This window comes from Amborella trichopoda, chromosome 10 (genome assembly GCF_054954075.1).
Source record: "Amborella trichopoda isolate Santa Cruz 75 chromosome 10, AtrichopodaSantaCruz75HAP2 v2.0, whole genome shotgun sequence".
In the NCBI taxonomy this organism is placed as follows: domain Eukaryota; kingdom Viridiplantae; phylum Streptophyta; class Magnoliopsida; order Amborellales; family Amborellaceae; genus Amborella; species Amborella trichopoda.
In genome coordinates, this window is record NC_142345.1 from 9340556 (window position 1) to 9410729 (window position 70174).

General features: G+C 39.6%; 1 protein-coding gene across 2 annotated transcripts; it reads left to right on the top strand.

Annotated features, from left to right (window-relative positions):
* Positions 1-20054: 20054 nt before the first annotated feature.
* Positions 20055-59489, top strand: LOC18446161 (cytochrome P450 CYP72A616). Of its 2 annotated transcripts, none has more exons than XM_006856286.4 (5): positions 20055-20360; positions 23430-23653; positions 54775-55016; positions 56036-56384; positions 58953-59489. In XM_006856286.4, the coding sequence occupies exons 1-5, from the start codon at positions 20069-20071 to the stop codon at positions 59376-59378; spliced, it is 1533 nt and encodes a 510-aa protein (XP_006856348.3). In that variant the 5' UTR covers positions 20055-20068; the 3' UTR covers positions 59379-59489. The 2 variants fall into 2 exon arrangements, with proteins under 2 accessions (XP_006856348.3, XP_020530504.2); XM_020674845.2 differs by having other exon boundaries at positions 58982-59489.
* Positions 59490-70174: the final 10685 nt, after the last annotated feature.

Sequence of the window (70174 nt, forward strand, 5' to 3'; positions counted from 1 at the left end):
AAGTTGGGATGAGGTCGTACTGTTGAATGAGGGCCTCCGTTTCTTCCTTTCTTTGTCTTCCTACCCCGGCTCGTAACATTTCGAGGCCCAGGGGAAGCTTCTGCAGCTATGTTTGTTTGAAATAGTGCCATCTCCAGCTCTTTCGAACCTGCTCTTCTTAGAGCTTCAGCTTGCATAGGCTTCTTCTCACTGTGGTTTATGTAAGTAGTCCAGCTGTGCTCCGACACTTCCTCAGTATCAAATGAGAAGTTGAGTGTCTCAGAATATTCTGAGCATAGCTTGAAAAGTTCTCGGTGAGGACAACCTTTGACCTTCTCCAACATAGGGACCTGGTGGGTTCGATGTTTAGGTGGGATAGGATCGATGACTATGGTCCCCTGATTTATGTATTCTTGTATCAAATCCTTTATTGGCCAACAATCTTTGAGCCCATGGGTACGAGAACAATGGTATAAGCAGTTAAGAGCTCATTTTAAGGGAGTCCTTCTTTTTGATGTTTTCCACTTTTTCACAGGAGGTATAAGTCCCATAATAAGGAACTTCTCGTATACATCCGGTACAATGGCTTTGTCAAAGTCGCAGGGCCATTGAAATAGGAGGCTCTTAGCCACTGGTTGGGGTTTAGATTTATCAATCACGAAGCAAACCATGTTGGCCGTCACAATTTCGGCCTCTAGTGCTTCTTGCTCATCACACTTGAGCTTCTCGTCCTTGACGAGGCATGCGATGATATCCTTTAAGGGATAACAATCTTTTATCACATGTCCTCCCATCCGATGGTATGGGTAGTAGTCGATTTGATCTGTTTGACCAACCCGCTCGGGACATCTTGGTGAGGGAAGCGTAATGGTCCCAGCCGCTAGAAGCATTTCAAAGATATCAAGAACTTAGTCTTTATTGAAGGAATACTCCTTGTCGATGAGTCCACGATATCCATCTCTTCCTCCTCTTCGTCGGCCACGTCTCGATGCTTGTGGAGAGTCAAAACTCTTGGGCAGTGGATAATTCTTTCCTCTCTCTGTTTGGTTGACTACCGAAGTAGTCATGGAAGTTTTGGATTGAGTAGCTTTGGATTTACCTCTATCCGCGCCGCTCCAAATGATTACTGGCTTCAGGCTTAAGCTAAAACCCTCCATAAGACTTTCTAAGTTAACTTCATTAGTTACTAAGTCATTGAAGTTCTGGGATTTGGAAGCCTGCAGGAGTACTGCAATGTTGGATCTCATGTTTTTAACACACATGAGAACCTCTTGGTCCTCAGGGAGCAGGGTTACCTGCCCCATGCGGATATTTCACCGTCGAGTGATATAGTCTTGCACAGGTTCATGATCCCTTTGCTTCACATTGAGGAGTTTAGCCAAGTGGACCACTCTTTCTATGCTATGAAACCTTGTCAAGAATGCCTCTTGCATTTTCTTCCATGTAAATATGGTCTTGGGAGGTAGTCGTGAGTACCAAGCGAAAGATGGGCTCGATAGTGACTGTACAAATTAGCGCATCAGGAGGTTCCCGTTACTGGCTGAGTCCGCGGACACAGACACAAAGTAGGTCAAGTGTTGATGAGGGGAGCCTTGTTCATCAAACTTTGAATTTGGGCCGCTAGTATCTTGTGGGATACAACACTTAATCAACATATGCTGGGTATGGTTTTCGATAAGTGTCAAGAGTTTGTACCCTCGGAATAAACACTTCATCAACATATGCTGGGCATGGTTTTTGATAAGTGTCAAGGGTTTGTACCCTCAGAATATGGAGTAATAGCAGTTTCTACATCACCAAATTTCGCACTGTCTCCTTTGTTAAAGCAGTATTAGTAGGAGATTGAAGGGGCATAGGTGTGGGGGCTGATTAGTTTTCCAAGGTTGGATTCAAGGACTGCTTTCTTGAAGGCCGCTGGGATTAGGAGCCTCTCTAATGGCTCTCAACGCCTCAAGCTCTCTCTAACTGCTGTCTGCGCTTGGAACTCTGCTTCTTTCTAGGTCAACATTGCCTTAAGGCGCTCAATTTCTTCAATTTCAGATGGTTGTTCCCTGCTCCTATCATATGTACGCTTACGACATGGTCTTCTTCAAGCAGTCCAATGGACTCATTATTCGAGACAGTGAACTCTGGGTAGTTGAAAGGGGAAGATAATGGAGGCCCAAGGGGATCCTTCCATGCCTTGGAGACACTGCGCGTGATGTGCAGATTTTCAATGGCTAGATGACGCCTTGCCTTCTTTGTAAGAGTTTTAGTAGGTGGGAGCTCCTCATTAGACGAGAGGGATGATACATCATCAAAACCCAGGACGATCTTACCCCTTGGGGTTTCCTCATTTCCGTCGGGCTTTTGGGTGGTTGCCCTGATCATGTTACATGGCCAAATTTCGGGAAAATCCTCTCCTAAGTTGTGCGAGATCTCCTTCTAGATTGATCCCGATTTGCAGCCTTGTTGTGGTCGTGTATGACATTGATATGTTCGAACTGCTTTCCTTGCTTTGTCTAGGACGTACTGAGTAAGAACTCCATGCACATGCCTAAGGACTATCTTAACATGTGCCTTGTGGGCTTGTTTGTACTTTTTAGACTCCGTCTTGGGAACCTGAAGAGGCTTGTAATTTCCCTCCCTCAAATCCTGTTCAACTGCGATGATATGTGAATGAATAGTACGAGACAACCTGTGTGGCTTATCTTTGAGAGAACTCCTAGTGGTCGGCTAATGAGTGTCACATGATTCGAGCGAATCAGCATCATGAGAACATCGGACTGCCGGCATGTATGCTGCATATGGCGATCTCGGAAAGTTAGCATCGTGAGGATTCCTAACCGCCAATCGATGGGTGTCGCGTGAGTTGGGTGAGTTAGCTCCATAGGAACGTATAACTGCCGGCACCTGGGCTGCATACAACGATCTAAGGAAGTTAAAATCATGAGGATTTCTAACCGCCAGCCGAGGGGTGTCATGTGAGTTGAGTGAGTTAGCTCCATAGGAATGTCTAACTACTGGCACCTGGGATACATACAATGATCTAGGCAAGTTAACGTAGCGAGGATTCCTAACTGCCAGAAGATAGGTATCAGGTGAGTTGGGCAAGTTAGTGCCATAGAAACGTCTAACCATTAGCCTTTAGGTGTTCTTGATAGCTGAGCAAAGAATTTGTGTAATTAAAGGCAAGAAACCGGAGCCCTAGGGCATAAGCGTGGGTTGCCGAAATGACCCAGATTGCGACTTAACTTTTGCAAAAATAGCCTGGTCACTCTTCTTTAGTGCATGGACGACTGGGTTTGCAGACCGCAACGGCCGCGCTTCTCTTGGGATATTGCGAGCGATAACACCGTTGTTGGGCTTTGCTTGCAAATATTGGCTGGGGTAAGTCAAAATCACCCTCAAAGGTCTGCTGCCCAGAATTAAATCAACTTGAGGGAGAGATTTCCTCATCATCTGAGCCTCTAAGGTTCGTGACTTGGCTTCCTACTCTCCAATCGCTGCTTTCTCATCATGTGGGGTAGCCGTGGCAATGGGAAAAGCAAGTTGACCCCTGATTAGGGAGGCATACAGTGAAACCTTCATTGTTCTAACCTGAAAGGATGTCATTACTGCAGACATGGTTACCTCTGACGACCTGTGATTAATGCAGGGGTTCGCTCGTCAGGGTAAATAGAGAAGACACGAGAGTAGAGTAGAAAAGATCGTGAATCAAGACCTATTGAGAGAGATTCAACTTCCTAGACTCTTTCAGAGATTAAAGGTAAATTACTCCCTAGTGGAGTCATCAGAGATTTGGCTGCTCCGAAATATGGATGTGTTAAAAGAAATGCATACTGTTTAGACAAAGATTAGACTCCAGATGGAAAACTAGAGGACATCACATTCGAGGCTAAATTCACTCGTGCACTTCATATCAGAAACACATGCTTTAGAATTTATACAGGGTACTGAGCAATTCCAGAGGTTTAATCCTTTGTTACATTTACATTGACTTTGAAGAATTAAAATAAGCCAAACATCTTTGATTCTGCCTTTGAAATCTATATATTCGTTTTTACAGAAGAAACTACAGACATTTAAAGAGAGAAGATCACGTCGAGGGCATATCGGCCCAAATACTTGCAAGCAGGAACTTGTTATCCTTCGAGTCTGGTCTTCAAAAGGAAACGGGTCTCAAGTGAATTGTAGGATAGGATGGGTTAAGCCGTTTCTGGGCAGCTTTAGATTGTTGTTGAAACTGAGATGAGTTAAGCCATCTCTGGGCAACTTTAGATTGCCTTTGAGACTGAGATAGGTTAAGCCATCTCTGGACAACTTTAGACTGATATTGAAAATGAGATGGGTTAAGCCATCTCTTGACAACTTTAGACTACCGTTGAAACTGAGATTTGTTAAGCCATCTTTGGGTAGTTTTAAAATGTCGTTGAAACTGAGATGAGTTAAACCATCTCTGGGTAGCTTTTAGACTGTTGTTGAAACTAAGATGGGTTAAGCCTTCTCTGAGAATCTTTAAACTGCGATTGAAACTGAGATGGGTTAAGCCATTTCTGGGCAGCTTTAGACTACCGTTGAGACTGAGATGGGTTAAGCCATCTATGGGCAACTTTAAACTGCCGTTGAGACTGGGATGGTTAAGTCATCTCTGGGCAGCTTTAGACTACTATTGAGACTGAGATGAGTTAAGCCATCTCTAGGTAGCTTTAGACTGCTATTGAAACTGAGATGAGGTAAGCCATCTCTAGGCAGCTTTAGACTACTGTTGAAATTGAGATGGGTTAAACCATCTCTTGACAGCTTTAGGCTACCTTTGATACTAATATGGCTTAAGCCATATTTGGCTAGCTTTAGACTGCTATTGAAACAATCCTTGGCCTATTCTCTAAATCCATAGACTAAGCCATGCTTCGATCACAATCTTGAATGACGAGAACTATAATCATCGTTTGTAGGCTCACTGCATATCTCTAAGTGGTTTTATTCTTAGTCTTTCATCAGGACTAAGTGTTCATACCTTCTAAAGGCAAAGTATGAGTCATTAACAACTCGATCAATTGACTCAGTATTGTTTATGATAACAATACACCCAACACTGACACAACATTTACCAACCATTTTGAGTATTTGACTTCTCAGATGAAACCGGCTGACCTAAGCTAGTTCACCTCAACATCAATTTGTATTTCGAACTCAGCTCGGAATCTCCTTGACTTTTGCTTCACTGTTTTGAAAGGCGGTTCAATGAAAGGTCGATGAACTGCAACCTAAGGGTCAAGTCCGGGCATCTTATGATAATTCTAGGCAAAGACATCATGGTTGCGGCGAAGGAAGGTTGTACACTCCTCTTTCTCCTCAGGGGCATAATGGCTGAGATGAAGATTGCCCTTCAGTTTTGTCACCCAAGTTTATCTCCTCTAAGTCATGAGTAGTAGCTTGACCGCCATCTTCTAACACCTCTGGTGCTTCTTCCATCTCCTCCTCATCAGAGAGTTGGGACTTAGAGGGTACCTCTTTGACTTCGAGCACTTCCATCTTTTGATTGATGAATAGTAACTCTACTTCTTCCTGCTTCTTTGTTTCATTAGGGGATAAGGGATCAAAAAGCGCTTCCTTGACTTTGAGCTGTTCCATTTTTTGCTCAATAGTCAGTGGCTCTTCCTCTTCCGAGCTTCCAAGCTCTTGAGGGTTATGAGAGTCTTCTACTTCACCCTTTGGAGAACTTGGGGGGATAACCTTTTTTAATCCCTGGTTAGTGGCTATCTCACAGTCCATCTTCTTCATGATTTGATGGGCTTGGGAACTATAAAGTTCCCATATATGCGAGGCCGTGATGCTCAAATAGGTAGAGCCTTGGGAGGGTCCCATTGCACTGACATTTGGGGATTCTGATACAAATCCAGGTAATGGTACAAAAAGTGGGGGTGGAGGCGGTGCTTCTGTAACAATCCTAAACTTTCAAAAAAAAGAAAAAGAAAAAAAGAATAATAATAATAATAATATTAATGGTGTTAACAGAAATAAATACAAAATAAATAAATAAAATAATAATTATATAATAGTAATGACAATAATAATAATAATAATTTTATACCGTTAGGATATTGTTGCTTATATTAACAATAAATAATGATATTATTGTTAATATACTTGAGGGTTCAATTTTATTTGGGTGGACATTAGGTCCACCATCTTAAAGTTTTATGATAACACTCCTTAAAACAACACCTTGCATCTTAGGTGGTTTTACTTTATTTGAAGATCTCTCTCTCTCTACCTGTTTGTAATATTATAACTCCAGTTGGCATACTTTGGTACTTTAGTTGATTACTGCACTCTCTCTTTCTCTCTCTTTATAACTCTTAAAAGTCGAAAACTTTCTTACTTTTCTTAATTACTATTTACTCTCTCTCTTTTCCTTAAGTATTCTCTCTCTCTGTTGAACATTGGTTGAAGCTAATTCTTTCGTTGAATTCTGGTAATTTTCTTGTCTTTTTATTTTTCTAAATTTTAGTTTTTTGTTAGTGGGTGTACTTTATTTTCCTGGCATCTCGTGTTTCAGTTTAGAAACTGGCTTCTTGCTTTCCCTTCTTCATTTGCTCATTACTTTTTAAGTTTATTTAAGGAACGGGTTTTTCTCTCTCTCTCTAGCATGGTTACTGTTTAGTTATGTTTAGATAATGATACTTATGTGCTTCCTTTAAAGAAGATTGGGGATTTGAAAAAGGAGGTTGTCGATTTAGTATGCAAGGTAACTTTTGCATACACTACTTTCATTTGCTCCTATAAATCACAATCCCTGTTAAATTGATTTTATATGCTTTCTTTCTTTGGAAAAGATTCTTCGTTCACATCGAGTCTCTGAAGAAAGTACCGATGTTTTTGTGTGGGATGGAACTGATGCTCCCCCAATTTCGGAGTTAAAGTAAGTGATTTTATTTTCTTGAAAAATAATCCGTTCTTTTTAAAAATAAAATGAAATAATTACTTCTGCTTATTATTATGAATTTTAGACGCGATAAATTTTATGCGCAAGCGACCTCATTAATTTGAAAAATAATCTTTTAAATAAAATTGTGATATTTTATCTATGTTAGAAATTTTAAATGCTGTAAATTATTAGAAATAAATTTATTTATTTTTCTTGTCTATTGTTAGAAAATTTTAAATACTGTAAAATTATTAAAAATAAATGTGATATTTCTGCTGTTAGTAAAATTGTGAGAATTCTTTCTACTGTTTTTGAATATTTAGACATTGTAAATTTCATGTGCAAATGACTGCCTTATTATTTGAAAACTGATATTTTTGTAATTGATTATAGCATTGTCTGTGAAATATTTATTTGCAAATTGACATCCCATAAATTGTGATGACTCCATATTCTTGAATTTCTATAAGAATTTTTTTATACATATTAGATTGGCAATTAGCTAGAATGTCTTTACGAACTGCTACCTTTCTAAATTTGAGCCCATAATATTTGATTGGTTATTTTTGAAATGTTATTGAAAGTGACTGTTGTTAATGGTTTCAGTGAAATTCATATTAATGAATTCAATGATATGTTGAGTATATGATATTGTTGCTTTCGAATGTTTAAAGAGATTTGGAAATATTTTAAGTATGCAAGTGGACTCATCCCGTTTGCCGGTGAGGTATAAGTGGACCTATCCGGGACGCCTATAGGGATTAAGTGGACTCATCCGGTACGCCTGTGAGGTATAAGTGGACCTGCAGAGATTAAGTGGACCTATCTGGGACGTCGATAAGGATTAAGTGGACCCATCAGAACGCTGATGGGGTATATAAGTGACCTACTTGGGACGTCAGTAGGTATTTTGTGAAATCATTTTAATTATGCACTGACGTTAAAATGTTATATGCATTTTAATTATTTTGATTATACTTAATTATGCATTTTTGAAAGTGGAACTGTTAATGCATTTCTGTTAATAGATCTCCTTTTTGAAAATATTGATATCTTTTAACCATGATTATTTTTGGGATTATGATGATCACTTACTGAGTAGCCAAACTCATCAAACTATGGTAAACATTTTTTTCAGGATAACTGCGGTTTCATTATGAGTGCTCGTTAGGATCAACTTTGGAAGATATTGTAGTTGTGCTTAAGCTTTCTTTTGTTACTTTGTAAGAATTCGCCACTGTAAATTTGTCCTATCAAGAGATGTATGTATATGTTTTGACTGTCATATCTCAGGAATATCTGTATTGTAAATTCTTGAGGTGTGACAGCTTCTTTCGCCTTTTCATTTCCTTTTCTCATCGCCTCTATTTGACTTAAAAAGTCTTGTGCCTACATTCTTAGTTCAGCAATAATGACTTGCTTGTCAGCCTCAGATTGGAAGGCAGGAGTGTCCATGAGGACTTTGGTGGGTGGCGGTGTATTAACTACATTAGGGTTTTTTTGACAAGCTTGTAACCCGATGTGAATAATGGAGAACCTAGTGGTAACTTACACCCACAGGTACAAAACATGCCTGTGGACTATGGAAACCTTGATCAAATAAGCCTTATTTTGGAAATCCATGATAGAGACATCATTTCACTCCCAGATTGAGCATATGGGTCCCCCATGATGATCTAAGGATCCCCTTCAAGTTTCGTCAATTCCGATGTAAATGGAAGCAATAGGGACCAAATTCATTTTCAGCCCAAGCTCTTTTCATGCTACGGTGTACCGTAGCTAGAACTCTACTCTAAAGACCTCTAATGCCTATGAGAACATCACCAATAGATTCAGAAGCTCGAGAACAGTCACTGTGTAAAGTTTCATCCCAATCTGACCTTTCTATGCCATATTCCCAAAAGAAAACTATTATTTGAGATTCACACTATGATGTTAAGTTTGGATCTTAAGTCTAGTTTTCAACAAAATTGGTTTCAGAAGGAACTCTTTGTGAGTTGAGAGATATCATAATTTTATCATGGGATGCTCATTTTCCATTATACTCCTTATAATAAAAGCCTTTTCAAGCTCATTCAATATTTTACAGCATGCCATGAGCATGAGTTATAAATAATAAAACTTTGTAGTGAGACAATACAATGATGGGGAGATATGACACTCGATGTGAACGATGCTCAATCTGAGAACTGTAGAAATTAGAAGGAACACAATACATGTAAAAGTATATTGGTTTCTCTTTGTAATGAAGGGATTTGTAGAGAGACTTGGTGGAAGCATAGAAACTTTAAAGGGCCAAAGAGATATTTGGAATGATGGGATGAAGAATCAAAATTATGATCCTTAGAATGATGGGATGAAGAAGAGTATTTCTTCATGGTATGAGAAAGGGAGAATCTAAGGGCCAAAGAGATGGACACTTCTTTGACATGTAAACACAATGACCAAGTGATTCTTCATTAGTTGTATACTCTTCCAAGTTTATAAAAGCTCGTCAATGAAAAAAAGCAAGGATCAAGAAAAATCACAATACCACACTTCTTGATTTGAGGTATGAAATCTATTCTACATGAAATAGTCAAGTCATATAGGGAGAGATGATTCAATTTTTTGTATAACCTATCTGAACACTCCGAAAAGTACGATGTTTTAAAAAAATTGATTGAAATACCAAAGCAAACATTAGACTCCAAGCAATTAACCAAAGGACATCACATTTGGGCCCAAATTCGCCCGTGCATTTCCATATTACAGAAACACAATGTTTGTATTATATATTAGGAACAGAATAATTTCAGATGTTTAATCCTCTGTTACAATTTACATCAACCAAAAGAAACAAAATAGACGTGGATTCAAGCCTTGAAACCTATACATTCGTTTCTAGGGAAGAAAATACGCAGACACATTAAAAGAGAAAATAACATCAAAGGGCATATTAGCTCGTATACTCGTGTCTAAGTGCAGGGATACTAATCCTCAAGTTTGATCTTCCTTCAAGAATGGGCTTCAAGTAGATCGTAGGAAGACAAACCTCTCTCTTTATGTCTTGAACACGATCAAAGAATAGTCCTCCGTCAGCACTATCTCTTTCATTTCCAATGTATGTCACTCCTATAGAAGTAAGCTTAAGATAAGCCCACTTCCAAAAGTATTTCAAACTCTAAAAAATACTTATCAAATGAAAAATGCGAGCTCCATATCTTAACCAGAAAAATCTGCGAATCCTTCTGTAATTGTGAGGTGGGTTTTTATAGCCTTCATGAGCAAATAAACATTAATATTCACCTGATAATCATGCATTTGTTAGTTTAATCTGCATCGTCCACCTTCATCTCGTACTTATCTTCGCCTTTATCTTCTCAAGATGATAATCATGGAATTGTTATCTTGGTTAACCCACTAACCATGCGTGTTTATCTTCACATTTCAAACTCTGGAATGATAATCATGTGATTTGAACAAATTCGTATAAATCTCTCTTGTTGATAACCATTCATCTCAGTCAATGCTTACCCTCATGTCAATCAATTTTGAGTTCATAGATTCCATATTCAACATAAGTATCACATGAGAAAAACCAGGAATTATGTTATTTTATCTTCTATCACCTAATTATTAAGCTCTGCAATGCAGCTATGATGTGTTTTCACATTTCTTCAACTGATTTCTAATGACTGATCCTTTGATTATGAAATTCGTAAGGCTGAAGGAGGACTCAAATACAAATGCAGTGGTCCAAGTCTTGCTCGAAATGGATCTTTGATGAGAGAGATGGTCTGTTCAACTCTTTGTGTTTATGTTGGAAATTGCATCATAAATAATAGAACATTACAAATGTAACTGCTTCCTTCATATATATAAAATAATTCCACACCTTTTAAGGGTGATAAAGCATCAAGTAAGTAATCCAATGGTCTTAGTCCCATGAGAAAATTCTACATATTGAAAGAGAAATCTCAATTTTGGTGACTGAGTATCATCCTGGCTGTAATGCACATAATATAATGTTTTTAAGGCTCTAATTGCCGGGGCATGGGGGTGATGAGTTAATTCACCTCCGCATGATATAAAACTTTAAAGTGAAGGGTATAATACCTCTAACATAAGTCCTTTAGAGTCTCGACTCAATCCATAATGTTTTGGGTGTCGGTTAAGGCATATATTAATTGACAGTGGATATAGACATAGGTTAAGCCAAATTCAAATATTGCCCAAGTTATATCATTCTTGGTCTTTAAGGCTTATAAAGCATCAACATGTATATCTTCAAGGATTTACCTTAATATATCTACATATGACGAGGTTTCCTTTATGCTCCGCCTATTAAAACTATATATTTTTAACTAGTGGCAGATTAAAAGAGTCATATCATATCTCGCTCAAAACTCATTCAATATCTAGTGGAGAGGCATCCATGTGCCATGGCAGTATGTATATCCCCAAGTTTCGTCTCAAATTGAAACACCTTAAGGACATCTTATCATAGATCGTAAGTCACGATACACATGTATAACTGACTATAAATTCAAGAAAATGCGTATATCAAGCCGCATCAGATTCTTTCACATATCTCAGGGATAGGCATATCCGAGCCTTAAGAGTATATGTATCTTAGAACCTATCTCACAATGAGAGGGCTTTCATATCTTCTATCATCAACTGTGAGTTAAACCTGAACATGCTTAACTGATGAACTATTGGTATCATATCTTTTATCTGTCGTAAGTCAAGACATATATGTGCTGATTAAAGAGTCAAGATTCTGAAGGCGTATTGGGGCCTTTGTATAATTAATCTTGAGAATATCATATCTTTTATATCTTCATATTATGGCGCTTATCTGAGCAAGCGTTTATCAAGAACATGCTCATTTCTTATCAATGGTCTGTTAAGACGGTTATTGACCATGCGTTACAGGCTTCGCTATATATTTGACATCTTCAATTTGTCAAGTGTCGTTAGAATACATTTGGTCTTTCATGATGACTAAGAGACATGTTTAGCATCCCAAAAATGCATCTTCAAAAATTTAGCTTCTCGAACTGATATATCTTATATCGAGCATTCTTTAAGATGGCTTATCCAGCGTTCGTTACAAAACTCACACATCCATTAATACTTCTTATAAGTGTCGGTTAGAGGCTTGCACTTTCCATATAGACATATTTATCAATCATTGGTTAAAATACACTCATCCCTTAGATGACGACTAGAAACATAATTAACCCAAAGCAATCTTAAACAACCATCATTAGTACTTACATCTGACATGCATTAGCACCTTTCAATTTCTATCAAGTGTTCGTTAAAATGTATCTAGTCTTGCATGCCACTATGAACACCCAACACTATCCTTTATACTTTTTTATTATATCTTGGTTTTTTGTTTTTTGTTCTGTGCATATGTATGGAGAGTAAGCACATTAGTTTGTAGGTGCTAAGATAGTTTGAAAGAGCTAATTTTAAATACCCTATCTATATATATATATATATATATATATATATATATATATATATATATATATATGCCTCATTGTGCTTGTGTGAACTACTTAAGATAGTAAAATACATGGAGCTATGGTTTTGATCAAGGTCCATGGACTTAAGTATCAAACATGAGATGGGTATGACTTATTCAAATATGTAGCATAAACGGAGTATTCCGATGGAACCTGGTCTTGGTGACCATCGTCCTAATATTGTCCATTAATATGATATGTTGCGTGTGATGAGGATCTCATGTTAAGATCTCCAATTTTACCAAGAAAATCTATGTGTTTTTTGGATATTTGTCAGTTTTTAATGACCATGCTTTTAGTCATGTTCTATTTTGGATAAAATTATAGATAGATTTTATGATTTGTTTTTGTGGCTATAGCATGACTTGTTAAGTAATTAAATATATATGTGGTGAAATGATTTTGAAAGACTAAGCATTTTTTTGGAAATTAGATTAAACCATTTAAATTGAAAACCTAGGTCTATGGATATGGCTTTGAGAAAATTCCTTAGTCTTGCAAGCTCCACAAGGTTTTTTACGGAAAAATCATTTTATACCGCCATGTCATTTTCTAACTATTGCTTGTGAAAATATACTAAGTCAAGAATTTTTTTTAAAGAAATACAAAAACATTGAGTTGTGAAAACATGGGAGAAAATTTCATTTATTTATATACTTGTTTTGAATACCCATATGCCTTGACTCATGTTTTGTAAATTCCAATTGAGTGGTCAATTCTTCGAGAATCCTTGACTACCTAAGACCATGAACCATAGGGAATGCCATAGGATGACCAACTTGTTAAGCCTCCTTGACACATGTTGTGTGGATAAGATAACTTGGTTTGTATGCATTTACAACTAAGAGAATAGTGTGGTTGAACTTTTGGGGTTCAGAAAAGGATTTTGCATATTACAAAACCAAGGGGCATTGAATTACTTTTTGCATGAGACTTGCTATATTACCTCATGACATTGGTGAGCATTATACGAAAGTATATTTTATATGTATATTATGTTTGAATGGGAGTTGATACAATCCCACAATTATTTTTAGCTGTTTGGATATTAAGATATATACGCATTCTATTATGAAAGATCCAGATAGCTTAACATTCTAGTGGGAGTACTTGCTTGCATTTGGTGGGCTAGTTGAAACAACATACATAATGTTTGTTCACCCATGGAACCCGGACATATGGAGCTAATTGCATGGTTACAGAAAGGAGCAGCTTGATTGAAGAACTTTCTTGAGCAACTGAAGATATGACCCCATACAATGCGAGTACATGATGATCTTTTGAGACAACGAGTCCATGATTTGCAATGCAGCATAAAAAGATGGATTACAAACATATTTGGGATGTGATCCGAGTAGCAAAGAGAAAAAGGCTGTAGAACTCCCTTATAGGTTACATCCATGAATCCTTAGAGAAAGGAATGATGGTGAAAGGGTTCATCAGGATATGTAATGAGCGTAAGAGAGAATAAGTGAGAGATGCTTGAGAGAGAGACTGTAATTGGGGACTGAGAGAAAGTGAGAAAGAGAGATTGTAAGAGCTTTAAACGCAAAGTGGGATGTTGAGTTTATGTCGTCATTAAATACCTTATGAGATAATGTAATCAATACTTGATAGAGTGGAAGAATGAACTCTAATGGGAGTGTGGTCTACAGAGACCAACAAATTGTGATCCAGTGGGTCAAAGATATTATGGTCCAGAGGGATCAAGATATGTAAATATTATTTGTCGATATTCAAACTTGGCTTAACGTATTATGCTAGTAGGGTTGGAAAATCCTTAATAAACTGGGTATAGAGCACAACCGATGGGGGTTAGTAGGGTCATCCCTTGATGTAGTCAGAGTTGCTCAGGGTAGAGAACCAAGAGAATGTAACCCTTGTGTGTTACGGTAGGCATATAGAGATGAGGGCAAATCCTCATCATTGAATCATCACACGGTATGTATGTATGATAGTCATTTTGGGAAAGCGAATCACCATTGAGGGTGATACACGTAATGTGTGAGATATTACCCCTATGCACTATAGAGCTGTGGTTGTACTAGACTTGTGTGACATTGGACTTAAGGACTACGGGAGAACCAGTAATCCATAGATTAAAATTGTGTCCTCCCACCTATTGGCTGAATTTGGTAGCCCAATCATGAACCCGTACTATAGTTTGTGAGTCATGAGAACTGCTCGATTAGTTTGAGAAAGTGAGTGTAGATTATAGTCCTTAGTGGAAGATGACGTTCTTCAGCAAAATTAATATTTTCTTAACATAGTTGGATCCAAAACCCATCAAAATAATTTAGAATTATTATTTTTGATCTTAAATTATTTTTAGATTGATAATTTGAATTTTTTGGAGTATCTAGATATTTTATTTTAACAAAATAGATTTATAAATAAAGGGAAACTGATTTTTCATTAATTTAACTATTCAAAGAGAAAAATAAAATAATAACATTTTCCTAAAAGTCATTTCTTTGTTTTAAATTTATTATAACACATGGAGGCCTATGGTACTCAATGGGCCCCACTAAAATAAAGCTGAAGATGTGTGGGGCCCACTTGGGACTCCATAAGAAGCATGTCCCACATAAGAGAGAAATTTCCTATTCTAGTGGCTTGTGAATGAAGCCACATGCCTTTGATTAAAATTTAAGGACTATGTTTTGTAGGGATTTTTATTGAAACAAGAAAGGAAAATTTTGAAAATTAAGAGACAATTTTTAATTTAAAGTATGCATAAGAATATTATGGAAATGATAGGATTAGATTAAGGAAGTTGAATGATAAGGTTTTAGCATATTTTTTTGAATCATGATAGCTGATCTAAGGGTTGTATGATTCAGATCTCTCACCCCACAGATCTCTTATGATTAATAGTCTGGATCTAATCTCCATAAGGATTGCTAACTCGAAAAAACCCTAACTCTAGAGAAAGTCAGTAAATGGGGGCCAAATCTCTACACTTTCTCCATACCCTTGATCTCTCACTCTCCCCAAGATTGGTACACCTCTGTCTCTCTCCCCAAGAATGGTACACGTCTCTCTCTCTATAGATCTGATCTCTCTCCCTCTCTAGCCCTCTCCCTATCTAGCCCTCTCCCTACCTTAGAAATATTTAAAAATAAGAAATAGGGGGCACACCCATGCATACAGTGCCTAGAGGTGCCACACCCATATTAAGGCATTGAGGCCTTACACCTCTATGCTAATGTTCCATTGCTCTCTGATTTAGTTAGGGTTTGTAGCAAAGGCTTTCTCATACTTCAAAGATCTAAGATAGACCATGGATCCCGTATACCATTGAAGGAGACCTGAAGTGGAGTGTGCAAAGTCCAGTTGAAGTATTATTCTGGTAATCTTCTTAAGATTTGCAATTTTATCTTTACTTGTTCCTATGAGTATTATGTGCTTCATGATCCCAAGATCAAGTTTATACAATTTCGCTTGTGTGATAAATAGTTGTTAAGTGGCAGAAAGAGAGAGTCATTGGGTTTCTTTTGTGTTTTTATTGTTTCTCATAACGTTTTAGACTCTTACAAGTAATTCGGGAGGTGAAAATAAAAGAGAAAAAGAAAAATTTACATTGGTATACACTTCCCCTCGTTATGTAGTCCTAATTTAAAAAATTAGTGTGCAAAAGGTTGCACTGGGCAAATAAATCCTCTGCCTTAAAATAGAGAGTTTCGATGTACTTTCACGGATTCAATGCATGGGAATAAAGAGTCTATAATGCACCACGGTTGCCTTAATTTCAAGAGCAAAGGGGGTAAGAGTGAAAATCAAGTAGAACAAATGTTGGGTCTTTTTTAAAAGATTAAGAAAGCATCCTTTGAAGTTGAAAGACATGACCATCCAATAGGTAGTTATGATTGTTAATTGTTGGTTATAACTACCTAACAGTCATTAACGGTCAAACATTACATTTCAAACAGCCATAAACCCTCTCAAATGCCACTAATTATCGCACAGCGCAAGGTGCACCTCATATACCCGTGTGCCCTTGCACGTGCACGCAGACATACATGTAACCTTTCACTTTTTCTCCCATATTCTCTACACTTGAGTCTAGAAAATGTTTCAATATAAGTACATCATTGTTGTTTCTTTATTCCTCAATGTTGGTTTAAAAAGCCACAACTTCTGTCCATAATTAGACCTTTTAGAAAATTATAGTTTGAAGTCATATTATTTTAAAATAACACATAGTATTTCATTAACTAAAAAACAAACATTTCCTCCACTTTTTCAAAATAATATAGAAAATTGAGACAACAATATATCATTTGCATTCTATGAAGGTATTTTTCAATTTAAACCTTCACTAATGAGTGTGTGACAAAGCCATGGAGTTCAACAATAGCACATAACTTTGAACAAATGACCTTATTCAATAGATTTGTAGTATAATGGATAAATAATTTATATATATCACATGTTTTACCTGTTTATTTTGGACCTTGTGCATATCTCCCAAATTTATAAAAACACCATGACATATAAATAGTCATAGATTTCATTAAGAACTTAATTCATACTTCTTGAGGTCATCATTAGTCTTATCTACCATATGTATTTATTTCAAAATAATATTTATTACTAGTGACCAACTAACCATATTATCAATTAGTTATATGCATATAGAACCTAGAATTCCGAGTTAACAAAATATTAGGGTGGGTTCCCATAGAAGATGATTACATTATGGACTTGAGCCCCATTCTCTCTGACATCTTACCAACATGTGCCTTTGCTAGGCCTTTTGTCAAATGATTGACCAAATTCTACTCTTGAACTCATATATTCCATATTCACTAGTCCATCTTCAAATAATGTTTTTATAGATATGTTAGATTTTCCATTTTATACATCATTACATGCTCTTGCAATCGTCGTATGATTGTCACAATGAAATATGATTCCTTGCACCGATTTTAGCCATATTGGTATGTCGTACAAAATATTCTTTACCCATTTGGCTTCTTCACAAGAAGAATGTAAAGCTATAGATTTCACTCCATTGTTGAGTACGAAATACGTGTTGGGTTAGTTGACCCCCATGATATTGCTCCACTTGATGGAACCATCCATCCTGATTTTAATAATGATTCTTGGCTTTCCACATTCCGATCTGCATACACATCCTCCCAATACTTTAGGACAACTCAAAGTGAACCGTATTTGATAGTTTCTTTTAAATGTTGTAATACTCAAGCAAGTAATTTTCTATACGCTCAACTTATATATCTAATAAGTTAGAATTTCAAATGTATTTTGGTAATTTTTTATTTGAAATAATTTTTTATTGGCTACTCTTTGTTTTGATGTAGGGGGACCGCAGATTTCACGCAAAATATTTATAAACAAAATATAAAAATATAAAGCAAATCTTTACCATCCAAAGGCCCAAAGGTTGAAGCTTGGCTCATTACGAACTGAGCTAATTTGCAAGCAATATTGGCTTGTTGACGTCCCTCATAAGCATTTGTTAGCATGAACTGTAATTTAAAGCCATATGATAGTTTATTGGGTTGTTTATGCTAATGTCTCTTATAATTAGCAGTATTTAGAAAATGTCTCCCATATTTTATATTTCATCCTCATGCCCCCTTTTTCTCCAAATACCTTCGGCTGAAAATTACTTTTGAATCACTCATAATCAAAGCGGTCCGAAACTATTGTAAGGAATTAAATTAGTTTAGAATTATTGGTTTTGAACCACTCGTTGCAAGGAATAAAACTGATTCAAAACTACGAGTTAGTCCCAACCTGCTCATTTTAATGAATCATAACGGTCTAGAACTTATAGTACTGAACCACCCACTAAGATATCAAAGATTATAACAAATGAAAGTGAGTCTAGTTAGCAGTTAAGAACTAGTAGTTTCAAACTAAAGATATTTTGGAAAAAATAAAATATAGAAAAAAACAAGCATAAAATAAAATATGCAGAAAATTTCTGAATTACCACTAATTAGATATTAGGGTAAATATCTCTAGTATGTTCATGGGCTTATTCTTCCTTTGTTTTTAGTAGTGGCATAAAGAAAATAGTCCAAAGGCAAAACAAGCCCGAACTGGATTAACAAAGATGTTTTCGGATTATGATTGCATTATGAGGGACTTAAAAATAAAAAATAAGAAAAAAATTGGTTGGTAGACAATAACTGGTGGTTAAATCCAAACACTAATTGCCATTAGGGGTGTAAGCCGGTGGGACCTAGCGATTGCATTGTGAGGGAGTTAAAAATGAAAAATAAGAGAAAAATGGGTTGATAGACAATGATTGGTGGCTTAATTTAAACAGATTGGTGGCTTAATTTAAACATTATTTCCCACTTGGGGTGTAAGCCGGTGGGGCCTGGGGCCTAGCCCTAGGAAATGTAAATGTGCCCAAACCCCGAGCCCACATCGGCCCGTACCTTTTGAGGCCTGTTTGGAAAGCATGGCCCATTTGCACCAGCTTGCGACATATCGGGCCTTAATACTAAAGCCCAAGCCCTCTATTTCTTTCTCTCTCTCTCCCTTTCTCTCTCTGTTATTGAGAACGCTGACCCACAAACAATACATGGATGCATCATCCAATCCCAATTATTCAATTAACTCATCTGTCATGGGATGCGACCCTCAGCGTTTTATGCTCTTTGAGAAAGAGTGCACAAACAGACCACTTATTTTTTTGGGTGCGGTTTGAATAGAGCCGATGCTCTAAACAATCAAATTAGAGCCCACCTTCAAATAGTGTCAAGAATATGGTTTTAATATTGAAAAGTATTATGATAGCCTTAAATTATATTTTCATTTTTAGTTATAAAATTTAAAGTTTAAAAAATATTGTAGATCGAACAAATCGATGAAAACTTGAAAATCTTAAAAATTGATGGTCGAAAAATGCGTTACAAGATACACTATTTCCAAAACTTGAAATTCATTTTTTCCTCATGTCCATGCATCTTGATGTCGAGATGATCAATTTGATGATATTTTGGCATCAAAACAACTTCTTCTAGTAAAAGTTTTGATATAGGCTCTAATTTGATTGTTTAGAGCCGAGGCTCTATACAAACTTTTTCATTTTTTTTATTTTTATGAGGAAGTTACAATCACTCACATATTTTAAATGGAGTGGTTGAAATAGTGTAATTGACTAGACTTAAAATTTAATAAAATTTTTTAAATGGAGTGGTTGTAATAGGGTAATTAACTAGACTTAAAGTTTAATAAAAAATTTTAAATGGAGTGGATGTAATAGTGTAATTGACTAGAAGTAATTGTTCTTATAACGAGAGCGAAGAAAAAAAAAAAAAAAAAGAAAAAAAAAAAGAAAAAAAAAAAGATAAAAAAAAAAAAGGGTCATTGAGCAATGTGACCAACTGGAAGATATAGTGAAGCTCTCTTTTTTTGTTATTTCATGAAATGGCACAATGATTTTGTAATTTCTTTTTTGACAAGATTAATTGAATGTTTCTTTAATGTCCCTATAATTTTTTTCCTTATTCCAGGATCTCTCTCTCTCTAAAATAGTGAAACTTTATGCGATTCAACGAAATGACGTTTACTAGTCCTTTACCCCTCGCCATCTCTCTCCCTCTTGTAAGGTATCTCTCTCCTCCTTATTTACAGAACAACAACCTCTAAACCCTAAGCCTCCGCAACTATGATGGGCACCCTGCAACTCAATAGTGGTTCAATAATGTTGGTTTTCCTGGTTCTCTATGGCTTGCATAGGCTCATTTCGTTTCTTTGGTGGAGACCCAAGAGAACTCAAAAACTTTTCAGGTCACAGGGGATCAAAGGACCCTCATATAAACTTTTGCTTGGCAACCTCAAAGACTTGGCCCAAATCAAACAGCAGCACAAATCTCAGACCCAAAAAGGAGTCGCTACTTCAAAGCATGACATTGTTTCGGGCATTATGCCTCACATCAACGTTTGGAGAAAAAAATATGGTTTGTTGTACTCATCCTACGCATTCCAATCTTGTTCCTTCCTCTAGAAATTCCCTCAACACCATATCTTCATCATTTTATATATATATATATATATATATATATATATATATATATGAAAAATATATAATGAGACAATTTATTTTTGATATAAGGTGGACAATTAATTTTGACCATTGGATGTGAAATTAGATGGCTGCATTTATTCCAATGACCATGATCAAAATTTAAAAGAATTTTTCTCATACTCTATAGCGCACCCAAAGTATCAAATTTCACATCGGATGGTTATAAGTAATTATAGCCTCCTTGTATCAAGGGTAAATGGTCACGTTAAATACATACCCATATATATAGATATATGCCACCAACGCCAAGTATCTACTGTTATATACGAGTATTCTGTTTTTTTTGGTAAATATGTTCTCTATATACTAGTCATCATTGTTCTCTATATTTCTCGCACTCATGTGTGAGGAGTATTTCTTACCTCCACCGTTTTTGATGAAGTCAAAACAAAATTGCTGCCACTATATGTCAAAATGGATGTGGGAAAAGAGATATTCAGAAAATGTAATTTTTTTTTGGTGAAAAATAATTTTAAATTTATAATCACCATTATTGTTCAAATTAACAAATATGAAAGTTCTGGATCCAAGATCTATCTTTCAGATGGATTTTGAAGGGGAATGTACATGTCCATCTGAGTAACCTTTATTTTTTGTTCTAGGCAAAAATATTTCTTACGCTCTAGGGCAGTGGATTTCGTTGGTGTTTCTTCCCATTTTGGCGGCCTCAAGTGCATTTTTATTGTACCAACATGCTGTGCACATTTTATTGGGCCACATAAAAGGCTTCGGACAAAATCTCTCAACCAAATAGTAGCAAGTAGTTTTTCTTGATGGGAGATAATCTATGATACGGGTAATTCACTATAGAGTAATTTAAAAAAGGGATAATATCTTCATACCCTATATTTTTAAGTTTCATTTCACAATAGACTCAAGGTTTTAAAAGATATATTGGGACATAAAAATTGTAGATTTTATTTCTTCTAATCCCCTGAGCTAATTTAAACATATTCTTTTAGGCCAAACAAATCTAAAAAGATATGCCTTTTCTAAAAGCCATCCTCTCAAATTTCTAGAGAGAGAGAGAAGGGCTTTATGTAGGTGAGTGGTTACCGGGAGAGAGAGAGAAGTGTTTGGAGAAACAAAAAAGGAAAAAGAGTGAGAGACACAAGAAGAGAGACAGTGAGAGAAGTTTATAGTATATAAGTGAAGAGAGAAAAAAAGATTGGGTTTAGAAAGAGCATGTCTTTCTCACATTTGTTTAGATTAAAAAATAGGTTTAAAGTGGCTAGGGGGTTAGAAACCTTGAGTTTATCAAGAAATGAAACCTAAAATTAGGAGATATAGAGATATTTTCGCATTAAAAAAACCAAAAAAAAAGAAAATATGAAATGGGCCCTCAACCTGTGTTTTTTTATGTTTCTCCAAAATTGCCTCTCAATGTGAGGATAGCATCCTCAGATTGCACTTTAATTTTATTTTTTTGCTTTTTAGTTTGTTTTGTTAATAGGGTAGTGCCCTAGTGAGAGGGGTAATGCCTAGTCTAGACAGCAGTCCAAGGTTGGCATACTGGGACCACCTTATTTCTTAGGAAACAAATGAGCTAATGCGGTCCGAGGATGCCAACCTTGGACCGCCCTGAAGAGTACTAGAGAAGGCATTCCGAGAATAGGCACCTCGAACTGCCTTTGAATGCTTAACAAATTTAGACAAATTCAGTCTTTGCGGTCCGAGGATGCCAACCTCGGACTGCTTTGAAAAATCACCACCGAAGGCAATGGTGCTAACATAGTCCACACGTAATGCACCATTCATTGTTTTAGGAAGTTCAGGGCTTCTATGAGTTATAGGACGTATATATAGAAATAAGTCCCCTCTTAAAAACTCATTTTTGAAATGGGTTTCAACCTAATTTTAAGGAATATATAATCTCTACCTTGGAGATTGTGAATTTATAAAAATTAATAAAATCTAAGGAATGGAAATAATAATTTTATTGAAGAAAATATTTAAACCATTTGTTTTAACACTTTTTGGAGGGACCACTCATTTGCATCCATCTTAAAGATGGATGTTTTTTGCTTTGGAGTTTAAATTGTAGAAATGTATCCCCCTATGCATACTAACAATTTGTGTTTTAGAAAGGATCCTCTAGATTTTTTATCTCCAAAAGTTTGCATAATCCTCTTGGATGGAATGAAGAAAATATGTGCCCAAAATACAGGACTGTAGATCTATTTTTGTACCCCATTTCAGTTCACCATTTTGTTTTTGTTAGGAAAAGTTATTTGTTTGTCAATGGACGCATCAGTCTGATCCATGTGTTGAGGATTGATGTCTTGTATGATGTCTTGTATTCTGAAGAAATAGATCTACCAAGGTAGAGTAAAAAAGACGACTTTGGAGGGAAAATTCAGATATATCCGTACATGAGATTTGATATATCTGAGACTTGATATATATCCGTACAAGGGTATTTCGATAATTTGTACCATCTATCTGAGACTCGATATATATTGTTACGATTAGGGTTAAGGTTTAAGGGAAAAATGCAGATTGCTTTGTAATCAGCGAGGCGTGAGGAAAAGAGCTTTGGTAACCCTATTCTCCATTGCCAGTAAAGAAGTTCTCATCACCCGTAGACGTAGGCACGTTGCCGAACCACGTATATCATTGCGATGTAGTTGGTTGTCTTTTTCTTTTGTGTTTGTTTCTTCTTTCTAGTTTTCGTGGATTACTTTTCGTTTCTACACCATGAATGTCCAATTTTTAACATAGACATCATAAGAAGTGCATGAGACCAAAATATCAAATTAATTGTGCAAAAGTATATAGAAAAAGTCATTTTAAATTTTAAAATTTTAATGAAAAATCCATCCATCTTTAAGATAAATTCTACAAGGTGGATGCATGTGTACAAGCGAGTTAGCCGTCTCAATTGTCCCATTAAAGCCCCACCCTTTGCTTAATGCCATTGGCGATGTTGATGTGAGTGCAGGTAGTGTGTACTTGTACTGGTTTGGGACAAGTCCTAGGCTTGTATTGATGGAGCCGGAGCTCATAAGAGAGATGACGGTCACCAAATCAAAGCATTTTGTAAAGAACATAACTAACCCATACCTAAATGAAATGTTGGGCAACAGTGTTGTTATTATTAATGGAGAGGTGTGGGAGAGCCACAGGAAGATTCTCAATCCCTTTTTCAACTTGGAATCCTTAAAGGTCAGAATGCTTTTTTATATTTTATTTGCTTTCATTATTCGTAATTACTTTCAAATTCATCTCTCCTGTACTTTCTCTTTTCTATATATCCATCCAAACACGATCGTGATGATTGGGCACTTATTTTGCCAATTCTTGGTTCCTTGTGATTTGTAAATAAAAGTCGAAAGGAGTGTTTGACCTCTTATTTGAAAATTGAGCATTTTATGAACCCATGGGCCGTTTTTTTCCCCTGCATTATAAGTATTCTTGTTTTCATTTAGTACCACAGTGAGAAGTTTTAAGTTACGTAATATGTCACTTGATAGAGTAGTGAGACATCTCTGTGATAGACTTTTGAATTTTCAATGATTAATTGTATGACATTATGGTAATAGATCCTCACTTGTCTATACATGCATTTCATGCTATGGTGATCATATCCATTCACTTTCATATGGATGATCCACTAGATAGCTTCTATCAGTCTCTAAAAGGCTAGTAAGTCTTTTAGTGGAGCGCATAAGCCACTTGAAAATGTTTTTAATAGTAGTGAGACCTTATGTAGAGCTGCATAGATTATGATATTATTATATGATGATAAGGACACCTCATTTTATAGGCTAGTCACACTGATAGTGACTATCTATGCATGGACAATATACATACGACTTAATGCAATTGGTTGTTTATCATGAGATAATTTGTGAAATTAAATGTGAGAGAAATCCAATAAACTTTGATAAGTCCCACATTACATGAGATAATGTCCTAATTGATTCGAACTTATAATGTGTTTGGTCACTCAGACATGTATAATTGAACCTCTCTTGATATTGGGATTGGATCTAATTAATAGGTTCATGATGACACCTGCTAGCCATCTAAGCCTACTGTAATATCAATAAGAGATTGAATGTATTGAATGATGAAATGCTTGAAAGTCCAATCACTACTCCCACACTTTGGTTTTGAATGGATAAAGTACCATGTCGTGACTAAGGAAACTTTGAGAACAATGTATGAGATTAAATCATGATTTTAATGAACTTTTGTTCGAGTAAAAATCTGTGTTATTTGAGAATTGACATGTACATAGAGTTGTGAACTTTTGAGCACATGAATAAATCTTGAAAGTGCAAGTAAGAAGATAGATGTGAACATATATGTCAATCTTTATGAGTATAAATTGTCATGAACATGCACATAAAAGTACTGTACTCTTTGCCATACCATATGTTCCCATATTTCTTTTCCTTTAGGGATACCCATTGTATTATTAGAATATGTGATTGTTGAAGATGAGGGTTACTTCGGCAATTAGCACCTAGTAGATTAGTATGTCAAGCATTGACGTGAGTATGATATGATATGTTGACACATAAACTACATGATATTTGATTAAATATGTGGATGAAAGAGATCGAACATGACATTTAAATTGTGATTTGTTGTTTATGTGACATACACCAGGCATAGAAATAATTCTTGATAATTTGCACATATGTTTGACCACACTTGCTTTTATTAGTTCATAACTATTGATTATGTTAATGGTCCATGTTGATTGCCTATGCATATGGAACATACAATTACGCTTATGCACGATATGAGATTGAGAAAGTTGACTTGGTTGTTGATACTTGCCCCCTTGCTTGATATGAGCATTGCTTTTATGGTAGAGAATGGATATTTTAAATTATATCATCGTGTATAAGAATGAGAGAGAGAATCGTTTATATGGCCTTACAAGGTCAAGTGGGAGAATGTTGGCTATATGGCCTTTCAAAGCTTTAAAACCAATAGTCTTACGTTCAGTGGGAGTTAGAGAGAGACTGAATCTGGGTGCTTGGCGCACTGAGGCCCAGATTCATATACCTCGAGTATTTGAGGCATTGAGAGTATACGTTTTGAGAGTGTGAACTCTCGAGGAGGTGTGAGAGTCACCTCCCAGCCATGAATATATTGATTAAAATGCCTCATAGTTGCTGTGATAAGCCAGGGTTTGAAAAATTCAATTGAGAATAATAGAACCCGAGTATTTAAAAGAGTATTCGCTCTGTATGGGATGGTTGGCTCATGGGACATGAGCTCGTATTCTGACACGATACCGTTCCATGGCATGTACACCCATAATCGTATGGGGAAGCCACTTTTCGATAGTATTATCCGACTTAAAAGAGCTAGTGCACATGTTCTTTGAGAGGACCCCTGTATTTGAGTAGGAATATGTCCCACTGGGGTGCACCAGTAATCCATTGAATCCCTAGTGACGGGAAGCTCTAACTCAACGACTTTGATGTGACCAATTATGTGTTCCTGCCATAGATTGTGGAGCATAAGTCCATTGGGTCGGCTTGAGACATCGGTGGAACGTCATTCGGTTTAGCCCAATGGAAGACTCCGACTAGTGTTATAAGTCTAGAGATTTCATTTACCTTTGGCCCAAATTAATCTAAAATTGACGAGAAAATATTTTATATTGATGAGAAATTGTGTAATAATGTTGAAAAATCTTTTAGAGAATTTTTGAGATTTTTGGAGAATTGTTTAGATTTTTTAAACAATAAAAAATGTGATTTTCAAATTTGTTTAACGTAAATACCAAACAAGAATATCCTGTTGGGATGCGACATGGATACCAAGTGGCCATAGGCATGCCATGTGGCTCCCCCACCTCCTCACTTGTGGATGACATCATGCTAATGTCATATCCATGTGGGGACCTATTTGTCATTAATTCTTTTATTGATATTATGTTATAACATGTTATCTTGTTATTTAAAGGGCTATATATTGTAATGACTTAAGTTTGATTTAAATCACATGTTTTTTTTTGCTCATATGTGCCATTTTTGATATGTGTGAAGTCATGAAATTTTGAGAATTAATTTAATTAATATTATTATCCACATATGATTTTGTAGCATGTGAGTATATCTTATGCGACACCACCTTATGGGCTTGACTCATATGAAACTTTAGTGTTGTTAAAATCCTATTGGTGGTGTCATAAGATATTTTATTCACATGTGTGGATGTCTCATATTACCTTTATATCCATGTCCTTGTATTTTATTGGCTCTAAAAAATTATTCAAAAATCATGAGCGTAAGTGTAAATATGAATTTGGATTTAATGAGAAGTAAAACATAGAGCTAAGGGCTTCAAGGTAAAATGACTATAAACCTAGGTTTAAGGAGTGAAAGGTGTCAAAAGCTCATCCATTGATCTTGGTGATAAGATATGGATGAGTGGTTTGGATAAAAACCTCTCATTTGCCATTAATCTAAGGCATCAAGGATCAAGATTAAATCCATCTTTATTATCTAAGTATAAAAATAACTTATGAAATCAATTATAATCATAACTTGAGTATTCACTTCAAAGAGAGAGAGAGAGAGAGAGAGAGAGAGAGAGAGAGAGAGAGAGAGCCCTTGACAAAAAGGTAGTCACCCATGAGACTATCTTCTTCCTTGAGCTTTTATTTGAAACCGTTCCAAGGAGTAGTCCATTATTTATGTGATCAAGCCCATATTAGTGCTTCATTAAGGTATTGATTTTTCTTCTCAGATATTTAATTCCTACCTCATTTCCATTAGTAAATCTTACTATAATTCTTAATTTACAGTAGCTTTTTTCATTTTTTGTCATGAAAACTTGATATTTGAAGAGTCCCAAAGCATAGTATGTGTAGACTAGCTTGCTTACTCCATGATCTTGAGTAGTTTGAACTTGATTTATTGATCTTATTTTTCTGAAATTTTTACTAAGAATATGCAACTGATGAGAGGTTTATTTCATCATATTTAAGCATAAGAAATATTCCATTGAGTTCCCTTTTAAAAGTTCGCGTGGTCCCTTATGGACCACATGGTGTAGTTTCACCATAACTTCCTTATTTTGTGTAGTATCTCTCTCAAACTTTGAAGAGATATTTTGATGCATGTCTATCTCATGATTTGATCCCCATTAAGTGAAATAAAAATGATCATTTGCTTTCCATTGGATTGATCTCCTTGAGTTATTATTATCATTTGTACCTTAAACAATGAGACTAAATTAAGTCCTCAAAAGGCCCTTTCGTGGCTCAGGTACAAGGGGTTCGAACCATGGTTTTCCTATGTATGTTTGCATGTTAATTTGATGTATTTACAGCTATTAAATGGATTCATAATTGGTTAAACTGAGTATATTGTGTGAATATTGAGATTGTTTTTTAATCTTGCGGTATGAGCTTTAATGTTATGCATTATTGTTTATGCGAATTGAAATCTTATTGAATTATTATGAACAAGTGTATGATGTGTATGAGATATTATGATATATGATGAGGATGAAGAATGAAAATGAAATTATCATATTGTTATAATGAGGAATTGCGAGTGCAAGTCATGCAATATGTTGTAGAGATGTACAATGTGAATATTTGAATATTGTATTAAGTTTAATTGAATTTTTGAGTAAGGAATTTGTAAAGGACCTATTAGGGTTGAATTTTATTATTCAAATGTGTATAAACCATGTTTGGAGGCTAGAATATATGTATTATGGTTTTGTATTGAGATATTCATGCATTTAAACCCTTAAGTTTTTATACAAAGGAAATTTGTTAAAAGATTGCATTTCTAGCCCATTGGTCTTATACCACCAACAAATTGTTGTGATTGTATATATTAATGTTGAGTAGCAGCGAACATAAAACTTTGCCAAAATGTTTCATGAAATAGTTGACCCTAATAGTTGGAAAACGGCTTTGATGTTGATGAAGATATGAAATTCTATATAGAGTGTTGTGTTTGTACTTGCCCGAGTAGAGTCAAGCACCAGTGAGTCAGTTGGGTATGGTAGCCTATTGAGCCATGATCATAGTACCAAAGGGCACCTGTACAATATTCAGGTAACTATTGTAACGACATCACCGAGTTCTACATGCAGGAATTAAAAGGGTGTAATAATCTGCCCCGTCTTCATTTTTTGAATTTTGCCCCCTCTCCCCCTCTTTGCTTTTTTTAATTAAAATTTGAGCTCAAACCCTATTTAATTTGAGCCAAAATTGCAAATCTAATTCGATTTTTTCCTGATCTATCTATTACATAGAATTGGATTTGAGAAAACAATAAGATTTGATAGATTCTTGATACTAATAAATTCGGCTAACGTTTTACCTAATTTTAAAAAATTGTGATATCTTTGGGGTCGTTGGTCTGACTTTGGTAAAATTCAATTCATATTCCTATTTTTATGTTCTTGATCTAACAACATGCTTGGTTCTTATTAAAAAACTAAAAACCATTAGGATTTGAGAACTTCGAAATTTGGACTTACTGTTCAATAAAAGGTTTTCAAAAGGTCAAATCTCCTAGGCTTGAACTTGAAACCCAAATATTCTTTAGGTGTTTGATTTGGGTTTCTTGAGGAATCTTGGTTAAAGATTGGACGCAGCGATACATACTGAGCTTGAAGATTAGGTAATCAGCCTAGAAAATTTCAAGTAAATTTTGTGTTTTGCAATTTAGCACTAATAATTCATGATTGAATACTTACGTAACTATAAGTTGGAATTTATTACTAAATAATTCATGATTGATATATACTTAAGTGACTATAATTTCTGCTTCTTCTTTTTTGTTTTTTTGTAAAACAATTTTAATATTTTTCTAATTTTTATTTTGCTAATTTTTCCAAAATTTTTGGATTTTTCTGAAACTTTTTAAGCCAATAACATTGAACTTTCATATTTCATGGTTTATACTTTTCTTACTATTGTATAATTTTGTAAAGATTTCCTTTTTTTTTTTCTTTTTTAAAGTGATTTTTCAAGATTTTCTGGGCATTTTGGACCTTGCCTTGAATAAATCATAGCTCATTAGAGTTTGGGCCCAAGTAAACTCAGCTCGGATAGGGGCTGGAATAAGCCATCCAAGCTAGGTTTTAGTTGAGAGTGAAGCCAGTGCTGGGTTAATGCTATTAGTTGTTGATGTCAAGTTACTGTGGATGTTGCCTTGGAAATGGGTGTTGCATCATGCGTGTGCTTGAGAATTTATTGTTCTTTGTAAAAGTGTGTGGGAAATGAGTCTTGCTTAAAAGCAGGTATTTTGCATCAGAACATATGTTGGATGGGCAATGTGTTAGTCTTTAATATAGTAATTGTTTCACGAGTCCAAAGGTGGGTTCTGTTTTTCCGATATATAGGGACGTGATAAAGAATCTTTGGAAGCATTTAGACTTGGGTTTTGAGTTAGTAAAAGTGTTATACAATGGATGTAAATAGTAGTGACAAAGTTTTATTCGGATATATTATGCATTACATGCAATTTTCTGTTGCACTCGGAGTTGAGTGAGTCCTTCTTGTAGGAAGTAAGTGATTCTTTTGTGACCAGAGTGAGTGATTCAACCCTATTTTGCTGGTTTCTGGTTGAGTGATTCTTGACAACACCCTGCAGAGCCTACCCTTCATTAAGTTGGTACCAAAGTAGGAAGATTATGAAAATTTAAAACCCCTTGAAACCTCACACCCTACGATGCCTTTGCGAAACAGCCCCGTAGACAAGCTACCATTGAGGGTATCAGTGCTTAAACTAAATTGGACAGTCCAATGAATAATTTCGTCAAAAAGCTAAAAGAACTCTTCAAAAGTCGGATTCCACATCTTCCAGGTGTAGCAATACTACATTTGCGAGTTCAAATAGTGGGAATACACAGTTAGAGCTTGGTGGCCTGACACCTATTTAATTAGCCCCAAGGACGGGAATACACAGTTAGAGCTTGGTGGCCTGACACCTATTTAATTAGCCCCAAGGACTAGGCAAAGGGATGGTGGTTGGAGCTTGGAGTGCTTGACAAGAGCCCTGGAAGGTGTGGACAAAAGCATTCAGTCAATGTTCTCGACTTCAAAGGTAAGCTCAATCCCAATGAGTGTTGTAATTGAATAAAATCTGTAGAAGCTTTCTTTGAATAGAAGGATCTCTTGGATGAATGAAAGCTTCAATTTGTTCCCATGGAACATGAAGGACACACTCTTTTCTAGTGGCAACAATATCGACATAGGGGGGAATAAGTGCTACTATGATTAGTACGTGACTAGACTCAAAATAGTGAATAATCAGTGTTGTTAGAGTTTGAACGACTACCGAATTAGTGAGGAGTTTGGTTCCAGTCAAAACCGGGGCAACCACTGGTTGAACCGGTTGGACGAGACTTTGGAAAAAGAGGACATAATAATAGATATAATAGTATGAAAATATAAAATGTATTAAAAATTGGTCAACTTCATTTTAACAATAGAACTAGTTAAAACAGGATGGTTCGATCAACCAAAATCTGTCTAACATTGGTTTTGACTGGTTTTTAAATAAAGTCTATTTTTACCTAGGACTAGACATGTCAAGGCACTTGTTGGCAGTCCGACACGTCAGACCACCTGTTCGATCCGGTTGTGATAACTATGATGATAAGTTCCTGTCCTTCGACTATATTCAGTCTCCTTGCAGAAAGTTACATCAATTGCACAAACAAGTTCATCATTTTTTTTCCAATTACACAGACTAATTTAACAAGTTGTTGACTGATATAAATCTACATGAGAGTGATGATTAGATAGTGGCCTAATACTTAAGCAGGCTGAAATCAAGTGTCCATTTAAATCTCATGAAGCACTCGCTGCACACCTGCAAATAGGAATATCAAATGGGCATTAAGGCAGAAGACAAATCAAAATCGAGCTTGTTTAAAAGAGTGATAAAGGCGATCCTTAAAAGGTATGGAAGTAGAAATCATATGGTATGGATCTTGGACACCCCTTCGATCTTCCAAATCTTCATGATGGGGGAGGAATCAAGGAGAGTGGCAAACTCGCCATGGTTTCAAACTCAGCCTATTAGCAGTGTGGGAAAGGGTCATAGAGTATATGAGTGCTTGAAAAGAAGGCCGTGGTTCAAGTGAATTTGGTAAAGGTTGAGGATGAGGAATAAAAATAATGCATATATGATAAATCTGAAGAGTAGGGAGAGTAATGTGATCCCACTCATGCATTCCATGTGTATTTTCTATCCAAGAAGATGACAAATGGCGTTGGCATAATATCTTCTGAACTTGTTATTCACCACATGGGAAAAAGTGTGTTGCTATGATAGATCATGGGAGTTGGAAAATATGTTGTCAAATTCCTTGGTGGATAAATTGAAACTCAAAAGGGAACACCACCCTGAGTCTTATAGCTTTTCATGGTTTAAGAGGGGAGGCAAGATCATGGTTATAGAGAAGTATAAGTTTTCTATTTGAAAATATGAGGATGAAATATGCTTCGACATGCTTCCAGTGGATGCCCGTTACCTCTTACTGGGAAGACCGTGGCAGTTGGATAGGAGTATCTACCATGATGGGAGAAGAGATGCTTAGTCTCTTGTGAAAGACTGAGTTCTCTTGTTAAAGACTGAGCAAAGTACTCTTGTTAAAGACTGAGCAAAGTATATTCTCAACCCCTTGAAAAGTATGCCTACAAATGTACGCATAAACAACAACGTCAGTTTGCTCTCTCATAGCTCATTTGACTAACGTTTCAACACTAGCTCGTCCATAGTTGCAATGCCCTTGCTTATGATGCTTGTACTCGTGCCCTTGCTCGCGGATCAAGGGCCAGGACTATATTATACTATACTACACTATACTACAGAGCTAGAGCCAACAAGTTGAAGAGTAAGCTTGCTTCCTCTTAGAGGGCCTTGTAGTTGCGCTAATTGGTTAGGTGTTTCGATCTCGCCTTCCGGGTCGGGATGACCTGGTGGCACGTGTCTTGGGTTTCAAGGGAACCCGAGACTTGAGACCGCTCTCTCGAAAAACCTTGTTACAAAATAAGGGCAGGTATACCAACATATGAGAGAGGAATTTAATGTGAGGCGAGACACACCTTACCTAGGTCCGTGACTCACTCAAGCTGACTCGCATGGGTACCCTCTTAGATCACGTCGAAAAGCCCCCAGTCCTACAACTAGTTCAAAATTGCCTCCCTTGACCTGTACTCTCCTATTTATGCAATCACACACACACGACTAATTTACAAGACAAGTGGGCCGAGGGACCCCACCTTGTCTTTGAGAGAAGGCATACAAACGTGAGCATTCAAAGAAGAAAGGGAAGGAATGAGATGAAGATTGGGCTGATAAGAGGAGAAGGGAGAAATAAGATGGAGGGAAGAGAAGAGAAGAAAGAGAAATTTGACCCGGTGGCTAGACTGACACAGTAGTTAGACCAGTACGGTGATTGACCTGGCGTGGTAGCAAGACGGGCACGGTAACTCAGACCGGCACGACAATAATACTACTTGACGACAAGACTAACATCAACTAGCCGGGCACAATATCTAACCTGTTGTGGCAGCAAAACGGGTATGGTAACTTTCACCTACACGGCGGCAATACTGTTCAACGACGGACTACCATGACAGTGCTAATCTTAGCATCCCTTGGTCAAATGAAAGAGGAAATAAGGAAGAAGAAAGAGAAGAAAGGAGGAAGAGAGAAAAAGAGAAGAAAGAAGAGATAGGAAAGGGAAGAGGGAAGAGAGAGAAAAAGAAGAGAGAAGAGAGAAGAGAGAAGAAAGAAAAGAAAGGAAGAAGAGAGAGAAGAGAGATTAAAAAAAGAGATAGAAATACGAGAGAGAAAGAAGGAAGAGAGAGGAGAAAGATTGGAAGAAGATAGAGAAAGGAGAAAGAGGAGGAATAAGAGAGAGGAGGAAGAAGAAAGAAGAGGGAGAGAAAGAAAAGCGAGAAGAAAGAAGAAAAGGGAGAAGAGAGAGAAAAGGGCAAGAAGCATGGACGAAGATGGGTTCTATCGTCCATGACAGAGGAGAGAGAAGAAAGACAGAAGCATGGGCGACGATGGGGTTCTGCCGTCCATGATAGAGGAGAGAGGGTAAGAAAGAACATGGACAACGATAGGTTCCGCCCGTCCATGAAAAGAGAGAGAGAAAGAGAGAACATGGACAATGATAGGCTCTACCATCCATGACATGAGAGAGAGAGAAAGAGAGAACTTGGACGGGGATGGGCTCCGCCGTCCATGATATGAGAGAGAAAGGAGGAAAGAGAAAGCATAGATGACGTTAGGTACCGCCGTCCATGACGAGAGAGAGGGTCAGGGAAGAGAGAAGAAAAGACACATACGATGATAGGTATTGCCGCGTGTGTTAGAAAGGACTCGGACATGACTTGGCCCGCCACTCGAGAAAGGGCCCGATTCAATGTCCTTGTCAGGGAATAGGGGAGTAATGTCACGGGCGGCGATGGACATCGCCGTGCATGATAGGAGGGAAAAGGAACTCAGATAGAGGCTCGAACCTCTAGTCGGGTTAAGGCCCGGCTCAGTGTGCATGTTTTAGAGTCGTGCCCACAATCTCAGTGTAAAACTCTCAAATTTTATTCTTCAGAATGAAGGTATGGTGGAAGCTCTTTACAATTAGGTTTAACATATATCTATAGAATTGGGCTCAAAACATGGGTGGATGCCCAAAATCTGACATAATTGATGATAATTACAATTTATTTGAATTAAAATAAAATCTAAAGATAGGACAAAATGACGGTTTTGCCCATGCCCAACAATACAAAAAATTCCAAAACAGTCCCTGCTGCTGCCCTAAAACATGCGTGATCTTTCATGGATGATTTGAGGTTACTCCGGCATCCGTTTGATCGAAAGATGATTACTTTCTTGTGAGGCTTAGCATGACGATCGATTTGGTACCAACTTCGAATCACGAATCACATTTTTAGGCCACGATTATGCAACTTGAAATTCGTATGAATCTTGAAAAATTTCGATAAATAGTGGTGCTTGTTTCTTGATGTTTTTCTTTGATTTTTTCACTGAATTACGCTGAGCATGCCATCATGATCGCATTGCAACAAACACAGCTTGATTTCGTGCCCGAACGAAGATTTTACAGTCATTGGGTTTTGGCCAGAATCTGAATTCCGGCAGTCAGAAATCTGCAATGAATTCAATGCCTTTGTGTGTGAAATCTAACTATTCATCACGTGAGGGGTTTGGATCAGACATAGCTCTAGGTCTTACGCATGTAATGGAACTGGTCTCGCGTCGATCCGTTATGCAAGAGCCTTGACGTGGCCACTCGAGCGAGGTGTGTTTTCCTATAACTTTGGCCGCGAATCGCCAATTTCTCTCTAATTTTTCTCCTGGCTCAGACGTCATCATGGGACATACCACATATCAAAACACTCGTCTTAACAAGACGAACACGCTCACAAGATTTGAGCACGATCCAACTTGTAACGAGTGAGCTATTAGTCTTCAAATTTTCTGCTCGTGACTGTACAAAACAGTCTCCTTTAATGAAGATTGGTGCAAGGAGACGCGCAAGAATAGCGTGCAGCCTACCCGTTTTTAATGTTTCACCCATAACTTTGTCCTGGTATGTTTGTTTATGCTGAAACTTAACCCTTAGGGGTTTTCGACCATGCCGGATCCAATAACAGTGGTCCCACAGCCATTTGACCCATTGAAAATAGATGTCTAGTTATGGGGTCTGTTTCAGGGTGCTAGAGGTTGATTTTTTCGAAACTATTTCTTTATGTGTTCTGCCTTAGATATGTCGGATTGCGACGAAACGTGGTAGGTGGCCTTTTGAAGTCCTTAGGAACATCTTCACCCATTCTGGGGTAATTATGAGACTGTCAGGAATTTCACTATAAATCAGGGCTTTATTGATCGACTTCTCTTTTATTCTTCTTCGGGGACCCAAGGTGCTGGAAAATGTCTTCAAACAGCTTACCCCGCCGAATGTTGTGCTTTAAGAGAAGCGGGAAGGACAACATTCTGAAAGTTTCCTTCGGCTTTATTAATTTTTTCTTCCTAGCCACAAGACCACATGAATGCCGAGGAGATATCCATGCAATGCTGTAACTAGGATGCTCAGAAGTTTGGATGCTTTTTTTGTAGATCCATATGTGGAGACTTCGGGGGAGAAGAGACTTGAGTTACTGGTGGGGGACATCTCATGGAATGTCCATCATCCACGTCAAGAGCTCTTTTCAAGCTCCGAAAACTGGGGGCTTTCAAAAGCTTGTAGACCCAGTCGGTCAGAATCCAGGCTTGTCTGTCAGTTGGGTGCCTTGCTTAAGGGCTTTCTTCCCTATTAGTCAGGGGTTTGTGTCCTCTGGTGGTGGTCCACGTCTGAGGTTATGCTTTGGATAGACAACCAAGGAGCCCTTGGTGGGCATGTGTGATGCTACACTCAGGTTTGCTTTGACAAGCAGGGCACCTCTATGGACCCTATCTTTCGGGGTCCATTAGGGGGTTTTTTGTTGGCCTGTCCCGAAGGTCTGGGCCTGTCGGCTAGGGAGGGGTTTGGTGAGGTGGCCTCTTGGTGAGGCATCACCCTGAAGTCTTTACCTGGCATGACAGTTAGCCTTTGGGAGCATCTTTGGCTTTCCATTGTGATTTTCTTTTTTTTAGTTGAATTTTGCGAAGGCGGCCCTTTAGCATGGGACCTTGACCTGCTTTCTTGGAAATTCTTGTGACTTTTGGTTCTTTTCGTAAACGGACTCAGACTGTCAGATTCTTTTTGAAGCTCGATACCAAGGTACCCTGACACCAGGGATTTTTCTTGTGAGTTTATTGGCTGAAGCCGCCCATGAGGGGTGTGTTGCATCAACCTGCTTATTGGTCCAAACGCCCTTTGCGAGTTTTTACTTGGACTTGGGAAGTGGCGTCGTGGAGACGATTTTCACCAACCTCTTTTTATTGGGGCTCTTTTACCCATGATCTTACAGCCATGTCCACCCTTTTCTTCCATTTTTACTCATGACGCCCTTTAGGGTTTTCACTGTGCCTGGTTTTTTATTTTCACAGAACGCTTTTACTCATGGTTTCATGACCATGCCCATTTGTCATTTTTACTCATGGCGTTCCCTTACTCAGGTATACACCATATCCGTTATTCTCTTTATTCTTTTCTTCTTTTTTTGTGAGGGTGTGTTTAGGGTCATGCCTTCAGGATCTGGGTGAAGCAGTTTAACATCATGCGGTCAGAACATGCACTATAGTTTAAGGTCATATAGCTGAACCGTGGTGGCGATGAATGGCAGTCTGTAGAGGTCATGGAGTGAGAATGGTGATGGTTTGACTCACTTTGGGGAGATGGCACGAGGCTGCCTATGAAAGATGAATGTGTATGGATGGAAGGTGGATAGTGGTTACCCACTAGCCGACGACGAGTGTGGATGGCAGGATGACTCGCCGTTATTTTGTGAGCATGGGTGAGACTCACTATGGAATGATGGAGGGTAATGAAGGAAGATGAATTTACTGGGGAGTTGATGAAGGTGGTGTGCGTACACGGATGGGTCAGTTAGGGCAGGCACGTGTGAAGATGCATGTAAAGGGCGTGTGTGCATGTGTGGGGGCGTGTTTAAGTTCATGCCTTACGTCGTGCGGCCAGGGCGTGCACTATGGTTTAAGGTCATGTAGCTTGGACCGGGGCTATGCAATTTAAAGTCATGTAGCTAGAACCATGCGGTTTAAGATCATGCAACTAGACCTTCGCTATAGTTTAAGGTCGTATAGTTTAGACCGTGGCTATGAATTTTAAGGTTATACAGCTAGGAACATGCAGTTTAAGGTCGTGCAACTAGACCTCCGCTACAGTTTAAGGTAATATAGTTTGGACCATGCAGTTTAAGGTCGTGCATCTAGACCATTGCTGTGCAGTTTAGGGTCATGCAGCATGGACCATTGTGTGGGTCGCCATATAGGCGAAGCTCCATCGGGGAATTGAAGCATGGATGGCCATCCAACTACCTGGGGATGAAATGGTTAAGTCCATACACAATAAGAGGGCTTAGATGGAGATGGTGGCCCGACGAGGGATGGAAAATAGAAGTGGACTTTATGGGGATTAAGGTGTGAGTGTTACTCCCAAGGGGTGAAAAATGAGACTCCATGGAGAATAAGCTTGTGGAAGGTAATCCGACTCCTTGGGGATAAGATAACGAAGGAATAAGTGAGGATAATGACTTGGTGTAAAACAAACCCATTGGGGATTGAAGACGTAAGCATGACTTTTTCCTAGGCATACACCTAACTCCACTGAGGATGGCGAGCTGCAACATAGTTATAACTCATAGTGGGGATTATGACAGAACACTCACAGCAGTGACCAGGTTTTAGCACAAAGGGCACTCACAACGCTAGTGTGGACGATTGTAGCACACTTGGCAATAGCAGGGTTCAGACACACGTGACACTATCATGGGCGACAGTAGCATTGACACACATGACGCTAACATGGGCAACAGTCTCATGAACGGGGCTATTGGCAACGCGCGACGTTGGTATGTGTGGCATTAGTCATGCATAGCATCGGTCATGTGCGGCGTTAATTGCGAGCGATGTTGGTCGTGAGTGGCGTTGGTCTGAGTTCGGACCTCGGGGCTGGCCCGACACGGTCCTGATCCATCTGACACTGGTTGTTCGGGGTTCCATGATCGGCGGTAACCTTTGTTCGGGCTTCGGGCCTGAGCTCAACTTTTGATGCTTCGCGCTACATGGGCGGCGGTAAACCTTTGTTCGAGCCTCGGGTTTGAGCCAGACCTGGTCCAGCCCATCGCCGTTTGGTATTCAGGGACCTGACTGGCATTCCCAATTTATCGAGGGCACTTTGGGGAAGCGTTGTCTATATAAGGGGGTAAACCCCTTTTTCACCGTTTTACTAAAGTTTAAGGAAATATTAGTAGTGAGAGAGAGAAGCTTTTGGTGAGAACTCCGGTAAGAACGGAGGTTTACAAGAGTTTGCTGGCAAGAAAGTTCCAGCTGGGAAGAGGGAGCACCAGTAGGGGAACACAGGGGCATTCGTGAAGGGTTGCAGGAGTCTGCCAACGAGGGTTGCTGTCAGAGTGAGAAAAGCAAAGAGTTTGCTGGGGTCCAGTGAGAAACTCCGATAGTAGTTTTGGAGTAACAGAGAAAGGGGTCCAAGTTGCAGTAAGGAGCTGCCGGTGAACTTCCACTGGCTTTTGGGGATTTTCCTGTGGTTTGAAGGAGAAGGGAAGGTGCGACAATGGGTTTCCGGTGGGTGAGAGGAGTTTCCCAGTGTGAAACCAAGAGGTTGCAGGGTAGCAAACAGACGCAGGCAGTGATCGGTCACTGGGAGGAAGACGGTCGTTAGGGAGCGGTCACTGGGAGGAATACGGTCGTTAGGGAGACGAGGGTCGCGAGCCAAAACTCACGGCGATAGGTTGCACACGGCGCTCGTCGTGAGAGGCAGTAACCATACCCCCACGCCCACTTGGCAATCCTTTCATGGACGACGACAAGTCATACCCGACCGTGGTCATGCTTAGCAATGAGTTGCACATAGCAATTGTTGCGCACAGCGTTGAGTCATGTGCGGCGATGATCACGCGTGGCACTAAGTCATACACGACGATGATCACGCACAACGCTAAGTCGCATGCAATGATGATCACGTGCAGCACTGAGTTGCACGACGTTGAGTCATGCGCGACGATGGTCATGTGCGACAATGACTTGGGTAGGAAATGGGTGCTGACCAATGGTAAGGCCGGGCTTATGAAGCCTGTTGGAAGCCAAATGCTCCTGCACAACAGTGAACTCCATGTTGTTAAGTGAAAGGGTTCTCACTGTGAAGAGGGTATGCTCTCCATCATAGGCCAGGTCCTTGCCATAAGGGTTTTCTTTGTATGTCTGATATACTCGATCTAAAACCCTTCTACCTTTCTCTAATGTGGGAGCAGGTTTTTGACCCATAACCGTTCTCTTTTCCTCAGATGCAAGAGTAGCGCTGAGGCATCTACTCTCTTTTCTTTTGATGCGAGAGCAACTTTTTGGCCTGTAATCGTCCTTTTTTTGTCAGATGCAAGAGCAACACTTGGCACAACTAGTATCTTTTCTTTTGGTGCGAGAGCAATACTGCATGATAGATTTGTAATCTCCCTAATAATGGGCTTTTTGGCTTGTAATTCCTTCTAATGCAATAAAAGAGTAGAATGTTGTTTGAACTATCTTTATTCTTTTCCTTTCCCTTGGTTTTCCTTCTTTGATTCTTACTTCCTTTTTGCTGGATATTGAGTCTCTTGAGAGGTATCAAGGATAATACTTCTTCAGGTATCACCCATTGATGGGGGGAATCGCCCATTGATGGGGGGCATAGCCTCCTCTCCATCGGGATGTGCCAGTATGTAAACCTCATTTGGCGAGACTTTGTTGACTATGAAGGGACCTTCCCATTTAGGTTCAAACTTTCCTTTGCGCCGCCCATGCATAACAATCGGCCTTTTGGCCATTAAAACCAGATCCCCACAGGCGAATGAACGGACTTTGACTGACTTGTCAAAGGCCCTCTTCATTCTCCCCTGGTTGAGTTTGAGATTCTGCTGAGCTTCATCGAGAGCATCTAACTCTTGATAACGAAGCTTAACCCTCTTGTCTTCGGTCAGTCCTTGATATATGGCGACACAAAGCGAGGGGAGTTGAATTTCAAGGGGTAAAACTACTTCACCCCCATAGACCAGGGAATAAGGAGTGGAATCGGTGGCATTCCACGTGGTAGTGCGATAGGCCCACAGTGTTTCAGGAAGCTTCTCATGCCAATTCTTTTTTGACTTTGATACCGACTTCCTTAAAACGTTGCACAGGGTCTTATTGAAAGCCTCAGCTAATCCGTTGGCTCGAGGGTGGTACACAGTTGAGTACTTCCATTCGAAACCGAACTGGTTAACTAAGCGATCAATTTGATGGCTTTTGAATTGAGGGCCATTGTCAGATATAATCTGATCAGGCACCCCGAATCAGTATATGATGTGATGCCACATGAAGTTCACAACTGTGACCCACGGGAATCGCTTCAGCCCACTTGGAGAAATAGTCTGTTGTGGTTAAAATGAAGACATGACCCATTGTAGAAGGAGGGTCAATTGGTCCTACAATGTCCATACCCCATTGTGAAAAGGGCCATGATGCCCTTGTAGGGTGTAAGGGCTCTGGAGGCTGATGGATGAGGCGCGAGTGCATTGGGCACACCTGGCACCTCTTGGCATAGTTTAAGGAGGCGGTAGCCATCGAAAGCCAATAGTACAGCAATCTACATATCCGTTCATAGAGCTTAGGGCCGGACTGATGCAGTCCACAGATGCCTGAGTGTACTTCTTCCATCACCTTATTTGCCTCTTGTGTGTCTGCACATCTAAGAAGAATACCGTCGAAAGACCATTTGAAGAGAGTGCCTCCTTCAAGGAGGGTGTACTTATTAGACATCTGACGCTTATTATTGCGCTCGATATGATCTTCAGGGAGTCTACCGTGCTTCATAAAATTAATGATGGGTTCTCTCCAATCTTCTACTTGCTCGACTTTTGCACATATTGGGTCGAAGAACTCCGGTTCTTGTTTTTGGACCTCAGCTCCTTGACTCCGTGCCATTTCCTGTTCGGCCTAAATAACTTCTTTACCTGATAGAATTGCTTTGAATGGATAAGGTGGGCACTTGGGGAAGAGAATTCTCGCATCATCCGTGTCCACTTCGGTTCTCAGTTCAATGTATCTCCACTCTGCCACCCAGACAGGCATGGGCACTAGTGAGGACAATTGAATTGTAGCCCCAAGTTTTATGAGTGCGTCAGCCTACGAGTTTAACCCCCTGGGGATGTGACTCAAGGATACATCATTAAACTGAGCCATATACGATTTTGTAGTATCGTGATAAGGCTTGAGCATTTCTCACATCATAGATCCCCTTAAGCTACCGTATCACCAACTCAGAGTCACCAAAGATTTTGAGCTACTCCAAGTCTAGATCAAAGGCTATCTCCAACCCAATTATAAGGGCTTGATATTTTGCCTTGTTATGAGAACCAACCTCAGTGAGAGAGAAGGATAGAGGAAGTACCCCCTCTTTGGGAGTCATAAATACCACTCCGGCGCCTCCTCAATCAGACTGAAAGGCTCCATCAAAGTACATCTCCCACGCATGAGCAAGCTCTGCACAAAATATTTCTTCATCAGGGAGGTCACTTGATAAAGGAGATTCTACCGGTAAAGGATGTGTTGCAAGAAAATCAGCCAGGGCTTAACTCTTGACGGCCTTTTGGGTACGTATGTGATATTGAATTCCATCAGCAATAATGCCCACTTAGCAAGGCGTCCCGACAAGCATGGGCGTATCATGAGAAACTTTACAGGATTTTCTTTTAATATAAGTTTTACTTCATGACCAAGCAAGTAGTGGCAGAGCTTTTGTACTGCGAAGGTTAGGGCCAGGCACATCTTCTCGATAGGGGGATAATTCTTCTCTGCCCCTTGCATCCTGCGACTGAGATAATATGACGCGGTCTCTTTCCCTTCGTCATTGTTCGGCTCCAATAATGCCCTAAGTGACTCGTCTAGAGCGGTCACATACAGGATGAGTGGTTTTCCCAACACCGGTCTAGAGAGCACCGGAGGATGGAGTAAATATCGCTTGATGTCATCAAGCCCTGCCTGACATGCTTCATCCCAGATGAATGAGGTATCCTTCTTCAACATGTGCGTAAAAGGCTTACAGTGACCTGAGAGGTTTGAGATGAATCTGTGGATATAAGCCAGCCGCCCTTGGAGGGATCGCAGCTCTCACAATGTTGTTGGTGGCGGCATTTCCTGGATTGTCTTGATCTTGACTGGCTGAACTCCAGCCCTCGTTGTCTAATAATGAACCCCAAGAACAGTCCTAAACGCACGTCAAAAGTGCATTTCAGCGGGTTCATCTTGAGCTGGTGAAGGCATAACCGTTCGAACACCTTTTCAAGGTCTCTCATATGAGCATCTTTCTTTTCGGATTTTACCACCAAGTCATCTACATAACATTCCACCTCCTTGTGCATCATGTCCTTGAAGATGGTTGTCATTGCTCTCTGATACGTAGCACCGGCATTCTTCAATCCAAAGCAAAAGACCCCTTTTGGAGTAAAGAATGCGGTAACTTCCTCATCTTCTGGCGCCATCTGTATCTGATTGTATCTAGAGTATCCATCCATGAAGGAGAAGATCTGGCAGTGAGCTGTGGAGTCAATGAGCATCTCCATAAAAGGCAACAGGAAGGCATCCTTCAAGCAAGCGGTATCCAGGTCGCAGAAGTCAATGCAGACCCTAACTTGGCAGTTTTTCTTCTTGACTGGGACTACATTTACGGGCCACTTTGGGTACTTGGCTTCAAGAATGAAACCTGCTTTCCTGTGCTTGGTCACCTCAAAGTCTATCTACATTTTGAGATTAGGCCTGAACCTCCTGGATTTCTTCTTGATAGGCTTGAAGGATGGATCAATGCCAAGACGGTGGACTGCGACTTGAGGATCTAAACCAGGCATCTCATGGTAATGCTAGGCAAAGACGTCTCGATTTGCTTGTAAGAATGCAATAAAATTCTCTTTCTCTTCTGGCGACATATTTGCCGAGATGAAAGTGGGCCTGGGCTCGGCTTCATCTCCTATATTTATCTCCTCGAGCTCATTAGCTGATGCTTGACTGCCTTCTTCCCATTCTTCTGGGGCCTCCTATAACTCTTTAACATTGGCTTCGGAGGACTTCTCACTAAAATTTAGTGAAGACACCCACACTTCTGACATTTCTTCTTCTAGTCAGTCTTTGCTATGGATCATGGTTCTTGCATCCTCATCTTGCTTGCCGATGAAAGGATTAACCTCGAGCAGAGCCGATGTATCTGATCGAGAGAATTCACTTTGAGGTTCCTGAGATGGCTGTGACTCAGCGATTGTACAGACAACTTGAGCCTCATGAGGATCTTCCTGATGTTCCCCTGTATCCACCATGGGACTAGGTAATATGGTAGGTTGAGGGTCAGGTTTAGATGGGGGAGGTCTATTTTGGTTTGCTGGCTGGCATGGCTGCACAACCGGCTTGGTTTGGGCGACCTAGGTGGATTGGGTGGCCGGGATATTTTTTAGTGGAGTGGAGATTTGAGGTTGAGGCTTAAGAGGTGGTTGGGTATATGGGATTAGAGGTGTCCCAAGGAATTTGAGGATGGGTCGATTTCCTGGGGTATTTGGGCAAGGAAGAATCCCAGGGCTCTTGAGAATGGGTAGATTGTCTAGGGTATTTGGGTGAGGAAGAAGTGGTGGACCAGGAAACATTAGAACCTTTGGCTTCTGAGGTGGAGGTTGCAGCGTTTTCCCCGATCTCAGGCTCATTTGCCTCGTGCTGGGTAATTCTTCCACGTTCTGCACCATATGACAGGCTTCCTGAGAGTAGAAGCTCCATCCTCTTGATTCTCTCAGCCTCTTCCCAAAATCGGGCTTCGAGGGCCACTGAGGTTTCTTCGACTTTGACCTCTTGTGCTTCTTTGTGGATGAAGATGGCTCTGACTTAGCTTGACCCGCCAGAGCGTCAACGATTGTCAAGAATCCAGCTGCCTAGGCTAACGTCTTTCTCAGCCGCCTCCTGTGCGTTCTGCTTATATTGGTTCCTTTGAGTTCTTTGTCGAGAGCCTTGAAGTATGGACATTCCGTCATTATACGTGCAGGAGACATAAAAGAGGAGGTGGGAGAAGAAAAAGAAGAAGAGGGAGAGGAAGAAGAGAAGTTAGTAGGTGAGGGACTTTTAGGGTCATTCCCTTCATGCGACCGATTTGAGTAGCTTTTTATGTCATCACAAGAGTTGGACGTGTGCAGGGAGTCTTTTAGGTCTTTCTCCTGCTTAAATCGTTGGGGGTGCTTTTAATGTTGTCACCCTCATTGGACGTGCCTCGAATAGGGATATTCTCTTGATGAGGTGAGGGAGGAAGGATGATCGTATCGGGGGATGAAGTCCTGTAAGGTTGGCAATGGAGGAAGAGGCCTAAGAAATTCTTGCTCAATAGGTGGTTGAAGAATCTTGTTTCTCTGGCAAGCAGCCCTTGGCGCCCGTCTTCTCTTGATTTTCATTGGAAGTGCCTGATTCATCTCGCTAGGTTTGTGAACAGCCCTAGCTTGACAAACTGCCTCTCGCTTTAAGGAATTGAGTCTGCTCCGCCCATGGTGGACTCCCCATGGCTGGGAACTCGAGGGTTCAGCAGGATCGAATGCATCAACAAGAGATTTTTGCATTGAAGCATTATCCTGGATGGGGACGCTGACTTGCAGATGTTGTTCCATGACAGCGTAAGCAATGTGACCTCTTTGCACCTTCTTTGCAACTATAGCTTCGAACCCATAGCATTCGCTCAGCTTTTATCCCCATATATGATGATACGGGCACCAATGATTCTTGGTCCCCTGAGCAAGGCGTTTGGGATGCCTTGCCGGCTTTGGTGTGACGAGTCCCTCGTGGGACATCATACCGAATGGGAAGCCTCAGTTACCCCGAATGCTCTTTTAAGATCTTCGAGCTTTATCTGACCCTTCTAGATCAAAGCCTAGAAGACGTCCTTGAGTGTGTAGCATTCTTCTGTGGGGTGGCTTATCCTCCGATGATAACCTGTTCGGCTTGATCAAGAAACTTGCTCTTAGGAAGTTCAATCATACTCTGCTCCAGTAATAACCGGAGTAATGCAGGGACCCATTCCTCCTCGAAAGGATAAACTTTATTCCCAACTATGTACTGAATTAGGGGGAAGCCGAGGCTAGGCCATCAAGGGTTTCAACAAAATGACAGAGGAGGAGTCTCCCATCAGCCACTATCTCTCGACACGCCGCTTGGAAATACGAGATATGCTGGTGTGGGGATGTTGTACCATCTAACATGGGAAGCTTCTTTTTTTTATAGTCCGAGGGAATAGAACCTGATCAATGTAAGAGGGGTACGATTTTTGGTAAAGTGTTGTACCCTATATACCCAAGATTTGTCTGTTCTTTAGGCTATGGCTTACCATGGCATCGATGTCTGCCTATGAGATGGGGTGAGGGATGGAATTGTCCTGTGAGGTAGAAGGAGGAGGCTGCCTCGGAGCTGCATCATCGGAGTGATGGGAGTCGGCCTCATGATGGGATACATTGATTGGGGACTGCATGCTTTCCATGAGATCAATCTTCTCCATCATTGCTCGCACCATCTGTTCGAACCTGTCCATGCGTTTTTCCTGGTTGTCATTAGGTTCGGTCACAACTGTAACGCTAACCATTTCCTTAGGGCTGTCAGCCTTAGGTACAGCTGAAGGCTTTTGAGCTTGGCAGGTCATGCGTGGCAGATCGGTCAACAAGAGCTCACCATGCCCTGATTGAACTCGAGTCTTATATGTCGATCGCATGAGGACCAGTTCTCGACGGTCTTGGGACCGTGGCTGCTGAGTGGTCAAGTCATCTTCTACAATGCTGACCACTGTGCAGGCTTCTCGTACCTCCTCTTTGAGCTCTGTGATTTGAAGTGGGTATAAGGGATTCTTGTGAAGGGGGTCATCGGGAGAGGTTGCCCCGATCGTCTTGGTTGCTTCCTTAGTCAGAATTTGCAGACCCTTATCATATTTAGCTTTGAGGCTTTGATGGACCTCCCGCCAGAACTGCAATTGGGACTGTAGCTGGCTGGCTTTTCTTGAGCAAGAAAGAGCCGTCACCATTAGATGAAGTAATGAGTGCGGACCAGATACTGGGGTCAATTTGCGTTGGGAAGGTCGAAGGACTTGATCTCCCATCAAGTCTTTGTCCAAGCTCTCTTACGAGCTTCAGAGATATGACCGAGCTGATGGGGCTGACATAAGATGGTACTCTTGGGGAAGGTCTTCGAGTATCAGGGCTAGAGATACTTGCTCGAAAGAGGAGGGGCAGGCGGGGGAAGGATTGACTCATGACGGCGCCTGAGTCCGGAGCGAGGAGTGGTCCGTGAAGGTGGCGCATGTGTGCCCCTTGAAGAAGGATCACGGGTGACTTTGGGGTCAGCCTGGGCTCGAACAGGTGGTCTGGCCTTAGGAGGCTGAGAACTGCGAGCACGTGTCTGTAAGAGAACAGGTGGAAGCCTGCCCCTTACAGGATGCGGTAGTGTGTGCTAAGAGGGAGGACGAGGGGGTCATCTTCCATGTGCTCGGGTTGGCACAGTGATGGTGTTGCCCCGAGTGGTGGGATGCGCATGCATAACATGTATAGGACTTGACCCAAGGAGGCATGATCCTGGACACTGACTCGAGGTAATATAAGGGTTATCCCAAGGTGTGGCTCGAGTGGATAACCCATGAGCCTTTGGGTGTGTGCAAGAAGTGGAGGCCCCAGGGTCTCTACCTTGATGTGTCGAGCCTCTAAGCATGGAGACTCGAGGTGGTGGAGGAATATAGAGGGCAGCCTTGCGGCGACCCATAGAAGCAAGGACAAGTTCCTTGCTTTTTCCAGAACGGGACTAGGCAGCCTTTCGGTGTACCTTAGCAGTACGACAGGCAAGTGACTTGCCGGTGATAGGGTGCATGCTGTGAGTGGGAGCAGATGTGCTACCAATGTAGAGTGCTTTGATGGGGGTCCCACCAGAGCTAGGAAATGGGGAATTAGGGACTTTTAAGTCCCTTCTCACACCTATCCAGGTTAAGACATGGGAGCTAGATACTGGGTCTTTGCTCAAAAGGAAAGTTGAGAACGAAGTTCGAGGAACTTGTTCTCGAGGCACGCTCACGAATGCAGGGATGAGAAAATTCCTGACCCAGATAAATGGATTAAGAAGCCCAGAAGCCATGTGAGTGCAGAAAACAAAAAACAAAGGAGAGATTAACAAAACAAGGACGATCTGGCAAAAGGGGTAGTAAGTCCCTAGTGGAGTTACCAAGCTGGTTAGGTGTCTCGATCTTGCCGATGAGAGAGGAATTTAATGTGAGGTGGGACACACCTCACCTGGGTCCGTGAGTCATTGGGGCTGACTCGCGTGGGCGCTCTCTTAGATCACGTCAGAAAGTCCCCCAGTCCTACAACTGGTTCGGAATCGCCCCCTTTCTCCTGTACTGTCCTGTTTCTGTAATCACACACACACGGTAATTTACAAGACAAGTGGGTCAAGTGACTCCACCTTTTCTTTGGGCTAAGGTACAAAGACGTGCGTACGGTGATTGACCTGGCGTGGTAGCAAGATGGGCACAGTAACTTAGACTGACACAACGACAATAATACATGAGGACAAGACTAACACCGACCAGCCTGACGCCATGGCTAACCTGTCGTGGCAACAAGACGGGCACGGTAACTCAGACCGGCACGATGGCAGTACTGCTCGATGACGGGACTACCATGACAGTGCTAATCTTAACATCCCTTGGTCAAATGAACGAGGAAATAAGGAAGAAGAGAGAGAACAAAGGAGAATGAGCGAAAACGAGAAGAAAGAGGAGAGAGAAAAGGGAAGAGAGAAGAGAGAGAAAAAGAAGAGAGGAGAGAATAAGAAGAGAGAGAAAGAAGAGAGAGAAAGAAGAGAGAAATAAGGAAGAGAGAGGAAAAAGATTGGAAGAAAAGAGAGAAAGGAGAGAGAAAACAAAGAAGAGTGAGGAGGAAGAAGAAAGAAGAGGGAGAGAAAAAAAAGAGAGAAGAAAGAAGAAAGGGAGACGAGAGAAAAGGGCAAGAAGCATGAACAACGAAGAGGTTCTGTCGTCCATGATAGAGGAGAGAGAAGAAAGACAAAAGCATAGACAGCGATGGGGTTTTGCCGTCCATGACAGAGGAGAGAGAGGGTAAGAAAGCACATGGAAGACGATAAGTTCCACCGTCTATGAAAGGAGAGAGAGAAAGAGAGAACATGGACGGTGATAGGCTCCGGTGTCCATGATAGGAGAGAGAGAAGGAGGGAACATGGACAGTGATAGGGTTCGTCCTCCATGATAGGAGAGAGAAAGGAGGAAAGAGAAAGCATAGATGACGTTGGGTTCCAGCGTCCAGGACGAGAGAGATAGGGCCAGGGGAGAGAGAAGAAAAGACACACACGACTATAGGTATTGTCACTTGTGTTAGAAAGAACTCAGACATGACTCGGCCTGCCACTTGGGAAAGGGCCCGATTCAATATCCTTATCAGGGAATAGGGAAGAAATGTCACGGGTGGAGATATACACCGCCGTGCAGAACAAGAGGGAAAAGGAACTTTGACAAAGGCCTGACCTGCCACTCGGGTTAAGGCCCGGCTCATTGTGCATGTTGCAGATATAAGAAAAGAAAGTGAATGTCATGCTCGGTGATGGGCATCGCCGTGCATGACTGGAGAGGAGAGAAAAAGGAAAGAATAAGGAGTAAGAAGGAAAGATAGAGAAGAGAGAGAAAGGGAGACTGAGAAGAAGGAAGAGACAGAGAGAAGAAGATAAAAAGAGAGAAAGAAAGAAGAGGAAGAGAGAGAAAGGAGGAGGAGAGAGAAAGAAATAAGAGGGAGAAAGAGGAGGAGAGAGAAATAGGAGAGAGAGAAAGAGGAGGAGAGAGGAGGAGAGAAAGAGGAGGAGAGAGAAAGAAAGAAGAGGAGAAAGAGGAGGAGAGTGAACGTTACCTTCACTGAGGGGTACCAGACCTTTTCTTCTCGCTCCTCTCTCTATCTCTTTCCATGACATGCCAACAATCTCAATATAAAACTCTCAAATTTTATTCTTCAGAATGAAGGTATGGTGGAAGCTTTTTACAATTAGGTCTAGCATGTATTTATAGAATTAGGCTCAAAACATGGGTGGATGCTCAAAATCGGATATAATTGATGATAATTACAATTTATTTGAATTATTAAAATAAAATCTACAAATAGGGGCAAAATGATGGTTTTGCACTTGCTCAACAATATATAAAATTCCAAAATAGTCCTTGCTGCTGCCTTAGAACATGCTTGATTTTCCATGGATGATTCGGGGTTATTCCGGCATCCGTTTGAGCAAAAGATGATTACTTTCTCGTAGGGCTCGGCATGACGATCGATTTGATACCAACTTCGAATCAAGGATCGCATTTTTAGGCCACGATCACGTAACTTGAAATTCGTATGAATCTTGAAAACTTCTAATCAATAGTGTGCATGTTTCTTGATGTTTTTCTTTGATTTCTTCATTGAATTGTACTGAGCATGCCGTCACGATCCCGTTGCAGCAAACGGAGCTCGATTTCTTGTCCGAATGAAGATTTTGCAGTCTTTGGGTTTGACTGGAATCTGAATTTCGACAGCCAAAAATCTGTAGTGACTTAAACTCCTTCGTGTGTGAAATCTAACTCTTCATTACGTGCGGGGTTCGGACCAGACATAGCCCTAGATCTTACGCATGCAATGGAACTGGTCTCGCGTTGATCCGTTATGCGAGGACTGTGATATGGCCACTTGAGCAAAGTGTATCGCTGCTGATTTTTCCGCAACTTTTGTCATGAATCCCCAACTTCTCTCTAGTTTTTCTCCTAGCTCGGACATCATCACCGGACCTACCACATATCAAACGCTCTTGACGAGACGAACATGCTTGCAAAATTTGAGCGCAATTTGACTTATAACAAGCGAGGTATGAGTCTTTAAAGTTGCTGCTCGTGACTGTGCAAAATGGAGAATGGTGCAGGGAGACCACTAGGGAATAGCGTGTGACCTACCTCTTTTTAATGTTTCACCTATAACTTTGTCTTGGAGCGTCTCTTTAAGCCGAAACTTGACCTCTAGGGGTTTTTGACTGTGCCAGATCCAATGGCGATGATCTCATAGCCATTTTACCCACCAAAAATAGAGTTCTAGTTATGGGGTCTGTTTCAGGGTGTTAGAGGTTGATTTTTTCGAAACTGTTTCTTTATCTGCGTGGCCTTAGACATGTCGGATTGTGACAAAACTTGACAGGTGGCCTTTTGAAGTCCTTAGGAACATCTTCACGCATTCTGGGGCAATTCAGAGACTGTAAGGAATTTCACTGTAAATCAAGGCTTTATTAATCGGTTTCTCCTTTATTCTGCATCGGGGACCCAAGGTGCTGAAAAATGTCTTCAAACACTAACAACTGAACTCCTTACTCACTCGCTAATTCTTGTTTATGAGTATGCTCTCTTGCTTCCTCTCCTTTCAGTCCCTTGCCAATAATTCACTTTTGTGTTGCACTGCATGGCTAGAGCAGCAAACAAAGTTTTCAATGTTTGAAGCTGAAATGTAGTCTACTGACCACACTTGTAAACTACATTATTGCATTTAACGCTTGCCTGGGAACTGTCCGAAAGACCGTTTCTCTATACAGGTTTACAGGATGGTTGAACAATTGTGAAGACTTTAGCGTGGTTGACGATTATATTTTCGAAGGAAATCTGCTATGTCTACTTGGTTCCTTACAATTACAACTCATGATTGTGTTACATAATGGTGGAGTTGGTAGAAATTTCAGTTGAGATAACGCTGAGGCACTCGTAAGGGAATGATACTATTGCCCTTCATTAAAGAATAATGTCTCACCTTATGGAATGATGCATGCCAAGCCAGCATGCTTAGCGTAGGATGCAAGTGTGGGGTTATACCAGCCCTTACCTATTCCCAAAGTTCCATGGGAAGACCTCTCTAAGTACTTTGTACTTGTTCTAACTTGAACCCATCACAATTTCAATTCTACCTTTGCTATTGTTGATAGTTTTTTAATGATGCATCACTTTGTGCCCCATAAAACTTCAACTAACATAGCCACACTTTTCTTTTGGAAAATTCTATGGTTACCTCATTTACCAAGGACCATTTCATCCAATCAAGAAGTAGCCACACCTGCGCACTCATGGGAAGCTTATGAGGGCATAACTTCAGTTTTCTAGTGCCTACCATCAACAAAGTGGTGGCTAAAGAGAAGTTCTGAGCATTTTAGTACCAGGGACTCCACGCAACGTAAAAGAAATTTTTTCAATCTACTTCCCAAATTCTTACAAGGCCTTGGGGAAATCCCTACAACTACTAAAATTAGAAGATTATAAAGTACAGTTGTCTTCCACTAAACAACTTTCAACAATACGTCTACAATGAAAAAGGTTTACTCTATTGTAATGCTTCCAGTTTGCAGCACACTCAGAAGAACAAAATGGAAAACATGATCAAATAGAACCAAATGTGCACGAGTTTGACATTGCCTTGGGAAGCCGATTTAATTCTCATATACTGTATAAAATGATATCGGTACAACCCTTGTTATCACTTCCAAACGATAGCACAAGAGGGATGGGTCAGATCTAATCATGGGAAGCATGAATAAAGTGCCACACTAAAAGTTCTCAAACATCAAACATAGGGCAAATGAACCTCACATGGGATATTGGACAATGAGAACAAGTGGGAGAAAACCGGTTAGAACCAGACAATTGGTGTAGTCTTAACACATGGGTCTTCTATGGCCTTCTATCATAGGAGAGTCCAATATGAAGCTCAAAATTATATTTGTGTCCTACTATTAATGCTTGAGACAATCAGATTTACTGCAAGGGATAGATTCTCAATAAATGGTAGGAATACATTCCAAAACTACACCAAATCACATCCCATAGGGACCAAAGATACAAGGCACATCATATCAAAAGATGGGAACGAGATGGCACCAAATAAACTTCAAAAAATAACCTAGACCTCACTGTTGTGGACGAAAGAGCTCAGAATTTCAGCATCCTAAAGTCCATAATAGTTTTGGGAAAAGATGCTTGAAAACTACAGCTCTAGATAGACACCACATAGACCTTTAATATGCAACAAGTAATGAGCTTCAAAGGAAATGAGATAATAAGGAAAGTAAGCTTATTGTCATGACCAATTTACGGTAGCAGGCTTTGAGAAGTTCGTGATGAGGCACAAGCGATATGCTTCGAAGATGGGGCCAATAGCACACCTTATAACACACCTTATCTCACATTGAAGGGAAGGTTTAAGATACAAAGACCAAGAGGAAATGAGAGAGATGAGAGTGGGGCATGGTCCTCTTGGGGAAAAGTAACAACTGATCAAGATGAGAGAAAGAAGAATTAAGAAGAATGAAATGGGTGGGATGAGTCCGATTTACAGAGGTTTCATGTGTAAGCTTGAACTCATATTATATCTTGGCCATCCAATGAGTGATCCAATGGTTGAGAGAGGCTAAAGGCCGAGCCTTATGAATCACCATTGATAGTTATCATATGAATGGGGATAATTATACACACCCTTATCACTATGCCAATAAGCCACCTCGAATTTTCCCATAACCTAAATTTGTTTTGAGCAAATCTCAACCATCCATTTTGAAAACTTTCAATCATCGCCATCAAATTCAAAAAAATGAGAGACCCACATAAGGGTGGTGTGCCACCCTCTCTGTCCATCCTCTTTGTTTAAACTCTCACTCCATTTCATCTTATGGAGTGTCACTTTCATGGGGGACATTACATCATCATATGTCGTGATGTGCCCCCTTATTTTCTCATTGCCAATCACATGATTCTATTTATAAGAATCATTTGACCACTATATTCCAAAATTAAATAGATTTTGAAAATACAATATCCTACACTCACACGTGTCATAAAATATTACACATTAGAACTTTATATGCACTAACCAAACAAAGCCTTCACATCGAAGATCCTATAGCCATCCACATCATACTCACATGGCAATGATGTGGCAGTACAGTGGTTGAATGTGTGGCAGGCATTGGCCATTTGTGCATCACATGCCACACATCCAAGCAGTCTATATTTAGAATTACTTCATAACAAATTTAATAAATCATTTTTCCTTACATTAAAATTTTCAAAAGTTCTATTAGAATATGATAAAATAATTTTAGTCATTTCCCATCAAAATGTAACATTCTGGAGCATAAGATAAATCCAATTGGTAAATTAGGATCCTGAAGGTGGTTGGGCTACATGGTACTCCACTGGACTAGACCCTGAAATCCAGACCACTTTCTCAAACCATCCTAATGCCCTCTATGCGCTACAGAATTAAGTCAGGATATAAGTGTACCTATCAATGCTAACCAATAGGTGGTCTGACTCCCAGCTGTACAATGGATTACAGTTGCCCCAAGGGATCTGCACTCTTGCGAATGTGGGGGTCCTCTTTCAGCACATGTGCATAGTTATGAAGAGTAGATCTTTCATTATCGCTCCCCAAATTGCGACTGTCCCTTGCACATGCTATGAGCAAGCTACACATATCAGGGATTTGGGCTTACGTACTATCAAAGCTTAGCTTTGCTTATACAGGCTTGTCACACATAGAAAACATCTCAAACATTCCGGGATCCACTTATCCCCAAGCTTACACATGGCTTATCACACATAAAAAGTCACATTGAGGCACTCACATACCGACCCTTATTAGAGAGAATCCTCAAACTTCTCAATTCAAAACACAACCCAAGAACCTTGCCACATGTAATCAGGGTTATTCAAAGCTTTCCATATCCCAGTATGCAAAGATTCCGGAAGCCTCATCATACCTAGTCACTCCCACTTTGACCTAGAATCATCATGGCAAAAACATAAGGGTTTAAAAGGCCATAATTCCAACACTCTCCCTCGCAGCCTTTTGAGGTCTTAGAATAAGTAAACACCAACACTTTGCTCTCCATATACATACACAAGCAACACTATGTTCTCAAGATCCAAAAGCGAGTCATAATATGCTCTCACAAGTAACATATCAGCAACACCATACTTCCGAGTAACACTATGCTACTAGACAACACTTTGCCCATCACACTCACATGGATATCCACACAAACAAGCACATGCTCATACCTCATTAACTCTCCCAGTTATCATCCACTTTCAATCCATGCCTCGTACATGCCTACTAAAAACATTAGGTGCCAATCCTCTCTCATGGGTCGGCATGCATAGCCTACATGGGTAAATATTATTCTTTTACAAGCATTTTTCTAGTGCACTTGAGTTGAGTGACTCATAACTGGGGTTGACTTATTCCTCCTACTTGGCCTAAGTGATTCCATACTTTCTTGCAAGCAACACGCCGCAAGAACGGCCTGCATCAGAACCCTTTCTCTACCTTTAAATGTTTATCGTATTGATACTGTATTTAGGAGACTATGTGGGGTGACATTTAGTACTTTCTTTATCATTCTCAAGTGGAAGTAAATACGTAAAGAACCTTGGAAGACAAAATAAGCAGTTTAAAAAGAAACCGAAATGTATATCCATTTAATGAAAAGCATATGCATCTGATTTTGATTGATTTTTGATTAATCTATCGTATATATTGCTGATCACGCAAACATTTGAAATAGGGAATGGTTCCCATTGTGGTTAGAATCACAAAAGAAATGGTTAATAGATGGAAGGATTCAGCTACATGTGGAACAAGAGAGATTGAGGTTCAGAAAGACTTACGAGCACTAACAGGCGACGTCATAGCAAGAACGGCATTTGGGGACGAGTTTAAGCAAGCCCACGCCATATTTGAGTTGCTATTGGAGCAATCGAAAATGAATGCGCAAGCCATGAGAACATTCTATATCCCAGGTTCATGGTAATATTGTTCAAATCGTCCCCTCCTACTTGAATTCCCATGTTCAAAATTCTCTCTCTCTCTCAAATGCGCATTTATGTACACAACACATTTACGGCTGGTTTGGTGTACTTATTATCACTGTCATTGTTTCCATAAAGCTAACCTTGATCATGACTTGTCTGTTGTTTGGTTGTGTCCATTATAAAGTTATCAGAGATAAACTTATAGACAATTTTACATATACATTTATCTTTTTGAATTTTTTTAATTTTATTCAAAATTTTGTTGTTGAAAATTACATTTGTTTTAGCTAAAAATAACTAAAAATAGTTGAAAGTTGCTAAAAATTGTCAAACAATTAATAACATTATATATTACAATGTGCTTACTTTACAACTAAAAAAATAGTATTATCCTAAATATATTAATTTCTGATGTGATAGTCTATTCAAATAAATTTAATTGTCATACAAACAGGCCCTCAACGGTCCTAGCTTTCATTCATCTCGACGTAAATCTGCCATTCTAACATTAGAAAAATTAATTCAACGAGGATGGACATTGAGGTACTTTATTAACTAAACTGTATGCATTATATACTATATAAAGTTTTAAATGTGGGTATGGTTTGCATAAGGTTGCAACCTTAAACAATCCAATTAAGATGCACCTCTACATTTTATCATAAACGTAATTTTGATATAAAAAATTCTTATGAATGGCTTGAGAATCTATTTTTATCTCCAATTATAAAATTTCAAACTCTAAAAATGGTTCAAGTCAAGTAGATCCATAAACACATGAAAATCTTGAAAATGGATGATCCAGATAATGTGTCGAAAGATACACTATTTTGCAGGTATGAAATCCTTTTGTCTTATCATATTCATATATTTTGATGTCGAAATGATCAATTAGAGGGCTTTCCAATATCAAAACAAACCTTTATGATGGATTTTTGAGGTGTATCTTTAATTCTACATTTTAAAGTAGCATAGCTATTTCCTCATGGTTGTCTAATAAATTTGAATATATAGGTACTTGCCTACACCATTCAACCGCAAATACAAGAGACTTAACAAAGAAGGGGATAGGTTATTCAAAGAGCTTATCGAAGGCCAAGATATTGGATTGTCCCAACAATATGGCATCCTTGAGCTCATGTTGTCTGAAAACAGCAAAGCAAAGTCAATGTCCACGCAAGATATTATTGATGAGTGCAAGACCTTCTTTGCTGCTGGTTATTCAACCACATCTCTTTTGCTTTCATGGGCAACCATGTTACTAGGGATGTACACAGAATGGCAAGAGAGGGCACGAGAAGAAGTCCGGGATGTGCTTGACGGTGGTCCACCCACTTTCGAAAACCTCAATCGACTCAAGACTGTAAGTCATGACAATCTCTATTTTGCAGGCTTTTCCTCCTCATGTTTCTCCTTTAACACCATGAATCTATCCCATGTGTCGCAAAAATTAAAATGAAATATCGTAGACAATCTCTTCGATAGACAAACAATGGTGAATTCTAAGGAAATGCAGAATAACTGCATGGGCAGGAGCATAAAATTGCCCCAGATGAAACTATAAATCAGTCAATATTTATGTACATAATAGCTATTAGCAAGCAGCCCATGCGATGCTCAAGTATGGTTTGGGAGACAGAGAGGGAGAAGCTTTTGGAGTCAGTTTTTGCCTTAAATTGTAAAACTTCAGGGAATTAATGTAGGGATCCAAAAGCATTTTTGGAATGAAAAAATGACCCATACTTCAGACATTTATGGTGAGGTCCGAAAATTTTTAGTTTTTCTATTTGGATTCTTATGTTGCTTCTGATTTGAAAATCTAACTTTCAAAAGACTAAGAAAGCCAAAAATTAAGTATTTGAGTTATTCGAAAGATCAACTTTTGGGCCGTCTAAAATACAAAAGGAACCTAAGTGCTTGGGTGGTTTAAAAGTCCATAGTTTTAAAAGTGAGACTTTCAAACCACCTAAAAACTTCGTTAATTTCTACTTGGGGAGGCTCAAAAGACAACTATAAATCAACACGAGCACACTTAGGCTGTGTTTGAAACAAATGAGTGCATGGAAGAAGCATGTTGAAGCCGCCCAATTCCATGCAATATGAAAGCTTCCTCTTATATGATGGAAGAGGCAGCTTCCCCAAAAATAGCTTGATTTATGTTAAAAAAAGCACGCGTGGAATGCCAAATTCCTAGCCTTGGGCTTCCAAAGGGTGAACTCAAACATGGAAGTAGGAGTATTTGGCACGTGCAAGTCTCACATCTAAAAGCTTTCGAAAATCAACCATGTTATTTATCTTTGTGTGTTAACATGGAAGTAGAAGTGTTTGGGACGTGCAAGTCTCACATCTAAACGCTTTAAAAAATTAACCATGTTATTTGTTTTTGTGTGTTTTGAGCAGTTCGAAAGTCCAACTTTGGAACTGCAGTAATATTTGGCTTTTCGGTGTTCCCAAGATATGGGCTACTCTATAATTATAAAAATTAATTTGCAAGCATATGTAAATTTCCCAAAATTTTTTTAATGTTTCTAGGGCAAAGAATAATAAAAACATTTGAATTTTTCTACACATCCTCTCTCTCTACCGGCCTTCTCTCTATGCTCTCTTCCCGAGTACAGAGAGGACAGGTAGAGATAGAGTGGGCGTGTAGGGAGAGAAAGGACGAGAGGGTCGGTAGAGACAGAGGGAGAGGGCATGTAGAGAGAGAGACAGAAGGTGTATAGAGATTGAGAAAGGGCAAGTAGAGAGAGAAAGAGAGGACGGGTAGAGAGAGATTTAATTGATAGGGTAAAGAAAGGGAAGGGTAGTTTAGTGCTTAAAACAATGGTTTTTTGACTGGGGAGTAAAATCAATAAAAAATAGTAATTGAGTCATGGGTGTGATACTAAAAGTATTGAGTGGTAGAATATCTGCAAGGTTCATTTTTAGGGTGTATCTTTAATTGTCTTTTAAAACTACTTCAAATAATTAATAAAAGATAATTGATTAGTATACCCTCAAAATTGTTTTTGTATTTATTTTTAGGTGTGCTTAGTGGTACAAACACCTCAAAAATTTCATTTCAACTCAATTAGAAAAAGATTGAAAGTATAATACTACATTAAATTATGACTATCAATGTGTTTTCCTTTTAATCTGATTTGTTGAAGGGATTGCTTATACAACCTTCCAGCAACTTAAGGGGTGCGCCTAGGCCCCGCCCTGAGACCATGCAAGGTGGGCCTGGGTCTGCAAATCGAGTTTCGGCCAGTCGGAAATTTGGTAATGAGGCCCATGATTTTTTTTTTTACAGTAAAAATACATTCAGAAAATACATCTAGCTTACAGGGTTAGACTATGGACCTTACAATGCGGCCAGAACACAACATGAAATTGGGCCTGGCTCGTTAACAGCTTTAATATCATTTGGGCGTCATACTATTCCATGGAAAAGTACTCATATCCTTATTGGATTGTAATATTTTATCACATTGGCTAAGCCTAGTTGAATAAGGTATCTCAATAACTAATATTCATGTGTAGCATTTGGGGTCTCCATTTTCTATTTCATTTTTTTGACTATTTTTATTTGACTTGAACATTATGTTGAGGAATCAGGCCCCCAAACCACGGATGTCCCAACCCTATTGCCCTTTATTTTTATTCACCCCAAATTTATGTTTTTTTTTCCCTTTATATTAATTTTGTGTATTTCAACATTTGACTTTCATTGACTAACAAAAACTGATGCACAATTTGGAAGACACAAAATTCCATGAAGACTTCCCAACAAAATTTGAACCTGGTGAGGTAGGCCTTAGAGAACCTTCCTTTGGCTCCAATGCATTTCTCCCTCTATAAACTTGATTGAGGTTTTGAGTCCAAATTTCTCGTATCTCTTTTTTTTGGGTGAATAAAATTTCTTGCATCTCACTTGTGACATTGCAAACAGTTGAACATGATATTGAATGAGACTCTCAGGCTTTACTCTCCGGCAACACTCACGATGCGGAAGGCGAATGAAGAAACAAAGTTGGGAAACCTGACTGTCCCTGCCGGAACAGTTGTTGAAGTGCCCATCATAGCTATCCATCATGAACCTGAACAATGGGGAGATGACGTGCACCAGTTCAACCCTGGTCGTTTCAAAGATGGAGTTTCTAAGGCATCAAAACATCCTATGGCATTCATGCCTTTCGGACATGGGCCAACGATGTGTATGGGGATGAACTTTGCCATGATAGAATCCAAGAGTGCATTGGCCATCATCCTACAAAACTTCTCCTTTGTTATCTCTCCAACTTATAAGCATTCACCCCAGTGTGGTGTAACTCTCGGTCCTGAACATGGTGTCCATATCATACTGTCCAAGATATAGCCCAATTAAAAGGCTCATGAAGTATTTAGTCTTTAGAATGGTTTGCTGATATCTATGTATCTTACTAGATTGTAGAGTGTTCTTAATGGAAAGCACAATGATTTGTGTGAAGCATGTTTTCAGTAGACTTAAATTGGACCTTTCTTGATGGTTACCTTGTTGGCATTTACATTAAAATAAATTAAAATAAAACAAGTATAAAACCTTGTTATGATTAAAGAAACTTCTTATGTTCGGAAATTAGAACGTTTAATATTGGAATCATACCAAGATCATGTACTTAATAGGCCAGAGGCAAAATAGGTGACTACAAACTATATATGTGCATGAGACATAAACCATAAAAAAACACATTCTACAGATTTACATTTTCACCTCAAAGGACTATGGGCACATGTATTACAAACTAAAATCTACTATATCAGCAAGAGCTACTTCATATATGCGAGAAAAGTACATCATATATGCGAGAAAGTTACCTCTTGTAACTATCGAGAAAATTTAGTTGAGCAACCCTTTGAAATATGCTTTTTCAACCGATATAATCGATAAATCTCCCATTTCTATTCTACAAGTAAACCACTTTCCATGAAGAGAATCATGAGTGAAACCAAGATTTTTTTCACTAGATGGGGATATCACCTAAAATCTCCATTGGAACCATTTCTCTGCAAGAAACTTACCTCTCACTCTGCGGAAGCTATAAAGACATTTCTCTCTTTAGGAAGCTCACTTCTATCTATGTGGAGGCATTGGCTCTCTTTGCATCAGTGTTTAAAAAACCCATGTCGAATTGGGGAATCGATGGATTGAATCGGAGAATCAGCGGAATCGGCAATTTTTTTCCAAGAAGTTTTTCCAAAAATCAATATAAATCTCTAAAAGTATTATTCATTCTAGTTTCTAAAAGAAATTAGGAGTGTTGGATTATGTACTTCCATTACTTTGTAAAACTAGGTGAATACAGAGACGTTATTTTCTTGTCTGGATGTTTGTATAATTATTAATAATAATATAGTATTATAATATTTACTACTACAAGAAAAAATAATACATTACATAATTTATATGTAAATAAATTAATAAATAAAATACAAGATTTGGTTATCAATTTACAATTATCAATTATAATATTATAATAAACATGATTCAAGAATTTCAATAAAACAACATTTGTGAGCCCAACTACTTCGGGTGTAGTTGGTTCTGGGAGGATTATCATTCCTTGATTCAACAACATTTGAAGAATCGTTGGGGTCTACTGCATTTCAAAATTGTACTTCTTGTTAAGTTTTTGCTCGAAGGAATTACGATAGAGGTTCAAAGGTGGAGGCACCCGATTGTATGATTGGGGTTGTGGTTGCCTTTGTTGTGGCGTCCCTTGAGTTATTGTGGTAATCCTGAGGAGGTGTCCAAGGTTTTCATAGGGGTTGCTCACGCAGGGACTTTGGCATAAGTTGGCGTGGCTGTGCCTGCTGCACTGACCACGTCCTTTTACTGATTACCGCCCGAACCGAGCAGATTCTTATTAAAGCTCCAGTTTGTTCCTCCATTTGAAGCCGACGGCAAAGTGCTCCCGTGGAGCTTAAGTAAGCTCTCGATTTGCAGCGCTTTAGAGATCATGTCGGAGAAGGTGATGGGGTTTGATACCTCGACATGGAGTGAGATATCTTTCCTCATATTTCGAACATAGGTTTGAACTGTGTCCACCTCGAGCATAGGGCTGCTATGGTATATCTCGAGGTCTCTCCACCTTTGGACAAACTTGTCAACAGACGCGTTTGGTCCTTGGATCATGGTGAGAAGCTCGATGGCCTAAACTTCTCGCTCGATCTCATAGAACCATTTATAGAATAAATGCTTCATTTTGTACCATGTGTGGATGGAGTTTAGAGGTAAGCGAGCGTACCATTTAAAAGCTGGCCCAACCAGAGTTTTCACAAATTGGCACGATCAGATATGCTAACTCTTGACATTATGACACAAAGTGTGCAACATGTTGATGGGGTGAGCCGGTGCTATTGGAGATTGATAGCCTTCCCTTTTGATATGATGGTAGAAATGGGCGCACATCAATGAAGGCTGGGCACAAATTTTTGTATGACAACATCCCTTGCATTCCGGAAACCTGAATGCTCCGAAGGTTTTGATTAATCATGGATTGAAGGTCCTGTTGGGTGGCCACGAGCAAGACAGTTGGAGGAACTTGAGTGGCTCATGAATCATGTGGGGGAAGTGTTTGCACCATTTGAAGAGGTTGAGGTCTTTGTTCCTCTTCCAATGATGGTGGCACAATGGGTGAGCTAACCCCATGGTGAGAAGATATTGCAAGTGGTCTTACATTCTCGTTCTCTGTGAGCTTCTCCATGATATGATTGAGGGTCCCGGAGAAGCAGGTCATTGGATCTTCAGGTTCATCATTGACCTGATTGACCATCGTGAAATCCGGGTATTCTTTGAGTAATGATTCCCCAAGCAATGGTCTTATACCATTTTGATCATGGACCCAAGTAGGAGGGGTTGAGTCTATCCCAACAGAGCTTGAGCTCTCCTTAATGCTCAGGTGAGCACCAGTTCTTGATGGTATTTGGATAGCGGTATAATCTAGTTTGGTTCTTGTCGAGCTTGGGACCATGAGGGAGTCAATTTGTGACGGTCTTAAAACCGTACAGAAATTGGTTTGTAAGATCTTTGGACCTTGGAGAGGTCAGTCGGTGACAGTCTTAGAATCGTGATATTTATTGGTTGGGCTCATCCTCCTAGACCTCGACAATCAGGCATTAGACTTTACCTTTCATATTTTGGTCCATTGTCACCTACAATGGATAAAATGGGTTTTTCCTTAATGGGTTTACTGGCCCGGTAGGTGCTAGCATTCTTTGTCTTCCCATGGGGACTCGCACGCCTTTTTTGTGGCTGATCCTCAAATTTTAGCAGGCACACTCTCAAATCTGCAATCGGGAATGGGACTCATTTCCCAAGTCTTAATGCTCGGGCAATTAAGTGTCTACATACCTCTTCTCGTCTTGCCCCGAATCGGAGCTGGAAAAAATCCAGCAGCGTAATAGCCCTCGAGAGCCTTTGTAACATTCTCGTTTGGTGTCCCGTACCCCATCTTTGGCATTATTGGGGTTGGAGCCCCAAGTAGTGAAACGATAGGAGGATTCACCGAGGTGCACTTAGGATCATAAATCCCAAGCCCCAAAGCGGGGGTGGAGGCTAAGTGGGTGGAGGTGTGATGGGGGTATGCATGCTTGCAGCACCGGTGTTTACCCTCATAACTAGAGGTGGTCATAGGCACGTGTGTGTGTGCACGATGCAGTGGTGTGGTGAGGGTGGGCTTGGAGGCAACCCGAGGTGGGTGAGAGGGGCCGGCATCGGAGGTGTCGGTCTCTCGGTGTTGTATATGTGGTGGGGTGGCCTTTATGCCACCATTCATGATGTGCACACGTATGTGGTTGATCGATGGCTAGGCCATTGATGATGTGTTGGTGAGTGGGGAGTATCCTTTAGGTTGCCTCGATTATAGTGACCGATGGGTAAGCCACCAGTGGGATGAGGTACAACTCAAGTTGCCTTCAGGCCACCCTTGTGCACGGGACCGTTGCCTAGGAGGGTCGGTGAGTGTGAGTGAGAGACGATGGCTTTTGAGCTGCCCCCATGTGAGAGACCCGGGCCCTACAGTGTGTGAGTGAGGGTGGCCTTGGGGCCACCCTTGTGTGGGTGACTGGCAGCCAATCCGTCGGCATGAGTATTGGTGGAGAGATCGGTGGCTAGGCCGCCTGTGCGCTTGTGAGTGAGGACACCGTGGTTAGGCCGCTGGTGCATGTGTTGAATTAATGGGGGGTGGCCTATAGTCCACCCATAGAGGCACCAGCGGCCTAGCTGCCAACAGCAAAGATTGGATGTTGACGGGTGGCCTATGGGCCTCCCTTGGAGCATGAACTTGCGACTAAGCTGTCGGTACCAATGTGCACATGATGGGTGGTGGCCTTTGGGCCACCAATGGATGTGACAAAGACGGCTAGGTCATTGACATGGCCAAGAGATGGGTAGTGAGGTGCTTGAGGGCCCTTTCTCATCCCAATTTGGGCATGAGCTCAGGCGCGGGTGCTTAAACCACCTCGAAAGAGGAAGGCGGGAGGTGCGGTTTGGTTAGAAACCCGACTCCCAATAGATGATACTTTGGGTGTGGGAATCATGAAGTCCCCAACAGAGAAGTAGGACTATTGGAATTTCGAAACCATTTTATGTGTGCTAAAAGCACGATGCATTTGTGAACAAGAAGATCCCTAGCGGAGTCGCCAGTTGGTCAGCCCTCATTTTTGTTGCGTACGATAAAAAATCCTTGCTTAAAACTACTAGATTCTTCTTATTTTTTCGTGTTTTTTAAAGAGAGAAGAAAGCATGTCTCACGCCCCTCCTAGGTTTCATGCGTGTGTACGCATGAGGGTGACCCCGTTCCCCATGATGATAATGGTTGGGCGGCTCGGCGTTTGTGTGGTTTGAACCAATAAAAGAAAGTTTTGAGGTAAGGCTTACCTCGTTGGGGTAAGGAAGAGAAGTACAAGAAGAGAAAAGTGGGTGGAGAAGGGAGAGTGAGAGGCTAAAGAAAAGAGAGAGAACCACTCGATAAGCTCCTCAAGCCTTCAGGCATCACCTCCCCTAGGAGGTAATACCGGAGATAGGAGAACTGTATTTGACACTAGGCCTACGTACCCCGAAGATGAGTTAGAGGTGATCATCGAGTCTTGCCCTGTCGCTTAACCAAAGAGCACTTCTCCTTAAAGAGTGGGGATGAGAAGAGGGGAAGAGAGAGAAGAGGAGAGAAAAAGAAAGAGAGTAGAGAAAGAGGGAGTGAGGGACCAAGAGATATGAGAGAAGGGAGATAGAGAGGAAGAAAGAGAGAGAATAGAGAAAGAGAGAGTGAGGGAGAAAGAGAGAAGAGAGAACAAAGAAAGAGAGGAAAGGGAGAGCGAGTGAGAGAAAAAGAGAACAGAGAAGGAGACCTAGAGAGAATGGAGAAAGAGAGATAAGAGGGAGAGAAGTGAAGTGAGGAAGACATGGTGAGGGAGAGGGAGAAAGAGAGAGGAGAGAAGGGAGAAAGAGAGAGAAGATAGGGAGAGTGAGTGATAGAGAAAGAGAGAGGAGAAAGGAAATCCGGTAGCTACACCGCCGGTGGGGAGAGGAGAGAGAGAGGAGAGAAGAGAGAGGGAGGGGAGACTGGCAGCTACGCCTCGGGTGCGAGAGGAGAGAGAGAAGAGTGAGACCGGCGACTAAGCCGTAGGTGAGAGAGAAGAAGAAAGAGAGAGGAAAGAAGAAGAGACAGAGAGGAGTATGGAGTAGGGAGTATGGTGTAGGAGCAGAGAGCATGGGTAGGAAGTATAGGTGTAGGGGTATTCCTCGCAAGAGTAAAGTTTTTTTCTCTCGCTCTCTTAGGTTAAGCACAATGATTCCTTTGCAATTCAATTCATAGGCTTATATAGAGTTACCCCTGAAACAATGGTGTACACTCAAAATCCAAGTAAATTGCTAGAAAATGGATTAAAATGAATTAAAAGTGAAATCCTTAAATCGGGTAAAAATGACCACATATACCCTTAAGAAAATGTGAAAATGACAAATAAGTCCCCAAAAAAGAGAGTCTTCCCTTCCTCATGGTTTGAGGCCTTGTTTCGTGCTATTCAACGGCATCTCGGGCAATCTATCGTCATAAAAACATAGATCATCCTGAGAGGAACGTTTTGATATGTGATTTGCATTGTGTCATGAAGTATTATTCATGTTCATTGAAATTTCAAGAATCCATCCAAACATGCAAATATCAATTTCTTAAATGTTGAATCTAGCTCAAATCATAGCTACTTTCGTATTCTTTTTTATTGTCAATCGAAGAGGAAGTATTTGTGATTATTTTGCATCAAGAACCACACGATTTGGACTTCGATTTACCATTTTATGATTTTGGGAGTTGCCCGAAAAATGGTTTTCTACAGAATCGAAAATTGCCTTCCCAGATTGCATCTCGTGCATATTTTACCTCAAATCGAAGACCTTCTATTCACAGTCAAAATTCCTCTTTTTTTATGCTAGCCCGGAGTCAAGGCTTTGAGATATGTCCATTGGAGTGATGGGAGGTTACAAACACAAGAATCTATGTAATGTGTTTTACTGGCAACATTGTCTCTAAGATTTATGCGGACTCAGTGATCAGCTCCATGCATGCCATATGTCAAAATCTTCCTCTTGAAGAAGAGAACAATATACTAAAGTTTGAGCTTGCTCTGCCTTGGGGTCGATGAGATACATGCTTCACAAGATTGTCCCATTTTTGGCGAGTGCATCAATTTTTTTACTATTTTTAGAAACTAGTTTGCTTGTTACAACTGAATAGTAAACGGCCTACCCTTTTAAGGAAAGCAGGACCTAAAAAGCTCCGTTTGAGCTAAAATTTACTAGTTAACAGTTTTTGGACCTTCTAAAGCCATCTGTGGTGGTCTGGTAACCATTCGAGATCACATTGATACCGCTTTAGTATTGGGGTGGCTCGTGCACATTAGAGTGCAGTACTCCAAACTCAACCTTCATCTTGTTCCCTTGCGCCTTTGTCTAGTTGGGGCGAAAATATGCCTTCTAGGGCTGGGGTGACACCATTTTAAAAGCTCATCGAAATTAGGCGTATTTTCACATGGGGTTCCGTAATCCATAAGCATCTTTGGTACCTACGTTCTATAACCACCATATTAATAGGCGGAATGAGTTGGGCATCTTCAATTCGCTGAACCCCATCTCCGCACCAATCGGGAGGCACTACCTTCCTGTTCTTCCCAGATATTTCCTTCATCAAAAACAATCAACTGGATATTCTAATCTTCTGGAATAAGACCAGACCCAAACGCTCTTTTGTGTTTCATCTAGTAGCCAAGAAAAATGGGAGAAATCGTCTATGCATTCTTGCCAGAAAATCCTCGAGGGGGTTGAAGAAACTCTTCTTATGAAGGGGTACTTGAAGTTTTGCTACAGTGGACGCCAAGTTCTCCACATCCCAATTAGTATCATCTGGATATTTAACTACGAATTCATCTGCACCAATCTTTATAATGCTGTTCTTTAGTTAAGGAAATGGAGGTTTCTTCAAAAAAGACAACTAGCCCAGTCAATTTCAAGATACTCTCCACCTCTGTTCTTCTACTCGGCCGAGACCCTTGGAATCAACCGAGTAACTTGGCTTCGCCCTAAGGATGAGGCGAGTTTCCACCGAGTACAGTGTACAACAAGTTTTTATAGTTTACATACATTGTGTTGTCTATTTTGGGACAATAGCTGCATAGCAGGGTTTGTTGCCTTGGGTGAATAGACTCAGACGCACCAGAATTGGTCGGGCGAGATAAGGTGCCAAGCCTATAAGTCCCTCAACTCGGGGGATATAAAATTTATTCGTTGTTCATCTGATTTGACCTTCAATGTAATACCTACACCACCAATCCCCTGAGGGGCACATAGATATACACATAGATACATATATGAGAGAGAGATGGAAATTTATCAAAATTGTCACAAAGAGACGAACAATTTTACATTTTACCTATATTTTTAATGGAAAAAGTGTATATAAAGTTGCAACCTTAAAATGTAGAATTAAATATGCACCTCAAAAATCCATCGAAAGATATTGTTTTAATGTTGAAAAACCCTTTAATTGATCATCTCGACATCGAGAGGTATGAATATATATATATATATATATATATATATATATATATATATATAAATAAAATATTTTCAGTTCGTGAAATAGTGCATCTTGCAACACATTATCTAGACCGTGCATTTTCAAGATTTTCATATGCTTATATATCTACTTGATTTTAACCATTTTTAGAGTTTAAAATTGTATAATTAGAGATGAAAATAGATTTTCAGATAATCCTAAAAAAATTTTACACAAAAATTACATGTTATGCCTTAGATTGTTTGAGGTTGCATTCTTATACAAACTACACCCATTTTTAATTGAATTCCAAAATACCCAAAAAAACAAACATGGTCTTGAGATGAAATATTATACTATTTTATAATATTATATTATTATATATTATATATTTATATTTATTTTATTAATGTAATTTATATTATATAGTATATATTAATTACATATTATATATAAGATATAAAATTAATATTAATTACATATTGATCACTGAAAAGGTATTGTTTCATGTGCCTCATCATATTTTCCGAAACCCAATTATGCTTATAATTATTATTTTTTTGCTTTCTTTATGTGACAATATAAAAAAAAAATACTTGTAAATTTTAAATATTTTTTACAATCCTTTTGGGAATTTTTGAATATTTTTTAGGATTTTTTACTAAAATTGTATTTTTCAAGAAAAATCGGAGCACTGATCGGCTGATCTAGTTGGACTTTTCTATGCTTAAAAAGCAAAATACATGCTTCTAATAAAGCTTATTTTCACGTGTTAAGAATTAAAGAATCGAACCCAAGACCCCTTCGTGTTAAGAAAGCTTGTTTTCACATTTGTTTAAATAGAGTTGAATTCCGGCGAGCTACTCTGACTCGCCCGAAAAACTAGCCTCAGCCAAGTTCTGAGTACGTTGGCCAAGTTGTGTTTCAAAATACTGCTCTCCACATAAAACCAACCAGCTTCTGGAAGATACCAAAATTTCACGCTTCGAAAGGCACTACCCAAAAACTAAGCCAACACCGTACTTTTGGAACTAACAGCATATGAAAAACAAAAACAGGCTTCCAAAGTAAAATTTTGCCCATCCCATATCCGGGTAAAAGGGTATGGTTGTGTTAGGTAGGCAACCAATGTAAAATCTCGATAAAAGGGAGAACCAAAATTCATATAGCCTACCCCAATTAATTGAAAAAGAGTTAAAATGAAAATAATAAATTTCCCCCACACTCTCCGGTGCTTATAGACCATTACCTTCGTAACTTCCTCCTTGGTCTTAAGAACAAAGATCACCCTAGCAAATTTTGTGATAGATGGGAAATAGGTTTAACTCTAGGCACATCTAGCCAGTCCCCTAAACCAAGACCAAATAGATCATTTGATGGGGGAGAAAAAGATCATACCACCATCCTAACAGCACGTCTCCATGCATCTTTGAAGGCACCAACGTCATCTTCAAAAACAGAACAAACTACACTATCAACCCTAACCTTGCAGTCATCATTCTCAATCGACATGGTTACCTGCTGTCAATCTGTTTCGCTCTCATTTCCTGCAAAATTTGTAGCTCAATGATTCCATCAAATCTCTCAGTCTCTTTATAGTTGTTGTCCTTCCTGTTTTCCTTTACCTGCTCAACCTGTCCATCTTTTCTTTTTCCACTCATGTACGTTCTTCTATGATGAAATTTATGTGTTCGAGAATCTCTTGTTTTCAATAAATGACACGCTTTGCTGCCCCTACAACATAAAACTTGTATACTTCCCCTTATCCAACCGTCTATTTTGAGTAGAGGGTTAAGATTGCCCCAATCACAATGTCACGTCTCTACACTATTTTGTTTTTCATTTTTTTTTATAAATTATTTTGACACCAAATTGTGTATGTCCAATCCTCTATTAAACTCGCACTAGCAAAAAATATAAAAAAAATATTTCTAATAAAATAAAATGACCAAAATACCATTAAAAGTTTCAAAGAGTATTTTGGTCATTATATTTTATTAAAACTTTATTTTTAATATTTTTTATAGGTACGACCCAATGAGAAGATGACACGTACCAAATTTCATATTCATACCATATGTATAAGAAAAACTAAAAATAAAATACTTTGAGACATCTGATCTAAGATCAAACGGTGAGTCGCTCTCTTAATCAAAATTGGACGGCTGGATGGTAGGGGAAGCATAGATCTTCTATGCTATAGAAAAAATATACGAAACCTTTTCCTTCAATAAATTAGAAGTTTTACTCTTTTTTACGTTGAAGTGGGGATCTCATGCTCTTGAATGACTCAATCTATTCATCTCCCTAGGTCAATCATATACGGAACCCAAAAACATTATCGACATTTTTTAATATTTTGTCCCCTTTATCTTTTATGTCATTATTGAAGCCAATATTCGTTCTTCTTAGGACTGGTGAGTTGCAGAGTGTGATATGAAATTCCCTGTTCTAATGCTTTCATTAGAGAACTCAAAACTACAAGTCCTTTACTCCATTTAGGCTGATTATTTTTTTCTGTTTAAGTGTCCGGACATTAACAAGTTTACATTGAAAAGTTTCTCTGTCTAACCTCCTCCTTCTGATAACTGAGCAGATATTTTGATATTTACAGTTTATCCGACCATAGTTGAATTTGGTTGGAAGCTGTAAAAAAAAATATGATGAGTTATAGTCACACATGACGGATTATGATTTGTATAGTCAATTCCAAATAGTTAAAAAAAATGTTACAATGACGACTTTACTATTGAGTAGTGGGACTCCCCCAAAGTAAATCATGTCGTAACCGAATGCTAGATGGAGAAGCCTCCAAAAAGAGGTGTCGAAACCGAAAGTTGCACGGAGAAGCTTTCAAAAGCCCAAGAAATTCCAAAACCCAAAAGATTTTATGCTCCCATTGGAGCATATATTATACATTTACTCCCTCGGGAAAATTCTATCTAGAAAAGCAATTAAGATTCCAAATTTTGTGGATATAACATCTCAAAAACCATAAACTGACTTTTTGAAGTAAAAAATCGAAACTGCACTCCATATGCACTTCAAAGAAAATAAATAATGAATAGAAACCCCAAATGTTTTT

Bases quoted from the DNA above. Each gene is read 5' to 3' on its own strand.
- LOC18446161 (XM_006856286.4), top strand. From the start codon at position 20,069: ATGATGGGCACCCTGCAACTCAATAGTGGTTCAATAATGTTGGTTTTC. The intron at 55,017-56,035 runs GTAATATTGTTC...TTGAATATATAG, and splicing joins TTCTATATCCCAGGTTCATG to GTACTTGCCTACACCATTCA. The intron at 56,385-58,952 runs GTAAGTCATGAC...CATTGCAAACAG, and splicing joins ACCTCAATCGACTCAAGACT to TTGAACATGATATTGAATGA.